This window comes from Nicotiana tomentosiformis, chromosome 4 (genome assembly GCF_000390325.3).
Source record: "Nicotiana tomentosiformis chromosome 4, ASM39032v3, whole genome shotgun sequence".
Lineage (NCBI taxonomy): Eukaryota > Viridiplantae > Streptophyta > Magnoliopsida > Solanales > Solanaceae > Nicotiana > Nicotiana tomentosiformis.
The window spans coordinates 94267417-94339505 of record NC_090815.1 but is presented as its reverse complement, the minus strand read 5'-3'; the positions used below and the strand labels follow the sequence as shown (position 1 = coordinate 94339505).

The 72089-nt window shown below is 38.1% G+C and overlaps 2 protein-coding genes across 2 annotated transcripts; one reads left to right on the top strand and one right to left on the bottom strand.

Moving 5' to 3' along the window:
• Positions 1 to 38896: 38896 nt before the first annotated feature.
• On the bottom strand, positions 38897 to 41833 carry LOC138910162 (uncharacterized). Its single transcript, XM_070201385.1, has 4 exons — positions 41445 to 41833; positions 40818 to 40960; positions 40227 to 40325; positions 38897 to 39666 (listed from the first exon to the last, which is right to left on the bottom strand). The coding sequence occupies exons 1-4, from the start codon at positions 41831 to 41833 to the stop codon at positions 38897 to 38899; spliced, it is 1401 nt and encodes a 466-aa protein (XP_070057486.1).
• Positions 41834 to 62746: 20913 nt separating this feature from the next.
• LOC104096277 (protein LIKE COV 2-like) lies at positions 62747 to 68947 on the top strand. Its single transcript, XM_009602634.4, has 7 exons — positions 62747 to 62930; positions 64362 to 64414; positions 64658 to 64767; positions 64950 to 65117; positions 65873 to 65970; positions 67461 to 67587; positions 68508 to 68947. The coding sequence occupies exons 1-7, from the start codon at positions 62826 to 62828 to the stop codon at positions 68609 to 68611; spliced, it is 765 nt and encodes a 254-aa protein (XP_009600929.1). The 5' UTR covers positions 62747 to 62825; the 3' UTR covers positions 68612 to 68947.
• The last annotated feature ends 3142 nt before the right edge of the window (positions 68948 to 72089 follow it).

The window sequence follows — 72089 nt, the reverse complement described above, 5'->3', positions numbered from 1 at the left end:
TTTAGCCCATGAAATGTAAAGGTGCGGCGATATCGATCATTTTATAGAGGGAACAAGTGGTGCTTGGTGCTTAGTCATATGCAAGAGCGATACAAGGCAACGCTTAGCCTTGTATATGATAAGGGCAGTGTTTAGCCATATCTAGAGGGAGGCAACATTTAACCTTATGCAATAACAGAGGCAGTTCTTAGCCTTAGAATAAGGACAATGTTTAGCCCTATGCAGAGAAAGGAAGTGTTAAGCCTTAGGCAATGATGAGGGAGGTGCTTAGCCCTATGCATAGAAGGCAACGATTAAATGTGAGAGGGAAAGTTATCCTTAGCTTGACACGTTTGTGCTTGGTGACTTCTATCAGTGTGAAGATATCATTCTTGTTATATATTTGTGGACATGCTTGTCATGTCTGTTATGCCTGCTTCCAAAGGGAAATCGTGAGTTTGGGGGGAGGGGGGGGGAGGAGGTTGGTCTGTGATTTTGATTCCTCATTTCGCCTTTGCTCCTCACCTTGATGCCTTGTTCGAGTCACCCTGGGCAATTTCTAGATACTACAGAAATGAAATTTTCGAAAATATGCATTTGTGAGAAATGCAGTTGTTCAAAATATGTGATGATGCATAAAAAGAATAATGTTGTCGAATCAGATATTGTGACACATTTTGAGACATTGCAACCTTCTCAACTCGGAATTTTGAGGACCCTCCTCAAAATTCTGCCCTAGTTTAAATGCATACTCCCAACAATACACTTATTGGCGATCCTTGACATAATGAGATTGAAAAAAACTTGAAATCTCGCCCCCGATTCCTGACCGTAGAGGGGAATGAAGATTTTATTATGTTGTGACCGAACCCATGGGGTTGCCTATGCATCCCCTCTTAAACGGGAATATGGTCAAGCGTAGTTCTAGTTACATCAAAAGAAAGCGCAAACATAATCTCAAATATAATATATCTTAACTGAATCCAAATTGATAGGTTTTGGTCATATTTCTCCATACATTTCTGCAAGTATAAGCGCTCCTCCTGTCAGTACTCGGTGGACTATGTAAGGGCCTTGCCAGTTAGGTGCGAATTTTCCTTTTGCTTAGTCCTGATGCAGGAAGATCTTGCCCGATACCTGGCCGTAGAGGGGAATGAAGATTTTACTACGTTTTGACCGAACCCACGGGGTTGCCTACGTATCCACTCTTAAACGGGAATCAGGTCAAGCGTAGTTTAGGTTACATCAAAATAATCTATATGCATCGTATTTTGAGTTTGCAGGTAATCCGGTAAGTAACCGTTATCCTAACGGGAGCAATCTTCGCTCCAGTTTCCATTCAACGTCCATATCCTTCAATTATTTCAAACGTAACCGATCATCGTCCGTTACCCATTCTCATCTGATACCTACTCAATTATCCATAACCATTCTCAATCCCGATTTGTCCTATCCAGAATATTTTGTCTGTTCTTACAACAACTCCATCGGTTCGTTCCACCGTTGGATCCAAAACTACACACGGCATGATTCCTGTAAAACTAGGGATATGTAGGTATTTCAGAGACCAGAGTGTGGCCTATATTTTTCAAAACACCCCATTCGGTCAAAATCGGTCATTATTTCTTTACCCGACAACTCTTTCATCCTTCCCGGGTAAAGAGGGGCAGCTGTTGATACCCAGTGCTTCCTCATATTTTTCAAATATATATATATATATATATATATATATATATATATATATATATATATATATATACACTTTCAAAATAGTGCATATGTACCATCATTTTATCTACAAGCATATACAAGCATTTTTCATAATTTTTTATGGTTTTTAAAGGCTTTAAATCAATTTATTCCTACATTTTATTATATAAATATTTATTAATTACCTTATACATTTTTATGATGATTTTATGATGGTTTTTGAAATATTTTATTTATATTTTGTTATAATTATATTTACATTTTTAGGCTAAATTGTATATTTTGCAATAATAGGCCATATGTACTTATAATTACTTTATTTATGCAAAAAAATAACTTTTATATTCTTTATAATGTTAAACAATTGTATTTAATCATTTTAATGCACAAATAATATATTTTGTTATTTATCTATTATTTTTATAAATTATTATTTATTAAAATTGGGTATTTAAAATCTGGCCCTAATTTCATAATTAATTTCAGACCTAAACTACCCAAACATAACCCAATCATCCCCAAGCCCAACACCATTAGCCCAGTCCCTTACCCATTTAACTAAAACTCGACCCAACCCCTGCTTAAATCCCAGCCGTTGATCAAAAATGATCAACGACTCATAAACGACCCCTCATTTTCCTTATATCACCCATCTCCCAAACCCTAACCCCATTTCCCCTAATCTGCTGCCTCTTTACTCCCTTCTCTTTGAAGAACCCTAGCTCACTGCCTCTCCAAAATCCTCCCCTAATCTCGTTCCTAATGGGATTTTTTCTCATTTACTTACCATTTCGACATATTTCCTTTATTGGTTGATTCTTTATGGTATTACTTAGTACTTGCCTAAACATGGCAAGTACCCTACTCTGATTCTGCCCTAATAGATCTTCATCTCTTGAATCTGGACGATATTAAGTCCAAACACGTTATTTTGCACCGTGCGAGTTCGATTTGTTTGTATCTTGCAGATTCATACTTAACCCTAAGGTTAGGGTTTACAAATTCTTTTTGATTCGAACCGAAATTGGTTCAAGCTTTAATATTAAGTACTATCTCGCCTATATTTGCCTTATTGTGTATGAATCTCTCTATTTCTGCCGTTTATTTTTACTTGCCCTAAATTAGGGTTTCAGATCCTTTTTATTTGAACCAAATCTGGTTCGGTTCTGTGTTTTGTGAATAATATTCATGTCTATGTTTATTTTATATAATATGTGATTCTTTGCCTGTATTTTCTGCCAATTTTGTGGAGTTTACCTAAAAACTAGGGTTTCAAAATATTCTTCTTTACTGATTGTTTGAATTATTATATTTCTGTATTTATGTGTTTTGTTCCTACACTATTTAAACCCCTCCCCACTCCCCTTTGGTGAAGTTGAAAAACCCTTTTAAAAAACACTATAAACTAAGGCTATACGTTCTTCATTCTTGAATAAACTTGTTCTGTATTTTTGATTCCTGTCCAGCTGAAAGCCAAGGCCAGAAATTGCTAAGTTCTTGCTTTGTTTGGTGATACTCACAATACTGTTGGATTTCCTTCTTCCTTGCTTCATCTTAACTGGTGAGTTATCATATCTCTGCCATTTTATTCTGATAATTTATTTAATGTGCTACTTTAATTAGACTATGTTATCCTAAATGCTACTACATTTGTAGATTGACACATGCTTAAATCTACTTTGAGTTTGTTAGTTCGATTCTGCTTAACCTATATGTCACTGATAACAATCTCTTGAAGTTTAAGTTTGTTATTATCTTGCTCTTTGAACATGTTCTCATATCTTTTGCTATAGAATAGTTAACTAGGTATAGATGTCTTCCTTAATATGATAACAAGTCTGTTTCTGAGTGCATCATAATGTGGCCTGTTTGACTTTATTTTTATTATATTTCGACACCCCTACTAACTGCCCTAATTAGTTCCTAACATGTCCTGATCTGTTGCTAATTGATTTCTTCTTATGACACTAGTTTCTGCACTTAACCTAATCCACTTTATCATTATAATTCTGTCTTATGACTTGTCTTGTTAGCATGTGATTGAGTTTATTTCCTGAAACTTGACTAAGTCTGCCTAGGTTCAAGCATGCCTGTTATTTGTGCGTATATGCTCAATTTGGATTCTGTCATTTAGTGAAATACCTTGACTCCATTCTAATCCTTTACTACCTGGTCCTTCTGAATTATTATTCTTAGCCGGCTGAAAGCCAAGGCTATTTAGGTTCTTTCCTTTGACCTCCCTAGTGTGAGCACTGCTCAGGGTTCATGTGAGACCCTTGCAAACTCTGACACACTAGGACCTGGTCCCTAATCTTTCCCTGAATTATTTTTGATCAACCTCCCTAGTGTGAGCACTGCCCTGGGTTCTTGAAGCCCTTAGGAACTCTGACATACTAGGGTCTTGGGTTCTATATGCTCAGCCTTGATATATGTTCACTGGGTGAATCACTCAACAATTGGCTATTTTTTTGGAGTTGTTGAAGTCCTGTCCTATCCAGGTGTATTTGGGCCTATTGTAGGCTTCCTATAGTTATATTTATTCTGTAATTTACTACATTCAATTCTGGGTCTGTAATAATTATTTGTAATAACAATTCTGGGGTATTAGTAAAAATGGAAAAGGGTTCTTATTTTATACTTGCTATAAAGTGGGGGTAGAAATCCTACCTATAGGGTTAATGTTGTGATGTTGGATGTTATATGTTAGAAATCATGCTTCTAAGTGTCTTATTGTGTTCAGTCATTATGTGTTAGCAACCATGTCCATAGTCGCAATGTTTGGCTCAATTATGTTTCGTTACAAACTATGCCTATAGAAATGATATGGTCTGATGTGTGTGTGAATTCCTGCTTGCATACTATTTCGTTTAGGTTATAGAAATCATTTCTATAGGATTCAAAAACTGTTGAGATTGTAGAAATTATGTCTATAAGATTCAAAACTATTCAGATTATAGAAATCATGCCTATAGGATTCAAACTGTATCAAGTTATAGAATGCATGCCTGAATCTGTTTAATTGTTGTTTATGCCCGTTTTCTGTGTTGTTACCTTCATTAGAAAACATGCCTATAGGATTAAAACAAATAATTCTAGGTTTGTTTCTGTGACCTGCCACTATTTACTATCGCACAAAACACCTAGATACCATGCTGGTAGGCTTAATTGTATCATGCTAAAATCAGTAGGCAAACTTTGTAGGTCCTAATAATTGCATTAAGAAATTGACTTTTTATACGACTGTCTGCTCGTTCGTCAATATCACATAGATATCCTGCCTATAGGATTTTGCAATTAATAAAACCTGTTAATGCTAATCAGTTTGGCATGCATTTGATGTCTAAATGCGGAGGGTAACTTGAACCCATACTTGTTTCTACTTGAAAGGCCTAACTATTTTTTGTATGTTGCCTAGTTTTCTCATTTTGAGCAACCTAATTTAAGGTCTAGAACTATCCTGAAATAGAGGTCCAAATGCCTCATGGACCATAGGCATAGGACGGATAGTGCACGCATAGGGTACGACTTAGAATCAAGTAGAGTGCTTTAGGTAAACGACTTAAAGATAGTAATCGGGTAGCAGGAGATGATAGTCTGTGCCCGCTGAATAATATGAATAACACCCCGTCTTGAGGGAGTTACGAAGTATTATTTATGTTGCACGGGGTGATCCTTTAGGCTAAAAAACTTAGGATACCCCCCCAATTCCTGTTAAAATAGTTCTTTCCTTGTCCAAATTGTTTCTTTTCTCTTAACCTAATTCACATGATTTAAGTTCGGCTGGGACCCACCGTTGTGGACCTCGAGGAGTGCCTAACACCTTCTCCTCAAGGTAATTTGAGCCCTTACCCGATCTTTGGCGACGCAACTAGTAAACCTGAGTCATTTGCAAATAGGTTCCCTAACACACTTTAATCTGTTAGGTGGAAACTCTCTCTTTTAATAACCCTTCCTTTTAAAAGAGTTGTCAATGTCGATACCCGATTTCGCAAGAAAGAGGGGCGCGACACTGGCTATGCATCCATTCTACATCGCTGAGCTCGGCCTCCAATATGATTCTTAGGGAAGGAATCTACACCTCGGTGGTATAACAACTCCAGTACCGTAGACCAGTAGATAGGGGTTGCTCCAGTTGACATGAGAACTGTGGTGCAGTACCCGAACAAAGCGAATAGTAGCTTCTCATGCCATTGCTTGTAGTTGTCTACCATCTTCCTTAATATCTTCTTGACGTTCTTGTTGGTGTCTTCCACAACTTCATTCATTTGCGGCTTGTATGTTGTAGAATCTGGTGCTTGATCTTGAATGTTTCACACATGGCTTTCTTCAGATCACTGTTGATATTGGCTACATTATCGATAATGATTGGCTCAGATACTCCAAATCGACAAAAAATACGATCTCGAACGAAATTTATTACGACCTTCTTAGTCACAGCTTTATAGGAGCGGGTTCGACCCATTTTGTGAAGTAATCTATAGCCACCAATATGAACTTGTGTTCGTTTGAAGCGGCGGTTTCAATTGGTCTGATGACGTCCATGCCCCAAGAAGAGAAAGGTCACGGTGAACTGGTAGCATTGAGTTCGTTGGGTGGCACCCGTATCATATCAACGTGTACCTGGCATTGGTGGCACTTCTGTACATATTTGATGCAGTCTGTCTCCATAGTCATCCAGAAATACCTTGCCCTTAATATCTTCTTGGCTAGAACGAACCCGTTCATGTGAGGTCTGCAGGTTCTGGCGTGTATTTCTTCTAGCAATCTAGATGCCTCCTTGGTATCGACACATCGCAGCAATCCCAAATCAGGAGTCCTTCTATACAGAATTCCTCTGCTCTAAAAGAAGAGGTTAGCCAATCTTCAAAGCGTGCACTTTGAGTATGTGTAGCATTTTCTGGGTATTCTCCTTTATCCAAATACTCCTAGATATGGTGAGACCATGGATTTCTGTCGAACTCCTCTTCAACATAAGCACAATAAGCTGCCTTCTTATGAATCTCTATCAGGATAGGATCAATAAAATTCTTGTCTAGATGTTGTATCATGGAAGATAAGGTAGCCAGTGCATCTACGAACTCGTTCTGAATTCTTGGAATGTGTTTAAGTTCTATCTTCGTGAACCTCTTGATCAAATATTGTACACAATGAAGTATGGCAATATTTTAGTGTTCTTGGTAGCCCATTCTCCAAGTACCTGGTATACTAACATATCTGAATCTTCGATTACTAGTAATTCCAAAACATTCATGTTGATGGCCAACCTGAGTCCCAAGATGCAAGCCTCATATTCTTTCATATTATCGGTGCATGGAAACCTGAGCTTGGCAGATATCGGGTAATGTTGACCGGTTTATGATACCAAAAAAGCTTTGATGCCCACTCCTTTGAAGTTTGCGGCTCTGTCGAAAAACATCCTCCAACCATCATATGTTTCGGCAATATATTCTCCTACAAACATCACTTCCTTATGATGACCCAAAATGTAATCTTTAAATTTAATAATTAATTCTGTGTTCTAAGACCTCGAAAAGTACTATTTATCATTACTCTACTTGCGTGCGTAGTACGTAAAATTTTCTGGAAAGTTTTTATGTGAAAAATGAATTAAAATGTGAGAGCTTTAAAACTCAACTGAGTTGACTTTGGTCAACATTTTGAGCAAACCGACTCGTATCAATGTTTTGATAGTTTCGGTAGGTTTGTATCGTGATTTGAGACTTAGGCGTATGCCCGAAATCAAATTCCGAGGTCCCTAGCCTGAGATATGGAATTTTGATGAAAAATTAAAAGTTTAAATTCAAATAGTGACCGGATGTCGAATTATGTGCAAACGACCCTAGAATAGAATTTTTATGATTCCAACAGCTCCGTATGATGATTTTGGACTTAGGAGCATGATTGGAATTTTATTTGGAAGTCCGTAGTGGAATTGGACTTGAAATGCCGAAAGTTAAATTTTTGGGAAGTTTGACCGGAGGATTGACTTTTTGATATCGAGGTCGGAATCTGATTTTGTAAATTGTAATAGCTTCGTTATGTCATTTATGACTTGTGTACAAAATTTAAAGTCATTCCAGATTGATTTGATGTATTTCGGCATAAGATATAGAATTTGAAAGTTCAAAGTTCATAGATTTTTATTTCAGGTACGACTCATTGTTTTGATATTGTTAGATATGATTTGAGGCCTCGAATAGGTCCGCGTTTTATTATGGAACTTGTTGGTATGTTCGGACGGGGTCCCGAGGGCGTCGTGTGAGTTTCGGATGCTTAACAGATCGAATTTGGATTTGGAGGAGGAGCTGAAGCAGCTGGGCTGCTGGTGTGATCGCACATGCACGAAAAAGGGCCACAGGTGCGAGCTCGTGGATACGAGGAATGATTCGCAGAAGCGAAAATGCATGGGTTGTCCAGGCACCGCGGGTGCGAAAAAAATCATTGCTGGTGCAAAAACAGTCATCGCGGGTGCGAAGACCGCGGGCGCGAAAACAGTCATCGCAGGTGCGAAGAAATCACCGCGGATGCAAAGACCGCAGATGTGAAGAAATCACCGCGGATGCGAATACTGCAGGTGCGAAGAAATCACCGCGGATGCAAAAATCCTGGACATAATGTTAAAAACATAGGGGGTTCCGAGTTTTGCCATTTTTGGACCTTCAAGCACGGTTTTTGGGGCGATTTTGAGAGAGAATTCAAGGAAAACTTGAGGTAAGTCACATGTGATCATTGTTAGTCAATTATATTGGATTATCATTGAATATTTCGAGTAGATTACACATTTTTGAGGTGAAATTAGAGGATTTTGGCCTAGGGATTTCAAAATGAGAGTTTGAGATTTGGAGGTCAAGTTGATGTCGGATTTTTGTAAAAATGGTATGGTTGGACTCGTAGTTGAATGGGCGTTCATATTTCGTAACTTTCACCGGATTACGAGACGTTTGCCATTTTTGAGTTAATTTCGGATTTTTATTGAAAAATATAGTATTTTCTTACATAATTAATTCGATAATTTTTGTTGACTGTATCGAATTAATTATGACAAGATACGAGTCGACCGGAATCGGAAAATCGAGAAAAAAACATATTACTTGGTTAAATTGAAGCAAGTCGAGGTAAGTGACTTGTCTAACCTTGTTTGGGGGAAATTTTCCCTAGAATTGATATTAATGTGATTATTAAAATGTGTTGAAAGTCGTGTACACGAGGTGACGAGTGTGTACACGGGCTAAATGTGAAAGAATATATTTTTTTAAAATTGTGAATATCACTGTTGCATATTAATTAATTTATTAAATCTTGTTATATTCTCCATCATTGATTTGATTTTTATACTTTAAATTTGCTTGACATTTTCCTGCTAATTGTTTTACCTGTTTGGTTGAAACTTGGTTTCTTTTATTCTGTGCATTAATTGAAATTGATTTTCTTTAAATTAAATATATTTAATATGAAGTATTTGACATTTTAAATTTGGTATTGAAGCAACGTATTAAATATTTTGAAATATTATTTTGCTAAATTATTTATTCCTGAATATTTTGTAAGATTTTTGTACTCATTGTGATGGAGCCGTGGGCTCTTTATTATGGAAAAATATTATTGATGATTATGTTGGCATGAGACGGGAACTCTTTATTGTGAAAAATATCGTTGATTTATTTTGGCAAATTGAAATATTTGGGTACTTAAGGTGTAAATTATGATATATTGTGATATTGATACGCATGCGGTGGTATAAGGTCTGGGTATTAAAACGCATGCGGTGAGATAAGGGTGGCTTGATACGCGTGGCTAGTAGGGGGAACTACTAGAAGTCATGCGGTGTGATAAGGATGGCTAAAACGCGGGATGCTATTTCGGAAAAAATGTTTTCTTTCAAATAAATTGTGAAGGCTCCGCGGTGAGATAAGGAAATGAGATATTGTGAATTTATTTATGATTTGGGACTACGAGGCGGTACCTCAGTAGTTCCTTTGTTGATATTGATTTATGACCATAGTTGCCTTCGATTAATTGTTGTGATTTTCATAAAGTTGAAAGGAATTCTGTTTTGATTTTACGAGATATTATTTGAAATTATTTGGTGTCATTAAATGTGACATACTATTTGATTCATTTCCATACCATTTTATCTTATTAAATTGTTTAAACATTTTCCATGTCATTATCTATTCTCCAGTAGGGCCTGACCTGACCTCGTCACTACTCTGCCGAGGTTAGGCTTGGCACTTACTGGGTACCGCTATGGTGTACTCATACTACGCTTCTGCACATCTTTTTGTACAGATCCAGGTACATCTTACCAGCCTAGACGTCAGTGAGTTACCTGCGCACGGAGACTTCGAGGTACATCTGCCAGCATCCGCAGACTCTGGAGTCCCCTTCTATCTTACTATGTTGTCTTCCTTATTTGCTTTAGACTCTGATGTATAGAGACATAGAGAATAAATTCTTAGAAGCTTGTGACTTATTTCTACCGGGTTTTGGGAGTTATAATTATTGAATTGTAGTTTATTTCTTTCAGATATTAATGATTATTCCGTATTGATAGGCTTACCTAGTCTTAGAGACTAGGTGCCATCACGCCCTCTTACGGAGGGAATTTGGGGTCGTAACAAATTGGTATCAGAGCACTAGGTTCATAGGTGTCATGAGTCACAAGCAGGTTTAGTAGAGTCTTGCGGATCGGTACGAAGACGTCTGTACTTATCTTCGAGAGGCTATGGAACTGTTAGGAAATATTCACTTCTTTGACTCTTTATCGTGCGGCATTGATGTTGCTTGAAACATATATCTTATATTCCTTTGTATCTACTCGTGTATGACATTGTGCACTCAGTATCAGTTGTGCGTCGACGGTTCATGATGCCATAGATGGACTATGAGGGAGACAGAGATGCTCAAACATTGCCTCAACGTGTGGTTCCGACTGAAAATGCGGGCGTATTTAGAGATTATCTAGTGAATCATGTGGGGATGCAACGGACATTGGCGTCTGGTTGATTTATACAAGTTGTGAAGATTATTAATGTGGATCATCGGACGTTGTGACCTATGACTTTATGCCGAGTGGGGGGAGTCCACTACCAATAGGTGGATTGCGGGGTCATGTGTTATATCAGTTTTGGCCTGAAATGTATATATGTGGTACTGAAAGGTTCCCTAAAATTTACACATGTTTAAGACCTGAGATTTTGTAGAGGATAAGGTTGGGACTTGCGGTATGTCCTCCTCCTTAATAATCCTATACTTCAATACCAAAGGAGTTATAGAAATAACTCTAAATTTGTAGAAGGTCTACTCAGCGTAGACGTTACTGTTGCGGATTTTGGGGTGCTTCGAAGGAAGTACACTTGTTGATGAGGGTCTGGACTATGTAGTTCGTGACAAGATTTGTCTGTATGGAGCTCTACTTTTGTGATCGTTGTGTATAAATAGGGGTAAGGGTTACCCTAAAGAAGAATCGAAGAGTATGTTAAGAAATTGGTCAGCTCAACAGTGTTGAGTCAGCATAACAAAAGAAGAAATTTGCCTTGGGAGAGATAATTCTCCACCAGTATTCGTGGCAAGCCTATGAAGAGGGTAGACCAGCCAATGCAACACCGCCCACTTGACTCAGTTCTCAGAAACGCTTTTGAAAGAGTTTGTTTCCCGGACTCTCCGTAATACGTGGCGCATAGGGTTTGAATGGTTGCGTCAGGTCACCATTGACGGTGTCAGAATATGCCATCAAGTTCAATAAGTTAGCCAGTCATACTCCTACTTTGCTTCCTACAGCCAGAGGGCGAGTCTACAGACTCATTAAAGGACTCAATTATGATCGTAAAATTTTGTACGACTCGGGAGCTACAAGCTGATACTTCATTTCTGCTAGTTGTACAAATTACCAAGATATTAGAATGTGTTCGGGGTGAGGGAAAAGGAAACTAAGGAGACCAAGACGTCTCGAGATTCTGGGGGATTCAGTGGATTCTACTCTGTAAGTATAAATCATTATGGTGGGGGCTCGGGCAGTCGGCCAGCCCAGTTCGCACATCGGATTACTCGGGTTGCTCCCGTAAGTTCTTTTAATGCACCACTGACATGAGTTCCTACAATGGTTATTCCAGTTAACTGGCACAGACTCAATATGAGCAGCCTAACCCGCAAAAGGGTTGTTATAAATACGGTGATACTAGGCACATTATGAGAAAATTGTCCCAAACTTGAGAGAGACTTATTTCATCAAATCACTGAGGCTACGTGCCCCATTGCAGTTACTATACCACCCACATGGCCAGTTAGGGGTGGAGGACATATGGGTAGAAGGCGTCCTAGAGGTGAAGATCCAGGCGTTGATATATTTGTTTTATGGTATGGAAGAGGCTGCTACATCAGTTGGTGTCGTTACAGGTACGACCTTGATATAATATAAAGGAATGATTTCCTTAACTTGATTCGGTTCTGTGTATCAAGACGAGTCCTCCTATTGTGCTCCACTTATGAGAGAGTTTCATAATTCTATAATCTACTTATGTGTTTACTCCTGTTGGGAGATTCCATGGAGATAACTACGCCTATCATTCCATGTTGGTCACTAATAAGACCTGTGAGGCTAAATGTGGTTTTCTGTTACTCATTTCGGTAAATTTTGATGTAATTTACGGATAATTAATTACAAATTGTGAATTATATGCCCTACCGGTGTGGGGTTCATTATGTGTTGTGATTTTCCTTTTTAACGGAAATTATTTAGAAGGAGCAAATGAAAAGTTTTGATTGGCACGATGTGCATATTACTTATGATTCAGAACCGAGGACGAGATCCTTGTATTTTAATATAAACCGATATGTTTAAACCGAGCTACGAGCTGCGATGGAAGTTATTTAAGGACGAGATCCTTGTGAGGAAAATTCTTGTGTTTAAGTTTTCCCTTGTGAATTTTAATTTGTACTATAGTACTAATAGGGAGTCATGCCTATTAGGCTTATTTGAAAATTCTATATGAAATTCTCTATGCATACTTGCCAATTTTGTGTTGTTATTATTGAGTTTAACCTACGAGGTAGGTTCCCGCCCAGGTGACGTTAAATGTGACTCATTAATTCGGGTAAATAATTATGAGATTTTTATGCCTCGTATCTCGTTATCAGTATTGTGAAGGTTTAAAATGAGATTTTATTTAACATGAAGTTAATTGACGATTTTGATATTGATTATGAACAACTATTAAGACCAGATTGACCTAGAAGGGTGCTCCGTTCATATGGGCCGAGGAATATGAGGAGAGCTTCCAAAAGCTCAAGACATCTTTGACTACAGCCCCAATGTTGGAATTACCTACAAGTTCAGGGTCTTATATTGTGTATTGTGATGCATCGTGTATTGACCTCGGCGCAGTGTTGATGCAAGACAGTAGGGTGATTACCTACGCGTCCAGACAGTTAAAGGTGCATGAGAAGAATTATCATGTACACAACCTTAAGTTAGCAGCTATTGTTCATGCCTTAAAGATTTGACGGCATTATTTGTACGGTGTCCATTGCGAGGTCTACACCGATCACCGAAGTCTACAACATCTATTTAAACAGAAGGATCTTAATTTGCGGCAGCGGAGATGGTTGGAGTTGCTTAAGGATTATGATATCACCATTCTCTATCATCTTGGGAAGGCCAATGTAGTGGCCGCTGCCTTGAGTCGTAAGGCGGAGAGTTTGGGCAGCTTAGCATATTTACCGATAGCAGAGAGGCCTTTAGCCTTAGATGTTCAGGCCTTGGCCAACCAGTTTGTTAGACTGGATGTTTCTGAGTCGAGTCGAGTTTTGGCTTGTGTGGTTTCTCAGTCTTCTCTTTATGACCGTATCAGGGAATGTCAGTATGATGACCATCATCTGCTTGTCCTTAAGGACATAGTTCAGCACGGCGATGCCAAGGAAGTCGCTATTGGAGATGAAGATGTATTACGGATGCAGGGCAGGCTATGTATGCCAAATGTAGATGGTTTGCGCGACTTGATTTCCAGGAGGCTCACAGTTCGCGGTACTCCATTCATCCGGGTGCTGCAAAGATGTATCGAGACTTGAGACAATACTATTGGTGGAGGCGGATGAAGAAAGGCATAGTGGAATATGTAGCTTGGTACCTAAATTTTCATCATTTGAAATATGAGCATCAACGGCCTGGTGGATTGCTTCAGCAGTTGGAAATTCCATAATGGAAATGGGAGCGGATCACTATAGATTTCATTGTTGGGCTCCCACAGATCGGAGGAAGTTCGATGTAGTTTGGGTGATTGTGGATAGATTGACCAAGTCAGCTCATTTCATTCCTGTGATTACTACTTACTCTTCAAAGCAGCTAGCTCAGGTATATATTCGCGAGATTGTCAGACTTCATGGTGTTCCGGTATCTATCATCTCTAACCAGGGTACACAGTTTACCTCACGATTTTAGAGGGTTGTACATCGAGAGTTGGGTATTGGTGTGGAGTTGAGTACAACATTTCACCCTCAGACAGACGGGCAGTCCAAACGCACTATTCAGATACTAGAGGATATGCTTCATGCGTGTGTGATAGATTTTTGGGGGTGCTTGGGATCAGTTCTTACCACTTGCGGAGTTTGCTTACAACAACAGTTGCCAGTCAAGCATTCAGATAGCTCCGTATGAGGCCTTGTATGGTAGGCGGTGTCGGTCCCCAGTGGGTTGGTTCGAACCAGGCGAGGTTAGTCTATTGGGTACAAACTTGGTTCAGGATGCCTTGGAAAAGGTTAAGTTGATTCAGGATTGACTTCGTACAGCCCAATCTAGAGAGAAGAGTTATGCGAATCGAAAGGTTCGTGATGTTGCATTCATGGTTGGGTTTCGCCTATGAAGGGTGTGATAAGATTCGGGAAGAAGGGCAAGTTGAGCCCTAGGTATATTGGGCCTTTTGAGATTCTTGAGAGAGTTGGAGAGGTGGCTTACAAACTTGCACTACCACCTAGTCTCTCTGCGGTTCTTTCGATATTCCATGTTTCCATGCTTCGAAAATATCACAGCGATCCGTCTCATGTATTAGACTTCAGTTCGGTTCAGTTGGACAAGGATCTATATTATGTTGAGGAACCAGTGGCTATTTTGGATAGGCAGGTTCGAAAGTTGAGGTCAAAGAACATTGCTTCCATGAAGGTTCAGTGGAGGGGTCATCCGGTCGAAGAGGCGACTTGGGAGACCGTGCATGATATGCACAGCTGTTATCCACACTTATTCACCAGCTTAGGTACTTTTTCTAACTCCGTTCGAGGACGAACGTTTGTTTTAGAGGTGGAGAATGTCATGACCCAAAATGTTATCTTTAAATTTAATAATTAATTCTGTATTCTAAGACCTCGAAAAGCATTATTTATCATTAATCGACTTGCGTGCGCAATCCGTAAAATTTTTCGAAAAAGTTTTTATGCAAAAAATGAATTAAAATGTGAATTAGAGCTTTAAAACTCAACTGAGTTGACTTTGGTCAATATTTTGAGCAAATGGACTCGGATTAGTGTTTTGACAGTTCCGATAGGTCCGTATCGTGATTTGGGACTTAGGCGTATGCCCGGAATCAAATTCTGAGGTCCCTAGCCCGAGATATGGAATTTTGATAAAAAAAATAAAAGTTTAAATTTATATAGTGACCGGATGTCAAATTATGTGTTAACGACCCTAGAATAGAATTTTGATGATTCCAACAGCTCCGTATAGTGATTTTGGACTTAGGAGCGTGACCGAAATTTTATTTGAAAGTCCGTAGTAAATTGGACTTGAAATGCCGAAAGTTAAATTTTTGGGAAGTTTGACCGGAGGTTTGACTTTTTGATATCGAGGTCGGAATCTGATTATGTAAATTGTAATAGCTTCGTTATGTCATTTATGACTTGTGTGCAAAATTTGAAGTCATTCCGAATTAATTTTATGTATTTCGGCACAAGATATAGAATTTGAAAGTTCAAAGTTCATAGATTTTTATTTGAGGTACGACTCGTCGTTTTGATGTTGTTTGATATAATTTGAGGCCTCGAGTAGGTCCGTCTTATGTTATGGAACTTGTTGGTATGTTCGGACGGGCTCCCGAGGGCCTCGGGTGAGTTTCGGATGTTTAACGTATCAAATTTGGATTTGGAGGAGGAGCTGAAACAGCTGGGCTGCAGGTATGATCGCACCTGCGTGAAAAAGGGCCGCAGGTGCGAGATCACGGATGCGAGGAATGATTCGCAGAAGGGAAAATGCATGGGCTGTCCAGGCAATGCGGGTGCGAAGACCACGGGTGCAAAAACAGTCATCGCGGGTGCGAAGACCGCAGGTGCGAAGAAATCACCGAAGATGCGAATACCGCAGGTGTGAAGAAATCACCGCGGATACGAATACCGCATGTGCGAAGAAATCACCGCGGATGCGAAAATCCTGGACAGAATGTTAAAAACAGAGGGGGTTCCGAGTTTTGCCATTTTTGGATCTTCAAGCACGGTTTTTGGGGCGATTTTGAGAGAGAATTCAAGGAAAACTTGAGGTAAGTCACATGTGATTATTGTTAGTCAATTATATTAGATTATCATTGAGTATTTCGAATAGATTACACGTTTTTGAGGTGAAATTAGAGGATTTGAGCCTAAAGATTTCAAAATGAGAATTTGAGATTTGGAGATCAAGTTGATGTCGGAATTTAATAAAAATGGTATGGTTGGACTCGTAGTTGAATGGGCGTTCATATTTCGTAACTTTCGCCGGATTCTGAGACGTGGGCCCCACATGCCATTTTTGAGTTAATTTCGGATTTTTATTGAAAAATATAGTATTTTCTTACAGAATTGATTTTATATTTTTTGTTGACTGTATCGAATTAATTATGACTAGATACGAGTTGACCAAAATCGGAAAATCGAGGAAAAAACATACTACTTGGTTAAATTGGAGCAAGTCGAGGTAAATTTGTCTAACCTTGTGTGGGGGAAATTTCCCCTAGAATTGATATTAATGTGATTATTGAAATGTGTTGAAAGTTATGTACACGAGGTGACGAGTGTGTACACGGGCTAAATGTGAAAGAATATATATTTTTTAAATTGTGAATATCACTATTGCATATTAATTAATTTATTAAATCTTGTTATATTCTCCATCATTGATTTGATTTGTATACTTTAAATTTTCTTGACCTTTTCCTGCTAATTATTTTACCTGTTTAGTTAAAACTTGGTTTCTTTTATTCTGTGCATTATTTGAAATTGATTTTCTTTAAATTAAATATATTTAATATGAAGTATTTGACATTTTAAATTTGGTATTGAAGCAACGTATTGTAAGATTTTTGTACTCATTGTGATGGAGCCGTAGGCTCTTTATTATGGAAAAATATTATTGATGATTATGTAGGCATGAGCCAGGAGCTCTTTATTGTGAAAAATATCGTTGATTTATTTTGGTAAATTGAAATATTTGGACACTTGAGGTGCAAATTGTGATATATTGTGATATTGATACGCATGCGGTGGTATAAGATCTGGGTATTTAAACTCATGCGGTGAGATAAGGGTGGCTTGATACGCGTGGCTAGTAGGGAAAACTACTAGAAGTCATGCGGTGTGATAAGGATGGCTAAAACGCAGGATGCTATTTCGGAAAAAATATTTTCTTTCAAATAAATTGTGAAGGCTCCCGCGGTGAGATAAGGAAATGAGATATTGTAAATTTATTTAAGATTTGGGACTACGAGGAGGTACCTCGGTAGTTCCCTTGTTGATATTGATTTATGTCCATAGTTGCCTTCGATTAATTGTTGTGATTTTCATAAAGTTGAAAGGAATTCTGTTTTGATTTTAGGAGATATTATTTGAAATTATTTGGTGTCATTAAATGTGACATACTATTTGATTCATTTCCATAGCCATTTTATCTTATTAAATTGTTTAAACATTTTTCATGTCATTATCTATTCTCCAGTAGGGCCTGACCTGACCTCGTCACTACTCTACCGAGGTTAGGCTTGGTACTTACTGGGTACCGCTGTGGTATACTCATACTACGCTTCTGCACATCTTTTTGTGCAGATCCTGGTACATCTTGCCACCCTAGACGTCAGTGAGTTACCTGCGCCTGGAGACTTCGAGGTACATCTGCCAACGTCCGCAGACTCCGGAGTCCCCTTCTATCTTACTATGTTGTCTTTCTTATTTGCTTTAGACTCTGATGTATAGAGACATAGAGAATAAATTCTTAGAAGCTTGTGACTTATTTATACCAAATTTTGGGAGTTGTAATTATTAAATTCTAGTTTATTTATTTCAGATATTTATGATTATTCCGTATTGATAGGCTTACCTAGTCTTAGAGACTATGTGCCATCACGACCTCCTACAGAGGGAACTTGGGGTCGTGACATTCCTCGTCGGGAAAATACGTCTTCAACAGTTCGTATTCTCCGTCCACGGGGTTCTCCGCCAGGTGTTCGGCCAATGCTTGCCCCTTGACTGTCTTTTGGGTCACATAGATGATGTCGACCTCACTTAGGAATATCTGACATTTTGCTAACTTACCAGTAGGCATGGGTTTCTGAAAGATGAATTTTAGAGGATCCATCCTCGATATGAGATATGTAGTGTATGCGCAGAAGTAGTGTCTCAATTTCTGGGCTATCCATGTCAAAGCACAATAGGTGCTCTCCAGCAAAGAGTACCGGGATTCGTAAGGTGTGAACTTCTTACTCAAATAATATATCGTCTTCTTTTTTCTCTCGGTTTCATCATATTTCCCCAGGACATAACCAAAGGCTCCATCCAACACGAATAGGTACAATAGTAAAGGTCTTCTAGGATTTGGTGGGACCAACACGGGCGGTTGAGATAAGTACTCCTTGATTTTGTCGAAAGCCTTTTGATATTCTTCCATCCAACTCGTCATAGCATCTTTCCTTAGAATTTTGAAGATCAGCTGACATATTACCGTTGACTGTGCTATAAAATGGCTGATACAATTGAGGAATCCGAGAAAACTGATCACATCCTTCTTGTTCTTTGGTTGTGCCAAGTCTTGAATAGCTTTGATTTTTGACAGGTCTAGCTCAATACCGCGGCAACTGACGATGAAACCCAGCAACTTCCTAGCAAGGACTCCGAAAGCACATTTTGCAGGATTTAGCTTCAGATTGTACTTTCGAAGTCAGTCAAAAAAACTTTCTTATGTCTGTTATGTGATCCGAACTCCTCTTAGATTTGATGATGACGTCATCCACATACACCTCTATTTCTTTGTGTATCATATAGTGGAAAAGGGTAGTCATGGCCTTCATGTAGGTAGCCCCAACATTCTTCAAACCAAATGGCATCATTTTGTATTAATATATCCCCCGTGGCGTGATGAAATCTATCTTTTTGGCATCCTTTTTGTCCATCCAAAGTTGGTGATATCCTGCGAAGCAATCCACAAAGGATTGGAGTTCATGTTTGGCATAGTTGTCGATCGGTATGTGTATGTTGGGTAATGGAAAATCATCCTTAGGGCTTGATCTATTCAGATCCTGATAATCAACGCACACCCTGACTTTCTCATCTTTCTTTGGAACTGGTACTATGCTGGCTAACCAAGTTGGATATTCGACCACCCGAAGGACCTTGGCTTGGATCTGCTTGGTGACCTCTTCATTTATCTTCAAACTGATATCTGGCTTGAATTTCCTAAGCTTCTGCTTCACCGGCGGACATGTAGGGTTGGTAGGTAGCTTGTGTGCTACTATGGATATGCTCAACCCCGTCATGTCATCGTAGGACCATGCAAAAATATCCTCATATTCCTTTAGAAACTTGATGTACTCTTGCTTCTCTAACGGAGATATATGAATGATAATACGAGTTTCTTTGACTATTTCCGAATCTCCTAAGTTAACTGCCTCAATTTCTTCCAAATTGGACAATTTCCTTAGGTATTATATCATCTTCCAAATCTTTCGAATCACTTTACTTATGTTGCGTTGTCTCATTACATGTCACAGTCTTAGGTTCATCAAGATATGTAATAATTACGCTGAAAAAAGAATGTAGAAATATAATAAGTAATAAACGAAAAGCAATAATGCATTAATAAAACTTAAAATTGTCAACAAGTACAACTCGATGTCTCGAGTAATTATTTCAAAACAAAATACTGAATATGTCTTAAATGCCCAAAACAATTTGAAAATAAATAATGCTAATTCTTCCAAGGCTACCCAGGTACTCGTTAAGCCCGGGATGCTGCAGTAGTCTAGTTCTTAAGAACGGCTCCTTCTCCCATTTTCTAAATGGTAAGATCTTCCTCCTCCTACTCCTCTAAGATCGCACTACAGTCCATAGCTTCCTCGTCTAGAAACATCTTCCTCATACCCGCCAAAACCTCATCTTCCTCGGATCTCCAAATCATATAAGTCTGGTAGAATGTCTGGTGCAGTGGTGGTATAGGTTGTTCCAATGAATAATAAGTGGCACGCCACGGTGGTATACAATCCTAATATTCTTGCACGGTATATTCGTACTCGAGACCAAAGGTTGTGTCGTGATATTGTGGTCGTATTGGTTCCGTGATCCCTTTAAGCTTTGGACCAAGACCCTTGTCTGGTTCATATCCCAACCATATCAGTATACTCTCTATCTTATTGCTCCACCATCGGCCTTTCTCAATTGCATTTACTCGCTTAATGTTGTGGTATGTTTCTCCTCCCAATTTCCTCTTGTTCTCGATAGCTGGCACAACCTGGTTGGTGTAGATAGGGTTACTTCTATCTCCGTGAATAATCACCTCTTGATGATTCCACTCGAACATCACAACCTGGTGCAGAGTAGAAGCGACCGTCCCAGCTGCGTGTATCCATGGTCATCCCAATAACAACTTGTAGGTGGCGGATATGTCTAGCACCTAGAATTCCATGCCGAACCAGGTCGGGCCCATCTACAGATCAAGGTTGATTTCTCCGATAGTGGCTCTCTAAGATCCATCGAACGCCTTCACATTCATGCTTCCCATCAGTATCTCATGTAGGCCTTTACCTAGTCTTTTCAAAGTAGTCAAGGGGAATATGTTAAGACTCGAACCCCCATCTATCAGAACCCTAGCAATGAACTTGTCTTCATAATGCACAGTGATGTGCAATGCTTTGTTGTGACTCAACCTTTCTAGCGGTAGCTCGTCTACGTGGAAAGTAATCTTGTGACTCTCTAGTACCCGCCCTACCATATTAGTCATCTCCCCACTAGTGATATCGGTAGGCACATAAGGTTCACTTAATACCTTCATCAAGGCATTCTTGTGTGCATCTGAATTTTGCAACATCGATAAGATGGATATCTGGGCAGGAGTCTTGTTCATGTGATCAACAATAGAGTATTACCTCACCTGTACCTTCCTCCAAAGATCATCAATGCATGTGTCCGTGACATGTGGATTAGATGTGCTCTCTTTGCCTGTTCCTCCAAGATTCTCAAGTGTATAAACTCTACTAGTTCTGGTCATTCCTTGCGCAGCACCTGTCGCTTCCATCTTGGATTTTCCTTTTCTTCTCGCCTCCGCCTTATAATCCCATGGGACGGTGTTAGAGCTACCATTACAGTGAAGGGTGTATCTACCTCAACCTCGAATGGCGCCTGGGTTTGCACCACAATCGGCGAGAGGGTGACAAAAGATATTTTGGGAACATCCCCCTCTCGAATAAGTCCGATGGATCCCTTCTGATACCATTCTTCATCAGTTTCTATCACATTCACTCCCTCGCCCCTATGATCAGGAAGAGGGTTATTGCATATATTCGACATAGACTCCTTTGCTTGTATAATTTTGGTGTCAATCAGCGTCTGGATCATGTCCTTCAACATGCAGCATTCTTCAATGGTATGACCCTTCATGCCTGAATGGTAAGCACAAGTTTTGATGGGGTTAACCCACCGGCAAGGGTTCTCAACAGCAACAGAAAGAATGGGGGTGACATAACCAGCGGCCTTTAGTCTCTGATGGTAGGTTAGAATCACGTGTTTTAGCTATAGTTTGCACTCTAATTACTGTATTTTACTTGTGTTTGAGCTTAAATGTTAGTGTATTGTACTTATTATGTGTTTTATGCCTTTCAGGAAGTGATTTCAATTATAAAAAAATATTCAGTAGCTAAATTGAACAAGTTGGAGCTTTGAAGTCTAAGTAAAAGCTCAAGGGATTAAACCGGGATCGCGTTCAGGGGTCAGGAGCCAAGTCTGGATGTCAAAACGTGAAGAAAAAAAGTAACTCTGTAAAATCTCCACTGCCGCGCCGCATGGTGTAATTTTCCTGCTGCCCATCAGAAGTTGCTCTCTGAACTTCTCCACTAGCGCCCCGCATGGGGAGGCACAAGGCGCGGCGCACCTGTGTAATTTTCTCACAGTACTTTCCTGATTTGGCTTGGAAAAGGTAATTTTGCCTGGGCCCATTCCTACATGGTACGAATACACCAAACAGATGTTTTTGAAGGGACTTTTGACCTTGGAACCATTGGGAGGGCATTGGAGGCTACAAGACACTGGATTTCATCATTTTCCCATCAATTCAATGCGAAAGTTTGGATTGTAAAGTTAGATTGTTGTTTTCTTATTCTTTAATTATATTTGTAATAACTTTCTCAATGATTCTGGAGTATTTTTCCTTAGGGTTTGAAAGATATGGTATTTTGATAAATATTTGTGGATTTTAACTCTAGTTTGTGCTTGAATTCGTCTATGGAGTTTTGAATTATTGCAACTTTATTCATCAGTTTATTTAATTGAAAGAGGAATATCTTGGTGCTTATCTTTTCATTATTTTGTTTGATTTAATTCATTGATTCTATTAAGTAATCGGAAGAGCTTGTTGAATTGTTGATTAAATCAAATTAGGAGAATATTCGAGAGACATTTTCCTATGTACCAATCCATTAACGCATGCTTGTATACTTCACAATGCTTATATTAGTTCATCTCATAGAGTTAAGATTTAATCGAGAGAGGATTCTTAACTACACGTTTGCACTAATCATCGAGTGAATTCTTGAGAATCATTAAAATATTAGAGTGAATTAAACTAGAGTTAAATTCTAAATAGTTATCTTGTACCTATCATGTCAACCCCTTATTCCTCACATTGATAAGAAACCAACTTTGCGATTCTCTAATTCCTTGCTATCAACTGTCAATTGCTTTATTTTAGTAGTTAAACTTAGTTCATAATATGTTAACTCAAGTGTTGATCCTCCTGAATAGCAATTAAACAAGAAATTACTTAAACATTGTTTAAATTCAATCCCTGTGAAGACGATATTATACTATACTATCTTTGATTAGAGAGCATCAATTTCGTGTTGTATTTTTTGCACGTAAAATTTTGGCGCCGTTGCTTGGGATTGGCAATCAACAGTGTTTAAAATAGTTTTTGGTGCTAATTCAGGAATTTATTTTACTTTATTTTATTTTTCTTTTTTTTTATTCTTCACGGGTTTCCTCTTTCGTGTGCAGACAACAGATTGACGTCTCTGGTGTATGACTCGATATTCTTCAAAGGAATTGATTCCATACAATCTAGAGGTAGAAAAGAGTCTGCGCCAGTTGAGGAAAGATAAAGAACTTACCAAAAATTTCTTGGGGCAACCTTCAACCCAAACAAAACATGGCTAATAATGGTGAAGACAAAGTAGAATTAGCTACAAGAGAAGCTGCATGGATAGCAGCTGAGATAACCCATAGAGCTGCCGATAAGACCGTCAATGATGATGGGGGTCAAAGATTCAATATAAATTGACCCGTGATTGAAGACCAGTTCGAGAATGTAGTACCCGGGCCTAGTAAAGCATTGGGTGATTATGCGAGACCAGTCTACAATCAGGGACAGTCTAGTGTCACACATCCACCAGTAGCACCGAACAATTTTGAGTTGAAGCAAGGCTTGCTTCAAACTATCCAAAACAATTGTGTCTTCATAGGGAAGGTGATTGAGGATCCTAACACTCACTTGATGGATTTTGAGTAAATCATGAAGACTTTTCAATACAATGGAGTGTCGAAAGATGCAATCTATATAAGGGCATTCCTCTTTTCACTGAAGGATGAAGCGAAACACTGGCTCCGTAGCTTACCAACGGGGCCAATCAGGACACGGAAAGACATGACTAAAATGTCTCTTGACAAATACTTCTCATCTGCAAAAATAGTGAAATTCAGAAGGGAAATTCATAACTTCTGCTAGGCGGACACTGAAATAGTTTTTGAGGCTTGGGAAAGATTTAAGAAGATAGTGAAGAAGTGTCAGCATAACGGTATTTAATTGTGGATACAACTCCAGGACTTTTGGGATGGACTAACACCTTCCTCATGATGAAGTCTGAACACTGCAGTCGGAGGTCCTTTAATGAAGAAGACTCCTGAGGAGAATGTGGCAATTCTTGATGAGCTCTCTGAAGATGTTAACCAGCGGCCTGCTAAGAGTAATGATAGAAGAAGATTAGTTGGGGTTCATCAAGTAGATTCTAACACCGCAGTGCAAGCCCAACTAGACGCCATGGCCAAAGAGATAAGAAAGTTGACCTTAGCCAAGGTCTAGAGGCAACCATTACTAGTTTGTGATTTCTATGGAATAGGTCATCCAACGCACGAGTGTCGGGCCTTAGTTATTGATGAAGTGGTAAATGTTGTGGGATGCTTTGATAGAGGCAACTACCAGAGTGGTAATAATTTCAATCATGCGGGATAGAGACACCCAGGCTTTTCTTGGAATTCACCAAGTGGTAGCCTGAACTCATGGCAGCAGAATAACTCCAGACCCTAGGGATAGGGAGCTCAAGGCTTTAAAAGTCAGTTGAGGAAGCAATATCAATCTCCACAGCCTAATCAGTCTAACATGGAAGATCTGATGAAGGTCTTTATTATTATTATTGCAGCTATCAAAGAACATGGCACATCTTTCGAAACCTAAAAAGACATGTTGGGAAACTAGCTACTCTATTGTCTAAAAGGGTTCCAGGAATGCTCCATGCTGATACAGAAAGAAATCCAAAAGAGATAATCAATGCAGTGTCTTTGAGGAGTGGGCACGAGTTGAAGGATATTATAGCAAAGCAAAAGGATGAGCCGATTGAAAGACAAGTGGAGATTGTGGAAGAGCAGAAAAATGATAACATTCAAAAAGGTGCAGGGATGGTGGATGATTGTCTGGAGAAGAAGGGGAAGACGCGATCTCAAAAAAAGAAAAAAAATGATAACTCAACAAATAATGAGACTAAAGAGAGCAAATACATGCCGGCTCTACCGTTCCCCTAGAAGAAAAGAATAGAGAAGTTGGACAAACAATTCGAGCGCTTTCTAGAAGTGTTCAAGCCGGTGAATGTGAATATACCTTTCACATAGGTGCTTTCTCAAATGCCAGCTTATGCTAAATTCATGAAGAGATATTGTCAAAAAAGCAAAAAGTGAAAGAGACATCGGTTTTCAAGCTGATAGAGCATTGTAGTGCCATCTTGCAAAATAAGCTCCCTAAAAAATATGGATATCCAGGGAGTTTTACTATACCTTTCTCTTTAGGAAGTACTAAATTTCAAATATCTTTGAGTGATTCAGGTGCTTCTATTAATCTTATGCCTTTATCTATTTTCAAAAAATTGGAGGGAGAGATTAGAGAGATCAGGTCGGCACATGTGTCCTTACAGCTAGTAGATCAGACCATAATCATACCGGAAGGAATAGTGGAGGATGTGCTAGTTCGGGTACACAAATTTGTATTCTCGGTAGACTTCATTGTGGTGAACATGGAGGAGAATAGGGAGGTCCCGCTGATTTTAGAAAGACCCTTCTTGGCTACGGGCAGAGCAATTCTAGATATTTAGGAAAGGCAGCTCATGCTCAAAGTGGGGATGAAAGGCTGATCTTCAAAATGAAAGGAGAAAGAGGGGCCCGAGAAAGAGGGGCCCTGAAAGAGCAAATTACAAAAAAGGTGAAGCTGCTAAGTGTGGGGTGTACCTAAAAAGGTGGAAAAGAAGCTCTCAGCATGATTGTGTGCACCGGGTCAGACGTGCAAAAGAGATCCCGACTTCGATTTCGACCCCGGCTAGATGAATCAAGGAAGTTTCCTTTACCTCTTGCTTTTTATTTGTGTGTCATGGGGTCATGCCATAATTTAAAGTGTGGGGTGGGAAATGTATATATGTATATGTGTGTTTGTAATTGTTTTTTTTGATTGAATTATTTTTTTGACTTTTCCTGATGATGGACTTCCTCGACTATTTTCTTAAGGGATAAAAGTCTAAGAAAAAAAATATTTTGTTGTCCCTAGGTAGTGTAACAATTCCCCCTTGATTTTTCTTTGTGTCGCGGTTCTTTTTCAAGGGTTTTTCTTGAACCGAGTGTAGTTAGTTTTTCTTTTAGTAGGAGTAGTGAAGTCTTGTGCTAGGTGTTAAAGGGAGATGACTTATCTTGACTTTGTTGTTCCTTGAGAGCAGTGAGTTTCTTATTTGTGACACCTAGTCTCAGTTATTAACTCTTGAATAAGTACTTTAAATCGTTTGATTGTAACTTTGCTTAACTAGTTTGGCTAAAGAGCCGGGATAGATCCAATCCTAAGTGAGTTATGTGCCAATGTGTGTGTGAGGTTTTGTGATATTCTGTGCATGTCAGTTGATGTCTAGAACTTGCGCCTTCTGTTTGCAAAGTAAAATAGTAGTCTTGTCAGTCTAGGAAGTGATAGAGGCATGTCTTTGTTGAGCTAATTTTTACCCCCCCCCCTAAATGTGATGTATCTTAGTTAGCCTCACTGAGCCTGTAATCCTATTTCTTTGGTAAACACACTGCAAGCCTGATCCACTCTGTTTGAACCTTCCACCTCTCGTGAGCACTTGATTTTGTTATGAGCTTGTAAAAGGGTATGGTCGGGTTTTTTAGTGGAACTATAGGAAATGGGGAAATGTGCACTGTTTGAAAAATGGTGAGAGCCACGTGTAGAGAATTGGAAAAAAGTGAGTTTGCTTGAAAAGAAAAAATTAGAACTTAGAAAAGAAAAAAAATGGATTACTTTCTAGTGGTAGTTCTCATCTTGTTTGTGCTTAAAGATATTGGGAGCTTGATGTTATTATGCATGAAGGTTAGGGTTTGGTTCAACATAAGTGTGGGGTTTAAATTATGAAATTGTATGTATCAAAGTGCTCAGGGAGGTGTAATCACTATATCCAAATCTATCCTACCCATCCCGCAGCCTACATTACAACCAAATTAAGTCCTACTTGATCTTTGACTGAATGAGCTAAATTAGTAGAGTATTACACTACGGGCAAGCCTATGGTACGTTTTATGTGGTATGTGAATTTTATTTTTGAGAGTGAGTGAATTCATTCTATCTTGAGTTCCTATTTGTTCTTGAACTTTATTGTGTGTGGAACTACTATCTATTATTTGTGTGAGGTCATATGATTTGCAAAGAAAAGGTAAAGTCTTTGACCTCTGTGTTAGAGTAAGTGAGCGTGTTGTGAAAAATGCGTGGTGCTTTTGAGTCAAGTCTTGAGGCGAGGATGTTATGATGAAGTGCTTAGTATGTTTTAAATATTCTTTGTATGATGCGTTTAGGAAGTTCTCTGATAAGAAGGTCGTCTCTATAATAAGTGCAGTTTGATTGCTCTAGGACGTGCAATGCTTTAAGTGTGTGGTGTTGATGGTAGACAAGAATCACGTGTGTTAGTCATAGTTTGCACTCTAATTACCATATTTTACTATGTATAGGGTTTGTTGTGGGGGTATGGGGTAAGTTTTCAACATATATCGGGTTGCCTTGGTGTGTTCCTGGGACTTGGGTATATGTGTGATCATTGATCGAGGATTGAGGGGTATCGGGGGTAAGTTATGGTGCGTTTTGAGGGTGTGATAAGTTGTGGTTTGCGGATACTGGGTTGGATGATGGTGTTGTTGTTGAGGGGTTTGCACTGGTGGCAGGTTAAGGTTTTGAGGAGGTGCGAGATTGTGATACTCGTGTATTGTGGGAGGATTTTGTGGAGTTATGGGTGGTGGATTTTGTATTTGTGTGCTTTGCGGTGGTGTTTGGTTCTGAGTGATTGTGTTTTGTTGGTTGATGTCAAGAACATTTAGAGGTTTGCGAGATTTCAGACCTGCTCAAGCTCACCTTGTAGCTCCAAGATTTTCTGTTCCAACTAGGACCAACTCATTCTGTCCTGGCGTACTTCTTCCATCTGAGGTTTCAACATTCTCTGCCATGGTAGCATTGTCTTTTCGATTACCATTTAGATCATCCATCTTCCCTTTGCCTTTGCCTTTGCCTTTGCCTTTTCTTTTTGGGTCACTAGGTAGAGGAGGAGGTGGAGGACCTCTAGATCTGGTATGGTATGCTGATGATGCCAGAATGCACGGACCAACCTTTGGGAACTGGAGTAATCAAAAGAAAAGAAAAACAAAAGGTAACCAAGTCACTAAGACAAAATAAAAGAGTGTTTACAATATTAAAGCAGGTAACACGTAAGGTCATGCAATAATACGCGTTCTAATTTGGGGACCTCATTGTGCCTGAGGTAGGCCTAAGAAGCACATAGACTTGGAGAAAATTCATGCTAATGTTGCCTCATTCCATTAATGCGAAAATAGGCCAAATCAATCTTTCACTAAATCGAAATAATAATTATAAAGTCACTAATGGCATTAAGCCTCATTACATCAAAATATAATGAAATCTAAAGCCTTGACAATTCCAAAGCCTCTTTCTCATCTTCCCCTCTAGCTCCATCAATCCTTTCTCGAGATACTCTTACCTCTCTGTCGACTTATTTGCAATATCCTTCCATTCCCTGATCGCCTCCATATCCACCTTAAGTTGTTCCAGATGCTTAGCTGATTCGAACACTCTTATGTAGCATCTTGTACTTCACATGTGCCTCAGCCACCTCATCTATGATCATATCTTTTAGATTGACCTCCGGTTTGACGTCCCCGGCTATGTCGTCTTCCAACCATGAGATATAGTAGTCCATGTGACTAGCGTGATACATGTCTGGCTCAATAGTCTCTCCCTCCACGATGACCTTTTGATTCCACATGTGTTGGGCTTCAAACTTGAATGGGATGACATCTCCTTTGAAATCTGCTTTATACTTAACTATGTTGGAAACCCCAGAGGTATGACTTGCTTTCTCCCAGCTTGCCTCATTACCCTTATAGAATCGTAAGGGTAGATGCCTCATAGCCCGATCAGTACCAAGTGAGTGGTTCCTTTGGACTTGATGATGAACTCTATACTAGGAAACCACTCAAACATCCAATACACTTGCTCGTCTGTCAGATTACTAAAAAAACGCACCCAGCCTACAACATTTTCAGGCTTTACAAACCTATCTAGAATGAATGTCATCTTCTTTGGATGCTTACTAACTATGTAGTCGTTCAGTGGCCTGCGTAGAAGCTCCTGGCGACAATCACCCCTTTGAAAGTGTTCCAGGAACCAAACTTGTAGTAAGAGATTACAACCCTCGAAGTGTCCGAACCCATGCTTGCACCGATCCACAACACAGTACATCTCAGCTAAGATCATCGGGATGATAGTGTATTTATGCCCCTCGACACCCTTCATTAAGGTCCTAGTGACCATGGCTAAGCGAGTGTGAATCCTTGCCCCTTGCATTGGAAAGATCAATAAACCCAAGAAGTAGACTGCGAAAACATAGACCCGGCAGTGCATCCATCCCAAAGAGGTAATTGCTAGATCCTCATGATACAGTCAATATAATTTGCTATGCGCATACCGCTTATAGAGAAATTGAAAAGGGATGTATGATTTCTTCAGGAAAACAGTTCGCCGTTCTTCTTAAAACCTAGCATCTTCAGAAAAATCACGTGGGGTGTGATTTTCTGGCACTAACAGACCCGGACTATCCCATGGTAACTTTGCGAAGCCCCCTATTTCTTCCAGGAAATGAGTCATTTCTATATTGCCAAATAGGAAAACAACTCTCTTTTCATACTAGAACATGGTGGCTACCTCAATTAGTCCAATGTTGGGTTTAATAATTAGCAAAGATGGCAAGTTACCCAGTACTTTCCTTACATGATTTCTATCACTCGGTGCAAGGTCGTTCCACCAGTCAATTAACAGAGGCGGGATATTCTGGACCATACCAAACCTGGAGATTTCGTTCTTCATTTTCTGCAAACAAATAAAAGTTAGCCCTTTTCCCCCTCTAGATTCAACTATTTGCAAAATTATGGTCAACATGTTGGCACATTTTCTTCAAGTAATGCACATAATATGATGGTGTCCTTTGAGATTGTGGAAATCCCGTTGGACTTTGGACAAGGTTTTTTTTAAGCGGGTTGATGAGTAGAGTATGATGCTGAAAGCATGCTTTATGCAAAAGTAGTAACACGTTGCCAAATAATTTCATGATGAAAGTATGTAAAAACGGTAAATAATATGATAAAGATGAACACGAGAAAGAAAAGAAGAAATAAAAGACAAAAGAGAGAAGTCAGTTTAACTCATGAAAATGTGCGAGAACGTAATTAAATGAAGCAAATAGGGAGATAAGGACAGGAGAAACATTATATAGCAATCTTAAACAAGAAAACAGAAATAGAGAGGGGATGTATATATCATAGAAATTTTGGCAAATAAAGGAAATAGGGAGGGGATGTACATGTCATCAAATAATCTATTAATCCACATAATCGAAACTTCAATATGGTAAGAGCCTAAGTATTTTTCCAGCAGAGTCGCCATGCTGTCGCGCCCCTTTTTCTATCAAAAGCGAGTTTCGACATGTGACAACTCATTTAAATGGGTATTAAAAGAGAAAAGTCGCATTTTGAGGTGCGTTAGGGAACTTATTTGCGAATAACTCTGTTAACTAGTCTGTGACACCAAAGATCGGGTAAAGGCTCAAATTACCTCAAAGGGAAGGTGTTAGGCACTCTTCAAGGTCCACAACTGTGGGTCCCGGCCTAATTTAACCTATGTGGGATTATTGGATTATAATTGTCCTATGTGATTGTATAAGTGAGGGAAGATAAGGAAGTAATAAGTTCTACTATGATGTAAACAAGTGTAAACAGAATTGCACAAGAATTAGATAGCATATAAATAATCAGTACAAGTCTTCAGAGGCTACATGACACAACTTAATTGTTCTAAATTCAAGAGACGAAGTGCGAACAATAAACATATAAAGAAGGGGGTCCTAAGTTTTTTAGCCAAAAGGATCACCCTGTGCAACATAAATAATACTTCGCAACTCCCTTAGGGTTAGGGTTGCTCATATTATTCAGCGGGCACAGACTATCATCTCTTGCTACCCAATTACTATGTTAAAGTTGTTTGCTTAAAGTGCTCTAATTCGGTTCTAAATCATGTCATGTGTGTGCGCTACTCGTCCCATGCCTATGGTCCAGGAGGCTTTGGACCTACTATTTGGGTAGTTCTAGAATTTACTTAGGGTGCTCAAAATGATAAAACTAGGCGCACATTCAAAATATGTACACATAAAGACAATAAATGGCTCAAGTTAGCCTCCACACATAAGCAACAAATGCACGCGAGCAGATTCTTATATTAGGAAGTAGACAACTTCAAAATTAAGACGTATTAGAGTCAATAAGTCCTATAGACATGGCTTCTATGTGATTCTGATTTCAAGTGTCTTACAGGCAATACTGCTATTTTAGACTAACGAATGTGCAGATTGCAGGTATTACAAACCCTATATGCATGATCTCGAAATTGTTCGCGTAATGAGGCAGTAAAACTATTTGAAAACTCAAGATTACCAGAGTTTTGTTTTATAGACATGCTTCCCAGGAGAGCAACCATATCCTATGGCAGGATTTCTAACAGTTGGTATTTGAACTCGATTTTATCATGCTTGTTCCTATAGGCATGTCATCTAGGGCAGGCAGAATAATAAAACAACAGAAGTGGTCGATTAGTCAATTAGTTAAAGCCCTATAGTCATGGTATCAAGATGGGCATTAGCGAAGGCATGTATTGTTACATCCTATAAACATGTTATCTAATAATTAAACAAGTAGTTATTGGTGTTTGGTTCCTATAGACATGTTGTCTAATAGCGCACAACAATAGACATGGAAACATGTACAACAATTACTCAAACCAACAAGCTTTCAATAGTGTACGGGTATTAGATAAGTTAAGTGAGGTGTGTGATTTCCTATAGGCATGATTTCTATGTGTAGCATGTCAAACAAACACCAAGAAAGGCAATTAAATCCTATGGACAGTTTTTCTGCCCATTTATGCAAGAATTAGGATACCCCAACCCCTTTTCACTAATCTCCCCCCATTGTTTGTTTACAAATTATTACAGGCCCAAAGATAAAAGAAAACAAACTCAAATATTTTAGAATCGAAATGACTACAGGCCCAAAAAATAGAGCAGGTCCAAGAAGAGATAACCCAGCACTACCTGGGCCTTCAACACACTCTTTCACTCGAATAGTAGGCCTAGATCCAAACGCGTCTCAAAATAGGAGAACACGTCCATTTGCACAACCCAAAGCCACACATGAACTCATATCAAGTCCAACAATTACTATATTGACCACTTAGCCAAATAAGCTAATCAACTAAACAGCCCCGAAGCAATACCTCATAAAGACAGGATTGTGTGACATTTAGCAGGATTCATAAACACATTAGCATTTCAGAATCATGAGTGACAATATTGATTAAGCAAAGAACAGTAACTAGGAGAATCAGTAGACTTAACATGCTAAAGATAGACATAATACTAGGAGAGTTAGGGAGACATGCCATTTGGGGTTAACAGGGTAAACATATTAGACACATACAAGATACACATGCTAAGTGAGTTCAGAATAGAGCATGATCCATAATTAGCCTAAAAAGGATTTTAAACCTAGGAGTCTAAGTCATGAAGGTCATACAGAGTCACGGTTAGGGAATGACAATTACACATAACAAACAGGAAAGCAAGCAATCGATAAGAAGCCTAATCATGCTAGGTAGAACACAAAGATCTCAAAGTCAAAAAGTGTCATGGCAGGAAAACAAATTATCTTAAGGTTAAATAGGACAGGCAGATTCAGAACTTAAGCCAGTCGACTATGCATGATCATATGAACTAAATGTATTGGGATTCAACTAGAAGCATAAGCAATACCAAAGAATGCAGGATTGATCAAAAACCAAAACAAAGCAACAGGCTTGGTTAAAACACTACGACAACAAATATGGTTCATGTAAGAAGGTAAAAGTAGAACCCACATAAAGCAATTATCAGGAGAATTTCATTAAAGCAAGTTCTAGGTAGGAGATCATTCCCTATGAATTTCAGTGCGAGAATCCTAGACAAGGCATGGGAAAAACTCACAATAAACAATTAGAACTGTAGAGCAGACTTAAAGATATAAAAAGTCATTCAGATTGAGCATCTTGAGCATACATTGAAGTTTAAAGTCTAGGCAGGTTGTGACACTAGGAGATTCTGAACTACATAATAGCTTCAAAGCAAGTAAAATTGCCAATGAAAATAACATAATATTGAAGTCATAGTGGTTCACAGAATTCAAACAACATGGATATGCAGAACACAAGCAAAGAACATAGTATTGCAAGAGTCAAGATACTCACCAATTTGCATATTCAACAAACAAAGTAGAAAAGAAGACTAAGTGCTAGTAACAGCTTGAATATCAGCAGCGAAGAGAATAACCAAAAGACCAAAATCCTAGTGTGTCAGAGTTCATAGGAGCTTTAAATGAGCCTCGAGCAATGCTCGCACTAGGGAGGTCGATAGAGAGGATTCTGGTAGCATTGGATTTCAGCTGACCAAAAACCAAGAGTGCAGAAAGTATAGAAGAATGAGAGTTGAGAGAACAATAGTGGTAATAGTAGTTAAGTAATAATTGTTAAATCCTAGAAGGGGAACGAGGAATGTGGTTTATACAGTAGCAAGCTTGGACGAACAAACAAGGAAATATAATCAATTAGCATAAAAAAGGAAAGAATATATATCATGCAATCAAAATCGACAAAGGAGAAGGAGATTCTCAAACACTAGTTGGGTCCAGACGTTTGAGAATCGAACCAAGAGTCAAGGATACTTCCTTGTATGATGTATATAGACGAAGCATTGTCCAGATCTCCACAGAATCAGAGTTAACCAAGCTAGATCTCGGAAGATAGTTTTTGCCAAAAATAAGGAAAAAACTTAAGTAACACCACATGTGTGTATACACCATCGTAGTACCTCAAAATAGGTAAGTAAATCATGGATTGACTCCATGTTTAGGTTGGAATCGGAGGCGGTTGGTAGGGTTTCTTTCAGAGAAGAGAGAGCATTCGAGAGGGTTTGGTGGCGGCTATTAGGTGGGAAATGAGGTAGGTTTCCAGATTTGGTTAGTTAAAGATGGTTGGGTGAGTGAGGGCAGTTGATCTTGAGAGATCAACAGCCAGGATTAAAAGATGAGCGGGATGGTTCAAGATCAACAGTCAGGATTAAAAGATGGGTGGGACGGGTCATTTAAAACGGGTACTGATCAGATTTGTTAAAGGGCCATCTGGTTGGGGCTTGGGGTTATTGGGCTAGGTTTTTGCTCCGAAATTAGCCCTATATTGGGTTATAAATTAAATACACGAAATTTGTTAAAACTAATTTATAAAAAGTAATTAATAAATAATAAAAAATATAATTTATGAAGTAAAATGATTGAAAATAATAGCTTAACTTTATAAAAATATAAACAAATACTATTTTAGCATAAATAATGTCATAAATATAATTATGTATAGAATGTAGGCTATTATTGCAAAAATTATATAAATAGCTCAAAAATACAAATGTAATTATATGAAATAAAGTAAAAATATTATAAAATATACATGTGGGTGTAAATAATAAATTTGGGTGATTAAATCATCCCAAAATAATTTGAAGGGATAATCAATAAATCTTTGAATTATTTAAATACAAGAAAATAAATTTTAAAGCTTTAAAAACTATAGAAGATTATAAAACAAATACTTATATGACTCTTGTAAATTGGGTAATAATGCAAAATAATATTTTGAAAGTATACAGAATATTTTATAAAATATGAGGGCAAAACTGGGTATCAACACATTGCCAAATCATTTTTGGGCAGAAGTAGTAAGCACATCAACATCATGTCATATTCTCAACGGATGTCTCATAAGACCCATTTTGAAGAAAACTCCATATAAATTATGGAAGGTAAAAGGCCTAATATAGACTATCTTCATCCGTTCAAAAGTAAATGTTTTATCCACAACAATGGTAAGGACAACCTTGGAAAGTTTACAACTTCCATAAGCCATTCAATATTCTGAATACTACCACGGTTTAGCCAGAAAAGCACCAGGATGTTAGACCAGTGAAATAACAAGCTTGCAAGTTATTTCTTTTCAATTGTAACAAAATTGACAAGTAAAAGCTATCTCTTGAAATCCTATTCAGAATTTTTTGCCTATCATTGACAAAAGCTACGTGGGCAATGATTTAAAGTAGAAAAAGTATTTTTAACGGAATAACGGAATTAATGGAAAAATACACTGAGTTGGGGATCAAAATTTTCTCCTCATGCACTGGCTAGACGTGCAAACACTGCCCATGCCACGTGGGTGTATTTAAGGCAAAAAAATTGCAAAAAATTTTTTGGGTGATTTTTAACTTTTGACCCGACTGGGCACATGAAAACTTCCAAGGTCAAAAGTTAAAATATTGCCCATTGGCAAATTAAACTTGAAATTTTGTAAACGGAGCTAGCGGAACAAAAAAATCAAGACTATATACTTTAAAGGCTATTTATGTACTTTACCTTATTTAAGGGGTAATAGGACACTGCAAATATGTAGTATTAAAAACGGGACAAATTGAAGGGTTATTTAAGTATTATCCAAAAAAAAGAAAGAGGTAGGATACATTCTCCAACTATGATAAAAGTTTTTCTTTCTCCAAAATAGTACTCCAATGTTTCTTAAATCAAATTCCAAAGACTAGATGTCACAAGAGGTTTATCTTTGTTACCTAACTAATGTCTATCAATAAGAGCCCAAGTATAGATAGGCTGAAATTGACAAGAGGTTCAATAATCACCTTGTTTCTGCTTAAGTTGAGCAAAAAGAAAACGTCAAATTTAGTTGATTGTTCCTTCTTTTTAGCTGCACCTACTGTTAGGTTAATGTTAAAAAGATCAATCAAAAAGAGTAAATGTAAAATATCAAATAAAAAGTATTCAAACTAAAGCAATATTACTTGATTCACATGATATAGAGAGGATCCATCTAAATTAGCAACCAGTTCATGGTTCTTTATTTTCCTTGGCAATATGATGAAATTTGTCACTTAAACTCTGCTTAGGCACTAAAGAAAAAGACAAAATGACATTGGAGATTTTAGTCTTTTTCACTTAAAATTTTATGAAGAGAGCAACTTTAATTTTCTTCTTTTCTTTTTTAAAACTGGATTGATTCAATGAATTTGGTGATGTGAAGTGAAATCTCCACATCATACTAGGTTCCAAAAAGTGTAAATTCGAGTTCATCTGAATCTTCCTTTTCTACTTTCCAATTAAAACTAAAGAGAGCGGCTATGTCTGAAAGTTTAGTTTTTCTTTCACTATATATATAATAAAGTAAGTTCACCATCAGTGCTAGTACATTTTTATCATATCCAATGGCCCCCTCTTAAGCAGAAATATCCAATATTCGAAAGGAGTGATAAGAAAATAGTGGTTATGCGTCCAGAGAACAAAAATCAACTGAAGATAACAAGGAATGGTAAACTAGCTAGCTACTCCATCATGTTCACATTAATTAATTTTTTGGTAATTTTTTGTGGTCCATAATATTTAAGTTTTTATAATATCAAAAAAAAAAAAAATCTTTTCTATAAAGTTGTCCTAAAATATCACGCACCCAAACTGGGATGGGACGTGATTGGCACTCAACCCTTACCACTCGTTGAGTAAACCCTGTACTATTTGTATCAAACTTCAAGTTCAATAGCAAAGAATCTAACATGCTTAAATATTAATTCTAATCAAGTTACAGTTCTTAAGCTGACTGATAAAAATAATAAATAAAGGATAAATCCCAAAACTATTTTAATACTCTCCCACTAACAAGTCATGAGCCTCTAGAATCTGGAAAATAAATTTTAAAATACATAGCCTACGGGGCATCCCCGAAAATAAAATAAACGTAAAGATAAAAAAAGATATAAATAATAGCCTGAATAGGGTTCGCTATCGCTGGGGTGAATCAACGGAGTCTGTAAACTGAATTTAGAATATCTCCTCTAGCCACGTGCCTCGTTACCTGCGTCCTCAATATCTGTCACACGACGTAGCAGGCCCAAACGGGCTAAGTACTACCAAAGGATATCTAGTAAGTCTCATAGGCTACCTCCTAAAAAGACGGAGCGAGACTTTCTAGAAAATATAAGAAAGAAAAGGGATATACGAAAAGTCATATAAATCATATAAAATTTTACAATCAAGTAATAAGCTGGAAACTGAAACTCAACGTAGAAATTGAGCCCATAACTCATATCTGAAATAGAAATTGAGTTATATATATTTTAAGACGTAATTTTGCAAAGTTAATTGTTACGCATAATGGCCTTGCGTACGTGAGCATCTGGGAACACGTACGGGGGAGTGTCGGTCTATCTCTCCAACAAACAGTTGGCACCTGCGAGCGTGGGGTAGGTAACCCTGACATCATGGTACTCACGCTGGGGAGGTTGGCCACTTATCCCTACTAAATGTGAATATCACAAATAAAGGCGCATAAAAATTGGTAATACACATAAGCATGCATTAATGTCACATATAATGTCGTACTGAAAAAGAATAAGTGAACTGAGTATTTGGATCGCAAGAAAATATGGCTTGGATTTATTGAACACATGAAACACAGGGGTTCTAATGAAATTCTCTACTAGGAGAGTAAGTCTCAACTCACCTTAAAGCTAGCTCAGCTTCGACTTCACGTATCCTCCAAACACTCCTGATTCACAAATTTTCAATCTACATATAATAATCGGGTTCAATTCACATTAATACAAGTCTAAAGAATATTACATTACTCTCTTCAATTTAAGAATATTGCTCAAATCTTCTAACTCGTGATTTTTTAGTAATATAAGGAAACTATGTATACCCACTTCAATTCTATAGTCCAATAAGTTATAATCATCACTAAGAAATCAATTGCAACGTTCCATACTCAGTCAAGACTCCATTATCAAATTTACTTTACTACTCAAACCCTAACTCTTATTTGGAATTATAATTAACTATCTTCATATATAACGTATAATTAAAGTAAAGGAACAAAAGAAAAGGAAAAAATGAAAGGAAAAGTAGACTCCTCTTACTCTATGTCGACGACGAGAAATTTTTGTTTCTGTGTTTCTTTGCATTTTTCCGTCGGCGTTCAGAAGCCAAGAAAGGCTTAATACCTTATGTCTCTTATTATTTTAAAAAGACCAAATGAAACTCAAATATGATCATCATTTAAAGCTCAATTGACTGGCCCATTATATTTAACTATAAGCAAATTTGGTTGTTATTGACCAAGATCTTTGTATCTTTCTTGCTAATTCCTTACATATAAAATAGATGTACTCCTTTTACATACATCATCGTATTTTCATTATAAGGACAAATTCATCCAATGTTGCATTTCAACACAATGATCAAACAAGATTTTATTGATTCTTAAGTATTCGTCATACCATATTAGTTCATATCCTATATGCATATTATCCCAAATACTTCGCTTAAACCGTGCAAGTCCTTATACCCTTCGAGCACTTTAATTGCGTTATGAACTCTGGAATTATAAAACAAAATAAGCTAAAAATTTATGGGACTTTACATTCTCCCCCGCTTAGGAACATTCGTCCTCGAATGTTGTGTCGTAATTATTCTTTAGTCTAAAAGAAAGATCTTAGGACCCCAAAATTTGACTAACTCCTAAAATTTCCAAAAATTTCGACAGAGGTTCCTTTGTAACTGGAGCTATCCAAAATTTTCAACCTGTCCAAGCAACCCAACAATAACATTTCGTACCTCCAGCTACTCAATCCAATAAAATATAATATTAAGGCATACCAATATACCCGCTAAAGCCATTTTATATCACTATAAGCACAAATATCTCATACCTTACTAATCTAATTATTTTAAAGCATTAAATGAATTATGTACCTGAAATCTCGAACAAATAGGGATACTTTTCCTGCATGGTTTCCTCTGGCTCCCACGTAGCTTCCTCAGCTGAATGGTTGCTCCATATTACTTTTACCGAAGCAACATCTTTGGTTCGAAGTTTACGAACCTGCCTGTCTATTATAGCTACAGGAACCTCCTCATATGACAGAGTATCATCAAACTCTATGTTCTGCCTATCAATTACATGACTCGGGTCGTGAAAGTACTTTTTCAGCATGGATACATGAAAAATTATATGCACTGACGATAACTCTGGAGGTAAAGCTAGACGATACGCTACAAGCCCAATCCTTTCAAGAATCGGATAAAGCCCTATATATCTCGGGCTAAGCTTCCCTTTTCTACCAAACCTCATGATGCCCTTCATTGGAGACACCTTTAAAAATACATAGTCACCCACTTTGAAATCAAGATCGCGGTGTCTTATATCCGTGTATGACTTTTGTCGGCTTTGAGCTATTTTAAGTCGTTCCTGAATTAGTTTCACCTTTTTCAATGCATCTTGTACTATATTTAGCCCAATAAGTTTCGTTCCACCTATCTCAAACCATCCTCTAGGCGAACGACACATCCTCCCATATGGGGCTTCAAATGGGGCCATCTGAATACTTACTTGATAACTGTTATTATATGCGAACCCAATCAAAGGCAGATGATCATCCCAGTTTTCTTTAAAATCGAAAACACGTTCTCGTAACATATCTTCTAAAGTTTGAATTGTCCTCTCATCCTGCCCATCTGTTTGAGGGTGAAATACCGTACTTAGATTAATTCGGGTACCGAGACCTTCCTGAAAACTCTTCTAGAACTTGGTAGTAAAATGAGCACCCCTGTCATAAATAATGGACACAAGAAAACTATGCAACCGAATAATTTCTTTTATGTATAATGTTGCATATTGGGTGTTGTGTAGGTTGTTTTGACTGAAAAAAGTGAGCTGACTTAGTGAATCGGTCTACTATGACCGAAATAGAGTCGTGTTTCTTAAAAGTTTGCGGAAAACCAACCACAAAATCCATATTTATGTTCCCATTTCCATTCTGGTATTTTAATGACTTAAGCTAAGCCGCCTGGTCTCTGATGTTCAGCTTTTACTTGCTGGAAGTTTAGGCACCGCGATAGAAAATCTGCAATATCTCGCTTCATATTATCCCATTAATAAATATCCTTCAAATCATGATATATTTTTGTAGAACCTGGATGTATTGAATATCTGGAGCTATGAGCTTCTACCATAATTTTTCTTCGAAGATTTTCTACATTTGGCACGCATAAGTGGTCATCAAGTCTCATCACACCATTCTCATCAAGTGCAAAATTCTTAATCTTGCCAATGAGGACACCTTCCTTGATCTTAATCAAGCTAGGGTCATCAAATTGTTTGGCTTTAACTTGCTCTACTAAAGTTAGCACACATACTTGTTATCAACCTTCCATCATACTTCTCATCGAGATGAAACCCTTGGCTAGCTATTTGTTGGCTTCCTTAACTATTGGACGTTCGACCACACACAGACTGGTCAAACTCCCTATGGATCTTCTGCTCAGAGCATCAACAATCACATTCGCTTTGCCGGGATGGTAAAGGAAATTACAATCATAATCTTTAAGCAACTCCAACCACCTGCGTTATCTCAGATTCAACTCTTTCTGCTTGAATATATACTACAAACTTTTGTGATCTGTATAAATTTCACATTGCTCTCCATAAAGTTAGTGACGCCATATTTTTAGACCAAAAAAAACTGTTGCTAGCTCAAGATCGTGGGTAGGGTAATTTATCTTATAATTCCTTAACTACCTAGAAGCATAAGCAATTACCTTGTCATTATGCAAAAGAACACACCCTAACCCTACTCTGGAAGCATCACAATAGATCACAAATTTACCTGAAGGGGTAGGTAGAGTCAGGATTGGGGCTGTAGTCAACTTGTTCCTGAGTTCTTGAAAACTTTTCTCACAAGCTTCAGACCATTGGAACTTCACATTTTTCTCAGTTAACTTTTCAACGGGGAAGCTACTGAAGAGAACCCTTCTTCAAAACAGCGGTAGTAACCTGCCAACCCTAGAAACTGCAAATCTCTATAGGGGTCATCGGCCTAGGCCAACTCTTAACTGCTTCTATTTTCTGTGGGTCTACTCTAATGCCTTCTTTTGAGACCACGTGTACCAAAAATATAACTGTATCGAGCCAAAATTCACATTTAGAAAATTTGGCATAAAGTTGACGGTCCTTGAGTATTTGGAGAACTGTTCTCAAATGATTCTCATGCTCTTTATGGCTATGAGAATATACCAAAATATCATCGATAAATACTATGACAAAGGTATCTAATAAAGGCTTGAAGACTATGTTCATTAAGTCCATAAACGTTGTTGGTGCATTGGTCAACCCAAAGGACATCATTAAAAATTCATAGTGATCGTACCAAGTTCTGAAAGCTGTTTTCGGGATGTATGCTTCTCTGATTTTTAACTGATGGTATCCCGATCTCAGATCTATTTATGAGAAATACATGGCTCCCTGCAACTGATCAAATAAGTCATCTATCATGGGCAGTGGATATTTATTTTTGATAGTAACCTTATTCAGCTGACGGTAATCTATACACATCTGTAGGGAACCATCTTTTTTCTTCACAAACAACACTGGAGCACCCCAGGGTGAAACACTAGGTCGAATAAAACCTTTATCTAAGAGGTCTTGCAACTGCTTCTTGAGTTCATTTAGCTCAGATGGAGCCATTCTGTAAGGAGGAATCGAGATTGGTTGAGTTCCTGGCAATGTGTCTATGCCAAACTCAATCTCCATATTTGGGGGTATCCCTGGGAGATCATCCGGGAACACGTCTGAAACCTCTTTCACAATCAGTATTGATTCAAGTACTAGGGAGCCAACTTTCATATCTTGCACATGTGCTAGATACGCCAAACACCTGTTGCTCACTAGTTTTCTTGCCTTAAGGTAAGAAATAAACTTACCCACAGACGTACCCACTTCACCTCTAATTATAATTGGATCTTCCCAATAAATAAGAATTTAACCGTCTTCGCGTGGCAATCAATTGTAGCATGACAAGAAGATAATCAGTCCATGCCAGCTATGATGTCAAAGTCTACCATATCTAACAAGTTCAAATCGGCTAATGTTTCTCGGCCCTGAATTATGATGATGCAGTTTCTGAATATATACTTAACTTTAACAGATTCCCCTATAGGTGTGGAAACCTCAAACGGAACCCCTAATTTTTCTCGTGTTTTTCCAAACCCGACACAAAAATAAGGAGACACATAAGAGAAAGTTGAACTAGGATCAACTAATACATAAGCAAGATGACGACAAACCGAGAGAATACTTGTAATAACTATATGAGACGCCTCAGCATTCTGCTTGTCTAGAACTGCATAGAATCTGGCTAGTCCGCCTCCTCCCTGAGCTCCACCTCTATTGGCACCACGCCCAGTATGAGTATTATATCCCCGAACTAAAGGAGGTGCAACTATAGAATTACCCATGAATGTTGCATGTCTGGTTGAAGTTTTCCCCGGAGCTTGTCCAAGAAGTGGACAGTCTCTCTTAATATGACCCGGATCATGGCAGTGCTAACAACCTTTCTGACCTAAAAGGCATTTCCCTGGATGTGCTTTGCTGCACGAAGGACATATAGGATAGGAAAACTGAGGTTGGCCCTGACCAGTTTAACTTTTCCCCTGAGGGGCCTGACCCTTACTCTGCTGGCCATGTCTGAGTGGAGCTGGATAAGGAGATGAGTGAGCTGTTGATTGAATGTGAGCTAAATGATTCATGTTCTTACCCCCAACTAAAAATCCACTATAAATACATGTTGTTCTAGCCTTCTTACTGTTATATCTAGCTTCCCTGATGATTTTATCAAAAGCCTCCTTACACGTAGCGATATTGACAACCTGAAGATAAGTCTTGTCATCCTGATGTGAAGTCATATCTTTTGCCATATGTGGATTCAAGCCTTCAATGAACCTTCTCACTTTTTCTCTCTATGTCGGTATCAAGTTAGGTGCATACTCTGCCAATTTTGTAAATTCCATCTCATATTCAGTCACTGACATGGTACCTTATTTAAGATGTTCGAACTGACGTCGGAGCTTATCCATCCGACTGCTAGGCAAAAACTTCGCCCTGAAAGCTTCTTTGAACTGGCAAGTAAGTGGCAGTAATATAGAACTTTTGGTCTTCTTGTAACCTCTCCACCATTGTCATGTTGGACCCTTCAATCAAAACTCAATCAACTATGTGGCTTGTGTTTCAAGACAAACCAAAGAAACAAATATTTCCTCTATCTCTTCCAAAAATAACATTGGTTCATTTGGTTTATCTGTACCATTATAAGTAGGAGGGTTTAATCTCAGAAAGACATGTGGATCAATTTTTCTTGTTGGTAACTACATTGTCTGGGAAATATTTATAGGGACAACTGGTGGTGGTACCTCGAGTGGAGCTTGAAAATTATCTCATATAACCTCTTCATCTGAATTATGAGGGTCCTGAGGAGGAGCATGAACACGTGCAACCCGACCACCGGCCGGAGGGGCTAGAGACTCCAGAAAGTCTAATATTCTGTCAATTCGATTATCCTGCTGATGTGGTGGTACATGATCATTAATAGCCTGCTGAGGTGGAGCTTGTACCTGTCTAGTGGCCCTACCACGAGCCTGATTACCTCTCGTATTTCCACCTCTACCCCTAGCATTTTGACCTCTACATCTACCTTTGCCACGTCCTCTAACTGCAGCTGGTGCTATTGGTGCGGCTTGCACCTCCGGTTCTGCTTCTTGATGATTAGTAGTTGGTATCTCAGCATTGTTAACAGCAGAGAATGAAGTTGATCTTGTTCTACGATCTTGTTTGTGCTGAAATGAGAGATAAATGGGCATTAGAATTCTGAAACGTTTAGCTCTAACGTACGATACAAGAATCAAAGGAGAAAAAAATCCTAAAATGTCCTGCAACCTCCCAAATATAAGTATGGTGCACAACATATGCATATTTGAGACTCTGCTAGACACGACTCATGACTGCCTAGAATTCTGTAAACCTGACTGCTCTGATACCAAGTTATCACGCCCACAAACTAGGATGGGACATGATTGGCACTCAACCATTACCACTCGTTGAGTGAACTCTGTACTATTTGTATCAAACTTCAAGTTCAATAGCAAAGAATCTAACGTGCTTAAATATTAATTCTAATCAAGTTGTAGTTCTTAAGCTAACTAATAAAAATAATAAATAAAGGATAAATCCCAAAACTATTTTAATACTGACCCACTAACAAGTCATGAGCCTCTAGAATCTGAAAAATAAATTTTAAAATACATAGCTTACGGGGGCATCCCCAAAAATAAAATAAACGTAAAGAAAAAAAAAAGATATAACTAATAGTCTGAATAGGATTCGCTACCGCTGGGGTGAATCAACGGAGTCTGTAAACTGAATCTAGAATACCTAGTAAGTCTCATAGGCTACCTCCTAAAAAGGCGGAGCGAGACTTTCTGGAAAATATAAGAAAGAAAAGGGATATACGAAAAATCATATAAATCATATAAAATTTTACAATCAAGTAATAAGCTGGAAACTGAAACTCAACATAGAAATTGAGTCCATAACTGATATCTGAAATAGAAATTGAGTTATATATATTTTAAGACGTAATTTTGCAAAGTTAATTGGTACGCATAATGGCCTTGCGTACGTGAGCATCTGGGAACACGTACGAAGGAATGTCGGCCTATCTCCTCAACAAACAATTATCACCTGCGAGCGTGGGATAGGTAACCCTGACATCATGGCACTCACGTTGGGGGAGGTTGGCCACTTCTCCCTACTGAATGTGAATATCACAAATAAAGGAGCATAACAATTGGTAATACACATAAGCATGAATTCATGTCACATATAATGTCGTACTGAAAAAGAATAAGTGAACTGAGTATTTGGATCGCAAGAAAATATAGCTTGGATTCATTGAACACATGGAGCACAGGAGTTCTAATGAAATTATCTACTAGGAGAGTAATCCTCAACTCACCTTAAAGCTAGCTCAGCTTCGACTTCACGTATACTCCAAACACTCCCCATTCACAAATTTTCAATCTACATGTAATAATCGGGTTCAATTCACATCAATACAAATCTAAAGAATATAACATTACTCTCTTCAATTTAAGAATATTGCTCAAATCTTCTAACTCGTGAGTTTTCAGTAATACAGGGAAAGTATGTATACCCACTTCAATTCTATAGTCCAATAAGTTATAATCATCACTAAGAACGTATCAGTTGCAACGTTCCATACTCAGTCAAGACTCCATTATCAAACTTACTTTACTACTCAAACCTTAACTCTTGTTTGGAATTATAATTAACTATCTTCATATATAACTGATAATTAAAGTATAGGAACAAAAGAAAAGGAAAAAAATTAAAGGAAAAGTAGACTCCTCTTACTCTATATCGACGGTGAGAAATTTTTGTTTTTGTATTTCTTTGCATTTCCTCGTCGGCTTTCAGAAGCCAAGAAAGGCTTGATACCTTATATCTCTTATTATTTTAAAAAGATCAAATGAAACTCAAATATGACCATCATTTAAAGTTCAATTGGTTGGCTCATTATATTTAATTATAAGCAAATTTGGTTGAACGTGCTGCCACTCATGCTACCTTTTTACTCTAAATAAAAGCAAAAAAAAAATTTCACTTAGAAAGTCTTTTTATTTTCTACCCCTGGCCCACTTGTCTTTCATTACTGACCAAGATCTTTGTATCTTTCTTGCTAATTCCTTACATATAAAATAAATGTACTCCTTTTACATACATCATCGTATTGTCATTTTAAGGACAAATGTATCTAGTATTACATTTTAACACAGTGATCAACTAGATTTTATTGATTCTTAAGTATTCGTCCTACCATATTAGTTCATATCCTATATGCATATTATCCCAAATATTTCGCTTAAACCGTGCAAATTCTTATACTCTTCGAGCACTTTAATTACGTTATGAACTCCGAGATTATAAAAATAATAATAATAATAATAATAAGCTAGAAATTTATGGGGCTTTACATAAAAGCCTGAGAATATTTGTTATATTTTCAATAAATAAATTAAGATTAATATAGTCATTTTTATTGTTAATTAATGTTAAAATATGAATTCTTTAATACGTGTGAAAACAATTAAAAAAACTGATTAAGTTGGGTCGGAGAGAGTAGTAATTAAGTATTCCTAAGAAACTGCTTCTCTAGCACATGAGACAGGGACATTGGAGAAATCCACGTCCATACAATTTAGCAGTGAAATTGATAAGAAGGTGCAAATTTTTGTTTCTCATTGTGATGGAAGTGAAACTTTTGAACCTTAAATTCAATTTGGGAAATATATACTACCTAAATAGTTTTTACTGCTTAAGTTGGATCTGTCCAGTATGCTAAGTAATAAACTTGATGTGAACCAATATACAGGGGCAGAGTTAGAGTGTTGAGAACGGGTTCGACAGAACTCAATAGTTTTAGTTTGAACCTTGTATTTATCTTAAAATTCCATTGAATAGGTATAAATTATTAATATAGAATTCAATAACTTCATATGATTAAAATCCCGAATCCATAAGCTTAAAATCTTGCCTCCGTCTCTGTCAATATATTGTCGTAGCACAAAACCTATACTATTGATAGGTTGAATTTACAATAATCAGGTACAGAATAACTGAAATAATAATCGTCATATTTGATAGTTAGATTGAATAGTCATCAATAGGTTGTGAATAATCAATAACAGCCTCCTCTCCCCCTTAATTCAGTAACATAGTAGAAGTTTTGGTCAAGTCCAATGTATAAAAACATGATCTTTAATTAGTTATCAAAGAAAGAAAACACTCTCCATATTAACAGTATAGTTTCTGTTGCATTTTTCCAATTATTATAAATCTAAAAGCACCTAAAATGAAATGCTGATAAAAAGCTCTCATTTGCTCTGACCAACACTTCTCTCCCAGACACAAGAAATATAGATCTTGACTGAATAAATACAATTGTATGAAGACATTGATTTGGCTCACTTGTTAAAACTAACCTAACATATTTGTTTACCCGAAAAAATGGGTAGAGTTGAATTTGTTAATGGTTTTAAGGATATGAGATACAATTTGATACAAATCGTATAGAGAAATAGAAATATGAGTATTCTTGACTATGAGGATGAAAATAGTGAGCAAAAAGAATTAATAAGATAAAATAAAATAAGCACAAAGAGATATCTTTTAATATGAGAAATGGTCTTTTGTTACAATCTATCTGGTATCTCTATGCTTACAAGGATCCCTCTTCTTATAATAGAGGTATCCTACTTGATTTATAATAAATTAAAGCATATAGTGGAGGACCCATGATGAATTGCCTCTTCTTCGATTCCCGCAAAGATTCTCTCCTTTAGTGCGGTTGTAACGGCTCTTGTCTGTGAGTTCGATACTGGCTCGAACTCGTTATTGGGTCAACCCTCGGTTCTGGCTTGAGTTCGACCTTTGGGGTGGGCGTAGTGCATTTTCGACCTCGAAGCAATGTCTTGCGGATCGATTTGGTCACGGGCTTGATAAAAGTATCGAGCCGACTCCTCGATCAGCCTTCGGACTTGAGGCTCATTTGTACTGTCTTCGGAACTCATCCCAAAATCCCACTCTGATTGCTTGCCATTCGAACTCGATCGAACGTAGGAAGGCCGAAATCTATTTCGACCGTATACAGATAGTCCCCTCGTTTCTCAGGAAGGATGTGGTGAGAATCGATATGATTTTCGACGGTTCGATCGGGTTATAAGCTGACGTTTTTACAGGGCTTGATCATGATGTATGTGATAGCTGTCCCATCGATTTAGTCTTTCAAGGTATTTAATGCATGTCAGACGGTGGTCGGCCACCTCTGATATTGAACCGCCACGATGCAAGCCTATAAATAACCCCTCCATCTAACATTTACCACTTTTACGTCTTTACTCTTACAAATTTTCTTACCCTTTCTCTCTATTTCGCCGCTTGCAGAGCCATCTACACCAGTGTTTGGTGTCATCAACTTTTCATCTTCCTTTGCCTTTCTTTCTCTCATATCAATGGCCAAAACTTCAAAAACTGTACCTCAGAAGGAGAAAGCATCTTCTTCACGGTCGTCCGGCGACAAGGCGCCGGTGGAGCCGCCTACCTACGAGTATATTCCCGGCCCGTGTACTCTGAAGATCGATTTTAAGGTTGAGAATCCTTCATCTATTTCGGGTCGATGTGAGCATGTGTCGATGTACATGTGCTTGATAACAGAGGTCATCTTGAGGCTGTGAGAAAAGACTGCAACTGGGGTTATGAGGTTGTGTTGCAAATTCCCTCTTCCGAAAAGAGCATCACCACTCATGTGGAGGGGTTTTTAAGTGTTTATACTTACCTCTTCACGTTAGGTCTCGTCGACCCAGTGATCATCGATTTTTGCAAAAGATATCAGGTCATCATCGGTCAAATTCATCCTTCTCTATGGCGCATAGTAATCTTACTTCGCTTCTTCTCTAACAAGGCCGGGGGACTAGATTTTACCTTAAATCACCTTATACGGTTGTATCGGCCTCAAATCTTTCGAGGTCTAATCAGGCTCCACCGTCGGGCATCGAAAGCTTTAATGTCAAGCATCGATGAAGACAAGGATCAGGGTTGGATGGGCCGTTATATTCGGGTGAGGACCTGTGACCTTATCCCGGAAGAGGAGCTGTCGTTCCCCGAGGAGTGAAATTTCGACCGTAAGTGATTTTCATAAGGTGTTGCTTTTGTATCTTTCTTTCATTTTACCTGATATTTTTCTCTGATATACAGCCGCTCCTTGGATGCCACAAGCGGTGCCCGACCTCAAGGATTGGGTTCAGAAGTTAGCCTTGACTTCCTCTTATGTCGAACGCGCTTGGCGTGATTTGGCGAAAGCCAGGTAGGAGGCCAAGAATCACGGTAAGGGTCTCTTCTTATGTTTTTCGAAACGCCTTTTATGCTCCACTAGTTACTGACTTGGGTTCTTGCAGGCATAACCAAGGATGTCGTTTTGAGGCCTCCGAGTGGTGAGGAAGGAAACAAGTCCCCGGTCCCGAAACTGGGGAAAGATAAAAAAGCAAAAGGCTGTCTCTCGATCTGAGGACCCCAAGCCTAAAACTCGAAGAGTGAAGAGGAAAATAATCGCTCTTTCGATGGACTCGGTACAACGACTGAGAGAAGAAGAAGAAGAAGAAAATGCTTCGGCTTTGGTGGTTCGATCTGCGAAAGCTATCGAGATCACCAGACCTTCTGAGTCGATGATAGCCACACAGGTCGGGGCCGGTGACAATACCCTGAGTCTCGATCAGAGTGCTCCGAGCGATTCGCTCGGTACCATGATGGTGGGTCGTTTGCCTTCTCTTCTGATCTTCTCTGAGGAGGCGTTAAAAGAAGTTCGAGAATTGAAGACCCCCTGATATGGGCGGAGGCTCTGGTGCAGGGGATCCTTTTTGGGATTGCTTTGCTGGAGTCGATGATGCCTCTGATATCGGCGACACTTCTCTTTTCCTAGAAGAGGCCCAACATTTCATTTCTCGGGTAATGACCTTACTGAGCTTGGTTTCTGCGTTCTTTTCTGAGCTTGGTTTCTTCGTTCTTTTCTGAGCTTGGTTTCTTTGTTCTTTCTAAACCTGACTCGTGTTTTTTCTTATTTGTAGGCCATTAGCAAGTTTCGAGCTGACCTCAGCCAGTGTGAGGTCGAGCTTCAAAAAGTCTCGGGGGAGAGAGATGCCCTGAGGCTTCTCTGTGGCCAAAAGGATGAGGTTATAAAGGGCCTCCAAGCAGATTTGGCCAAGGCTCGAGAAGAAGAGGCCGAACTAGATAAGCAGGTGAGCCTCGTTCTGTTAAAGTATGGGTTTGACTCAACTGTGGAAGTTAACCCTTCATTATCTCAGCTGCATCAAAAGGTTGAAAAGATCGAGTTACTTCGGGATGAAGTCGATCAAATCAAGGCTGAATGTTATCGGTGAAAGGAGACTATCGACCGCTTGGCTGCGGAAAAGGAAACCATCTTGGCCAAATTATTATCGGCCGATGTTCAGCTTCGAAGCGTCAAGCAAAAGGGTTCGGTTCAGGCTAAGAGGATCGAGGAGCTTGAAACACGGCTTGCTGAGGCCAAAGCGGAGGTTGAGTCATCGAAAGTCATGGCGGGCAAGTCCATTGCCATGTATCGGGCTGATGCCAAGGCTGCTCAGATGGAGGCACGAGAGGCGGCGGATACTACCGACGCTCGAGCACACTGGGTTGCCGAACTTGCTAAGTGTCGGTCTCGGAGGAAGACCCTCGAAGAGATACACGCTCGAGGTTTCGACCTTGCTGAAGAGATAAAAAAGGCTAAAGAGTTCGAAGCTGAAGCTGAAGCCTTGGATTCTGATGGCAATGATGATGATGATGACAGTAGCAAGAGCGGATCCGAGAATGGGGGAGAGCCCGATAGAGAAGAAACCGCTCCTGAGGATGACCAGGAAGCTTAGTTCTTAATTGTTATGTTTGTAATCAATCATGTAGACAATTTTGTATATAGACAACTTTGCCGACTTGCTTCTGTTTCGTGAAGACTTTATACATGCCTTATAAATATTTTCACAAAGATTTAAACAACTTAATCAAATTTTGGATTTTGTAGCCTCTATAATTGAACAAGTGCTTATTCAAATTTGAAGTGATGTAGCAATTAGGCCTATTAGTCGAGTCAATGATTCGAACTCGAAGTAATATAGCTCGTAGGCGTAATGGTCGAGTGCTTGCTCGAACTCGAAATGAAGTAGCCCGTGGGCTTAGTAGTCGAGTGCAATATTTGAACTCGAAGTAATGTAGCCCGTAGGCGTAATGGTCGAGTGAGTGCTTTCTCGAACTCAAAATGAAAGTAGCCCGTAGGCTTAGTAGTCGATTGAATGATTCGAACTTGAGGTAATGTAGCATGTAGGCGTAATGGTCGAGTGAGTGCTTGCTCTAACGCGAAATGAAAGTAGCCCGTAGGCTTAGTAGTCAAGTGAATGATTCGAACTCGAAGTAATGTAGCCCGTAGGTGTAATGGTCGAGTGAGTGCTTGCTCAAACTCGAAATGAAAGTAGCTCGTAGGCTTAGTAGTCGAGTGAATGATTCGAACTTGAAGTAATGTAGCCCGTAGGCGTAATGGTCGAGTGAGTGCTTGCTCGACCTCGAAATGAAAGTAGCCCGTAAGCTTAGTAGTTGAGTGAATGATTCGAACTCGAAGTAATGTAGCACGTAGGTATAATGGTCGAGTGAGTGCTTGTTCGAACTCGAAATGAAAGCAGCCCGTAGGCTTAGTAGTTGAGTTTATCTCAATTCTGTTTGCATAATAAATCTCCAAATAGAGGAAGTTTTCTCGGATATAGGATGTTGGCAAAGAGGAGAACTTTCTTCGCAAGTCATTATACATATGTTTATGTTTCGTGTCTGGGTTCTGGCAAACTACATGAGCATGGTTCGTTTTGACCATTTGGCTCTTACAACTTTTCCTATTGGAAACCCGTTGTTGCGAAACAACTTGCATCAGAATTTGATATATTCGAGGGCTAATGCCCCACCAGTATTCGAGGTCAATTGGAAAGAGACCTTGGATACTATTGTAAGCGCAGCACGATCATTGGTTGCCTCATTAAAAACCTTGCTGAAAAACCCATTTGGGATAAAACCGGTCTAAGGAAAAAAGAGTGCAACGCGTGCTTTCAAATCTTAAGGCTTCGTATTGAGGGATCCATCTTAGCTCCTGATTGGACTTCTGCAGGGGTAAGTTTTGAAATGTAAATGAATATGGGAGGGTCGTACCTTAGCAGTAGTATCATTTTAGATCTGACACATTCCAATTGCTTGATAATTGTTTCCGGTTTATAATACCGAGCATGTATGATCCCTTTCTGACGTTTTCGAGTACCTGATATGGTCCTTCCCAATTCGGTCCTAGTTTTTCTTTATTCGGATTTCGGGTATTGATGGTGACTTTCCTTAGCACTAAGTCCCCGGGCTTTAAATGGCAGAGCTTGGTTCTTCGATTATAATATCTTTCGATTCGTTGCTTTTGGGCGGCCAATTAGACGAGAGCAGCTTCTCGTCTTTCATCTGATAATTCGAGGCTAGTGTTCATAGCCTCGTTATTTGATTCTTTCGTCGTGTATCAAAATCTTGTACTGGGTTCACCGACTTCGACTGATATCAATGCTTCAGACCCATATACTAAGGAGAACGAGGTCGCTCCCGTACTGGATTTTGACGTCGTTCGATATGCCCAAAGGACTTCGGGTAGGATTTCTCTCCACTTTCCTTTAGCGTCGTTCAACCTCTTCTTTAGGTTCTGAATGATGGTTTTGTTCGTTGATTCGGCCTGTCCGTTCCCACTGGGGTGATACGGTGTTGATAATATCCTTCTTATTTTGTGGTCTTCGAAGAATTTTGTCACTTTGCTGCCCACAAATTGTTTCCCATTGTCACATACTATTTCGGCGGGTATTCCAAATCGGCATATGATATGATCCCAGATAAATTCTATAACTTCTCTCTCTCTTACTTTCTCGAACGCTTGTGCTTCAACCCATTTAGAGAAATAGTCAGTCATAAATAAGATGAATTTAGCTTTACCTGGGGTTGATGGCAGAGGGCCGACGATATCCATTCCCCATTTCATGAATGGCCATGGGGATAGGACCGAGTGAAGTTGCTCTCCTGGTTGATGGATCATTGGTGCAAACTTTGACATTTGTCACATTTGCGAACAAATTCCTTCGCATCTTTGCCCATATCGATTCAATAATACCCTGCCCTGATTATTTTTATGACTAATGGATCGGCACCAGAGTGATTCCCACAAGTACCCTCGTGCACCTCACGTAAGATGTAATCGGTATCTCCTGGACCCAAGCATACTGCTAATGGTCCATCGAATGTCCTTCGGCATAACGTTCCATCTGAAGCCACCGTGAATCGAGCAGCTTTAGTCCGTAGGGCTCTTGAATCTTTAGGGTCCGATGGGAGCTTTCTGTTCTTTAAGTATTCAATATACTTGTTTCTCCAATCCCAGGTTAAGCTTGTAAAATTTATCTCGGCGTGACCTTCTTCGATCACGGATCTCGAGAGTTGAACGACAGTCCCCGAGCTCAAGTCACCTTCCTCAACCGATGATCCCAAATTCGCAAGTGCATCAGCCTCACTGTTTTTCTCTCGTGGAACGTGCTGTAAAGTCTATTGTTTGAAATGGTGCAATGTGACATGTAGTTTGTCCAAATACCTTTGCATTCTATCCTCTCGAACTTCAAAGGTTTTGTTTACTTGACTTACCACCAATAAAGAGTCACATTTGGCTTCGATGACTTCTGCTCCCAAGTTTTTAGCAAGCTCGAAACCTGCAATCATGGCCTCATACTCGGCCTCGTTGTTAGTCAACCTGGTAGTTTTAATGGATTACCTAATAGTGTTACTTGTGGGTAGCTTTAAAACTATGCCCAGCCTGGACCCTTTTACGTTCGAAGCCCCGTCCGTAAAAAGGGTCCATACCCTCGAGGACGTACCAGATTTCAGCAGTAATTCTTTTCCGATTTCAGGTACGAGGGTTGGCGTGAAATCGGCCATGAAGTTTGCTAAAATTTGAGACTTGATGATCGTACGGGGTTGATATTCGATATCGTATCCACTGAGTTCGACAACGCCTATTTGGCCAATCGGCCTGATATTTCGGGCTTGTACAAAATATTGTGAAGTGGGTAAGTTGTTAATACGCATATGGGGTGACATTGAAAGTATGGTCGTAATTTTCTAGAGGCGCTTATCAGTGCAAGTGCCAATTTTTCTAGGTGTGGATATCTAGCTTCTACTTCTCCTAAGGTTCGACTTATATAATAAATGGAAAATTGCGTACCTTGTTCTTCCCGAACTAGGACACCGCTTACTGCTATTTCTGATACTGCAAAGTATAAGCAAAGCTTTTCATCTGCCTTTGGAGTGTGAAGTAGTGGTGGGCTCAACAGATATTATTTCAGTTCCTTCAATGCTTGTTGGCATTCCGGGGTCCAAGCAAAATCGTTCTTCTTTTTGAGTAGGGAGAAAAATTTGCGACTTCGATCTGATGATCTCGAAATAAATCGGCCTAGGGCCGCAATTCGTCCTGTTAGCCTTTGTACAGCTTTTACGTTGTCCATGACGGTGATGTATTCGATGGCCTTGATTTTATCGGGGTTAATCTCGATTTCTCGATTTGACACCATGAAGCCGAGGAACTTGCCCGAACCGACCCCGGAAGCATATTTTTCGGGGTTGAGCTTCATGTTGTATTTTCTCAAAATCTCGAACGTTTCCTACAAATGGGTCAGATGGTCCTCTGCGCGCAGGGACTTAACTAGCATGTCATCAATATAAACTTCCATTGATTTACTTATTTGTTCTTCGAATATTTTATTTACTAGGCGTTGGTAAGTAGCCCCCGCATTTTTTAGCCCGAAGGGCATCACATTATAATAATATGTTCCATATTTGGTGACAAATAAAGTCTTTTCCTGGTCCTCTGGGTTCATCTGGATTTTATTATACCCGGAATAGGCTTCGAGAAAGGTGAGGATATCATGACTGGTCGTGGCATCGATCATGCGATCGATGTTGGGTAGCGAAAAAGAATCTTTGGGACATGCTTTGTTTAAATCCTTATAGTCCACATACATTCTAAGTTTGTTTCCTTTTTTAGGCATTACAACTATATTCGCTAACCATTCGTGATATTTCACCTCCCGAATGGACCCTATCTTGAGAAGTTTGGTTACCTCGTCTTTTACGAATGCATGTTTTACCTCGGACTGGGGTCTTCTCTTTTGCTTCACCGGTCTGAAACTAGGATCCGAGCTTAGCCGATGCGTTGTTATGTCCGATGGGATCCCTGTTATATCTAAATGAGACCAGGCAAAGCAATCAATGTTATCGATAAGAAATTGAATAAGTTTCTTCCTGAGTTCGGGGATCAACCCCATTCCCAAGTATACCTTCCGTTCGGGCCAGTGCTCGATTAGTGTGACTTGCTCCAATTCCTCAATCGTTGATTTGGTAGCGTCAAAATCATCGAGTACCACTAAGGATTGAGGGATCCTCTAATCATCATCTTCTTCGGACTTCTGGTTATCTGGTCGAGTCAAAACCGATGTCTGTGATTGCTATTTGGTATCTCGTTCCCTTTCTGAGCCCGATCCCTCTATTGGCGAAGGCGATAATATTGATTTTGCTTCCTCGATGGCGAACATTTCTCTTGTGGCTGGTTATTCTCCATACACTATTTTGACTCCTCTCGATGTTGGAAATTTGTGGACCTGGTGTAGGGTCGAAGGTACAACTCTCATGTTGTGGATCTATGGCCTTCCGAAAAGGGCGTTGTATCTCATGCCGCCTTCGATTATGTGAAACTTTATTTCCTGGATGGTTCCGGGCACGTTTATTGGTAGAATTATCTCGCCTTTGGTGGCTTCACATGCCATATTGAATCTGTTTAGAACCAGGGTTGCGGGTACGATCTGGTCCTGCAGGCCGAGCTGTTCTACGACCTTCAATCTGATGATGTTGGTCGAGCTACCTGGATCAATCAACACACGCTTAAATTTAGTTTTATTCATGAGTACGGATATTACCATTGCGTCGTTATAAGGTTGTATGACTCCTTCTGCATCTTCATCACTGAAGGACAAAGTTCCTATGGGTATGTAATCTTATGTTCGAGATCGCTTTTCTCTCACAATCGATGTCTTAGTGCGTTTAAGCACTGGTCCTTGAGGGGTATCGCCGCCGCCGATGATCATGTGAATGACGTGCTGTGGTTCTTCTTATTTGTTTTTCTTGCCGAAATCCCTATTTTTAAAATGGTTCTTCGCCCTATCGCTTAAAAATTCTCGAAGGTGCCCTTTGTTAAATAACCGGGCTACTTCCTCTCTTAGATGCCTGCAATCTTCCGTTCTGTGGCCATGGGTGCCATGATATTCGCATATTTGATTGAGATTCCTTTGGGCAGGATCGGTCTGCATGGGTCGAGGCCATTTAGTGTCTTTGATGCGTCCGATAGCTGATACAATGGCAGATGCATCAACGCTGAAGTTATATTCTGATAACCGAGGTGCTTCCTTAGATCCGGCAGACCTATCGAAACTACTTCTGTTTCCTCGGGACCCTTGACCTCGATTACTTCTTTTGTTATTTTGCCTGAGGTTATGTCTTGATTCACTGACTCTGTGGCTTCCATTGTACGGTTGGTATCGATCCCCAATCGGACCCCGTTCTCGATTAGTATCCCTTCGAGTTCATACACCAATTGATCATCTTCGACCCTAATTTTTGACTGGTACCGATTGTGTACGTCGGCCCACGTGATGGCTAGGTATTCGATCAGGTTATGCTTTAACCGTCGTGAAGCCATCGAACTTTGCTCGTTCAAACCTTGAGTGAAAGCCTGAACAGCCAATCGTCTGTGACCGGTGGCAAGTCCATTCGTTCCATTTGAAAACGAGATACGAGTCGATGGAATCTGGCGGTAGGTTGTGATACCAAATCATTGCCCCCTTCAAGAGGGTCCCTCCAAATTTTTTTTAGCAACACAGATTTGATTTCATAATCTTCTAAATCATTGCCCTTGATGGGTGTAAGAAGTGACGTGCTCGTTGGGATCGGTCATCCCGTTGTATTATGGAATTTCGGGCATACGGAATTTTTTAGGGATTGGTTTCGGGGCAGCGCTCGAGGAAAAAGGTTTTTGCACGAATTTTTTCGAATCCAATCCTTTTATCATTGGTGGAGCTCCCGGGATCTGATCGACCCTAGAATTATAAGTTTTTACCTTTTAATCGTTGGCTTCGACTCGCTTTGTGAGTTCCTCGAGCAATTTAGCAATTTCGGGAGTAGCCCCCGATTCTTGCTCGTTTGACTTTACTATGGCCGGTTCCGTTCTGTGAGTGATTTCTCGAGGTGGACTGGGCTCCGATTTGCTTTGTAGTTGGGTTTGGCTCTGCAACTGAGCTATCGCTGTATGTTGGGCTTGCAGCATTTTGAAAATCATACATAAGCTAACTCTGTTTTTCTCGATGTTATGGGTATCTCGAGACGCGGACCGAGTACCACCATGGATGTTATTCTCGGGTTCAGCATGTAGGTTCGCCTCAATGGCTACATGCGAATTGATATCAATTGGCGCTCTGATTCGAGCTCCTACGGCATTCACAGGTGGTCTTTCAGTACTGGGTGTTAGGTTGTTGTTTTCGTCTTGAAGACCGGCCCCGTTATCGATCGGTGAAGCCATTTGATCGATGGTTAGTCGTAGCTAATCCGAAATTCAAGATATTTTTGTAAAACACAATGGCATATTTTTTTCAGATTCGTATCAAATAACCACTATTATTCTTAGCCCCGCGGTGGGTGCCAAACTGTTTACCCGAAAAAATAGGTAGAGTTGAATTTGTGTATGGTTCTAAGGATATGCGATATAATTTGATACAAATCATATAGAGAAATGGAAATATGAGTATTCTTGACTATGAGGATGAGAATAGTGAGCAAAAAGAATGAATAAGATAAAGTAAAACAAGCACAAAGAGATATCTTTCAATATGAGAAATGGTCTTTTGTTACAGTCTATCTGGTGTCTCTATGCTTACAAGGATCCCCCTTCTTATAATAGAGGGATCCTACTTTATTTATAATAAATTAAACCATATAGTGGAGGACCCATGATGAATTATCTCTTCCTCGATTTCCGCCAAAATTCTCTCCCTTAGTGCGGTTGTAACGGCTCTTGTCTGTGAGCTCGATACTAGCCCGAACTCGTTATTGGGTCGAGCCCTCGGTTCTGGCTTGAGTTCGACCTTTGGGGTGGGCGTAGCACATTTCCGACCTCGAAACAATGTCTTGCAGATCGATTTGGTCACGGGCTCGATAAAAGTATCGAGCTGACTCCTCAATCAGCCTTCGGACTCGAGGCTCGTTTGTACTGTCTTCGGAACTCATCCCAAAATTCCACTCCGGTTACTTGCCATTCGAACTCGATCGAACGTAGGAAGACCGAAATCTATTTCGACCGTATACAATATTCATATTCATGATCAAGTAATTGTAATCTCATGCTAACCTAACGAATTTATTAATATAAGTTATAATGTTAGGCATGTATTGCAAGCAATAACACCAACTTCCTCTCCAGAAATTTAGCCTCTGATCATTTCTCAGTATCTAGGATTGTAGACAATTCCAATTAAATTTACCTTTCAAACGTTTATATAATATGTACAAAGGAATATTAGAAATCAAAATACTAGGATTAATTCTCGTAAGCAAGGAAACAAGATGGTAACACCCCCAAGTGTCCTGGGTCAATTGGTTTTTTGACTATTTACAAATTTATTTTTAGTTTTATGACTATATCTCTTCCTTTTCTTTTTTTTTTTTACATATGGGAAATTTATTTTTATACGTAAGAGATCTGTCTTTTACACATAAAAGATCTAAAATTATCATTTTCTTAAATTTAAAATTGTAAAGGGGCATGATATACAAATAGCACCAAGGAAGAAGTGTCCTAGACTTGAGCTAGATAGTGAATTCATTAAGGTCAATGGGCCTATCAAGCCCAATTGATATTGTAGAGGAGTAAGAGAAGCAAACAAGAGGAGAAATTTACATCGGGTGACAACACATAATCATAATTGGCAAATTTTTGGCCTTAAATTATGTTTGGCAAAGCAGCCCAAAACAATTGGCATTATATAGCCAATCCCAAAAAAACAACAACTTCTCTGTGTATTCTCTCTCTCCGTAACCCTTCTCTCTCAAAGTTGTCTTCAATATATCACCAGCAAAAGTACGCTGAATAAGTTCTTCCTGAGATGGGATTTCATATGTGGACATAGTCCCGGAAGATTAAATCGCATCAATCATTTCTCCTCCACTATCCGTATCACTATTCTCATCAATTTCCTCCCCAAAGTTCACTCACAATAGATTTTGTGATCTGTAAAGCACTTTTTGCTTTTGCAGATTTTTTCCACTTCCCTTTAACTGAAGAATTATTCATCTTTTTCCACGAGTTGTATGCAAAAATGAAAACTTCGTATGATGTCTTTGAGAATGATTCTTTCGCAATATCCTTAAAACTCTTAAGTAGAGAATCATTACCAATCCCAGTTCTTCACGAAGTGAACTGAGATCAATGTATATCTAGCATATATATTTATGTATATCCGCAAGAAATTATGTGTTATACACTTAGATATACAAAGAAAATAAAATAAAAAATCTTTGATATATATTAATATACACAAAGAAGGAAATAAGCTTGTGATATACATATTATTTGATGTGTTATACACTGTGATATACAAAAATATAATTATTTTTGTTGTGATATACACTAATAAAGAGACAACAATAAATTTGAAACAAATATTTATAATTTCATATTTTATATATACAAAGAAGAAAAATAAAATTTTAATATACACTTTGATATACATCAAGAAGGAAAATAAAGTTGTGATATATATGGTGATATACACATTATTATTGTGATATACATTTATGGGTAAATGACCTTCTATAGCCCCAAAAAATTTTAATAGCCCATGTTTTTCCTCATTGACACAAAATGTCCCTTCGTTCCAAACATATTACATCTAATAGCCCGAAATATCTATTTTGTATATTTTTCATGTAGTGACAGTCTATTTTGTATATATTTTGTATAGTGATAGTCTATTTAGTATATCTTTTGCATAGTGAAAGTCTACTTTGTATATATTTTGTATAGTGACAGTTTATTTAGTATATTTTTTTGTATAATGACAGTTTATTTTGTATATAATTTGTATAGTGACAGTCTATTGTATATAAATTGTATATTAACAGTCTATTTTGTATAATTTTTGTATAGTGACAGTCTATTTTGTATATATTTTGTATAATGACAATCTATTATATATAAATTATATAGTGACAGTCTATTGTATATAAATTGTATAGTGACAGTCTATTTTGTATATATTTATACAGTGACAGTCTATTTTATATATTTTTTGTATAATGACAGTCTATGTTGTATACATTTTGTATAGTGACAGTCTATTGTATATAAATTGTATAATGATAGTCTATTTAGTATATATTTCAACGTTATGCATAGTTATCTGAGAAAGAACAATCATAAAACTTTTACAATTCAAAAAGTGTATCATGTAAAATTATTGTATAAAAAGTGTATCATTTATGTATACTTATTATATAATGTATAAGAAGTATATATTCAGTGTGTTTACATTAAATATACACTTATTATACAATATACTTAGTCAGTATACACTGGATTATACAGTATCACCATCCATTCTGATTGTTGTTGTGAATAAGCAGAAACAATGCGAATTAAACAGAAGAATTGAGTTGTGAAGATTATAGAATCTGTGAAAAAATATATAAATTGAACCAGGAGAATTTTGTAAGGCAAGATAAAATTTTGTATAAAATAAGAATGGAAGTGGTGGAATAAAGAAAGGTTTGGAGTTTTGGCCTGAAAAGAAGTGCCGAGAGTTTGTATTATTGATTTTTATTATATTTTTTTGGGTGAATGATTTGTTTCCAAGAAAGAAGACAAGATTGACATAATATAATAGATGTCATTGTTAATGTGCTGTTTATTAACTATTTTCAACAAGACAAGACTGACATAATATAATAGATTAATAAATACTGGAATAGATTCTGGATTAGAATCCTTTTCAAAAGGAAAAAAAAGAGAAAAGATGTTAAGATTGTTTCTATGACAGTTGACTTGATAGATTTAATTTGAAGTAGTTAAATTTATCGTATCTCCATTTTCATCCAGACATAGTTAGTAGTTACCATTCTGGAAATATAAGTGAGTATTATGAGGATTTATAGACAAAAAAAAGTATTATGAGAATTTAACCTCTTGTAAATAGTAAAAACGGGAAAAATGAATGCTGGTTAACATAATTTATTTATTTTTTGGCTACAAGTTGTAATGTGCAATTGTGGGCTAGCGGTTGTTTATAGTTTTTATCGAGCGGCTAACTTTGTCAATCTCTCTACATTTATTGGCTACTCGGTGCCAATATCTATAACACGGGCTTTTTTATACTAATTATGTGAATACGTTGTCACATGGTGCCAAAATCCCAACAAAGAGTGCAGCCGTATGGCCTAAAAAAGGCCATTTGTGTTGTGCCCCCATCCCCAAAATTAAAACAAATTTTGCTGTTGTGTATTAGTACCTGAACAAAATGATTAATAATATTTTACATTGTATTGATAGTGTAATAATTGTTTGCGCTGTTAACTTACATAATGTCATAATATAGAGGTATATTTATGTGTTTTCTTAAATTTTTATCACAAACATACTTATAATTTGAATCGAAAATAATGGGTGTAACTGGGGATTCGTACAGTGTATTAGCCTGTGAATGACATAAATGGCAAAATAAATTAAATAATAAAAAGCATATAAGAAACAATAATTTTAGACTTAATCCTATCCCATAATAAAAAATAATCTATACTTATTCATATCAGATATGACTAACTTAAAATTTCAATATTGGAGATTCAAAGTTTTGCATTATATTAAGTTCAACCTACAGATTGACAAAAGTAGTTTTAGTTATGAGGTGACTTCCACAAGGTTAGTTGGAGAAGATTAGTGTGCAACATTCATGGATGTAACAAATGGACATTTATCCCGCAACTGGCTCTTGGAAGAATATATAAGAAGGACATGTTGCTTAGGTGGGGTGTAGTAACAAACTTAGAGTGTTCCCTATGCAACACTGAAAATGAATCCATAGAACATTTTTTCTTCAGTTACAAGTTCTCTAGAGAATTATTAACAAAACTGCTAAATTGGCAAGGCATCAACATATTATGTATGGGATGGAGTTAAGAAGTTAATTGAGCAATCAATAATCAATTATGCTAAAGGAAAAAGTGTCAAAGCTGGTATATTTAGGATGGTGATGGGTGGGTGCATCTATTATCTGTGGCAAAAGAGGAACCAAAGAACCTTTTTGGGCAAACAAAGAAGTGTTGTAGGTCTCGGTAAACAATAGTACAAGATATACATGGTAGAGGACAATGGAACACTACTATAGCTATGAACTATTACTCTTAGGTTTGCTTCGAAGCATGTTGTAAAATGGGAGGGGGGAGGTTAAGTCGTTAATGAGATAGTTGCGCTAAAATTAGTGCTGTCCAGCTTTAGGTATTTTGAATTGTTTGTACATATTTTTTTCCCCGGTAAATAAAATTTGACTAATTACCAAAAAAAAAATATTAACAATCTTCATTTTCGTTGAAGAATTTTGCCTTTTTTTTGGAGGCACTTCAAATTGGAAAAATAAGGTGAATAACAAGAAACTTTTGAAAGCAAAGTTGTATTAAGAAAACTATATTCACATCATTTCATCATAATATGGTGATTTTCATAAAATTTTACTCCCTCCGTTTCAAATGAGACGACATACTTTTTATTTTAGTCTATTTCAAAATAAATGACATATTTATAAATTTAAAAATAGTTTAAATTTTAAACTATTTATTTTACTTATTTTTATCCTTAATAAATTTTTTTTATAAATCACACAAATATCGTGACCCCATAAAATTTTTAACTTTTAACGTCACAAGTTTCAAAATTTTCGTTGCCGAGTGAAATTAAGTTATGAAAGTACTAGTTCTTTTTGTATCGTCCGACACCACACAGTAAAACCAATCAATTTCCAACAAAACCCCAATAATTTCAGAAAAATCTCTCCTTAGTCTGAAAATGGCGGAAGACAAGAAAGAGTCAACGTCGAGTTCGCCGCTCCAAGAAGATCCCGAAGATCCCGTCAAATCCCCTCCTTCTTCCCCCAATTCCTCCACTCGCAAGGTTCGTTTACGCCCCACCCCCGGGGGGGTTAACCACCCCTCCCCCTGCCACAACAAAAAAAAGTAATTTACTTATAAACTGACCTGTTCAAAGAATTTTCACACTATAATTTCACCAGTTATAACATGTTATTTATTCTAGTTTTTAGATTACCAGATCAAACTAACATTAGCATTTTCTCTTGTTATGTTTCTGAACTTTGAGTGGCTGGGTGTCCAGTGTGTTAGACAGAACTTCTCTAACTTAGAGGCAGTGGCAAAAGAAGCAATTTTTATACGATTTTAAGCTGAAAATTGAAATAGTGAGAATTAAATTATGCATTTTAAAAGCTAAGCTATGGATATATCAATGGTGAGAGTTTAGATCTAGTTTGGTTACTAATTATTGGGCTATTTTTATGAGCATGTAGCAGTCTTTCTAAATTTGGGGAAATATCAGAAGTCCAGTCCTGGTGGATGAGGTAGACCTAAAATAACATTGAGGAAAGTTTAAAATCTTATGGAATCAAGCAAATTTAGCTAAGAACGGCGTACAATGGAAGCAAAGCAAATGATCGATGTAAGCAATACCAACTAGTTGGAATCTAACTGGTTTTCCGTGTAGAGATAAGTGTGAGACTAGAGAACTCTTAGTTTGCCGTAAAAAGGTACATTATTTAGTATTGGAATGAAATGGACCTGACTAGAGAAAGATGGATATTGAGGATTCATATAGCTAACTCGGGTTGATTTGGGATTGTGGCATAGTTGGTTGTTATTGGTTGTTATCTTTGCTTGGAAATTCAAAGATAACAATTTTTCGACTCTAAAAATTTTGGTACTCAAATCAAATGATAGTGCTGCCATTATTGATTTCCTTAGATCACTAACACAACTTGTAATGGCCTCACTTTTTGGTTGTAACTTTCCCCGGCATTTTCTTTTTGCTGGTCATCAAGAAAAGTTACTCTTATTAAAAAAATTCTTTGGTACTCTAATCAACTAATTTCTTATCAAAGAAAAGAGAACTAGTTAGATAGAGCTAACTCAACAAAATCATTAGTATTATATTCTGCAATTATTTCATAGATCTCCAAAGTTGTTCTTTTTCTAACAAGGGAGAGTTGAACTAACTGGTTTGACGACTACATTGCACACAATTACTGAGTTTTTTTAAAAATAAAAAACACTTCTGGCAAGTGATTAATGAGAGAATGTAAAGCAAGGAAGTTGGTTTGGCATCACAAAAAAGTGTTGAAGAAATGTGATGTAGAATTCTAGAAGTAACAGTTCTTGCTTGAACTCCAATGTACCTTTAAATATTAATTCACTAACATCCGAGGTTTTGTAAACAAATACCATGTTTGTTCCTTTCTATTTTCTTTCGCTATACAAAAACTCAATTTCCTAATCTTCATATGGACTGGACTAATTCTGGCATTTATTTGATCAGGCTTGCTATGCTGTTCTTCAAAGTTGGGTGTCAAAGAAGTTCATGACTGGATGGTAAGGAGCTTATCAAAATTCCAACACTTTGCTTTTTGCCTTCTCAACTACTCAGGAAAGGAAAATGTACTTTTACTGGCTTGTGGGACACTCCTGCTTTCTCAGTGGCCTGTCCCTTGGAGACAGGGTCGAGAAGTACCACGCATCATCCCCCGCCCTTTCTTTCTATGAGTATCTCTACTAACTTAGTGCCTACTTCCTTTATCTGTGTACTAATTTTTGGTGGATATTGCCAATTCACAGCGTGGTCCTCTTCCCCGTGGCTGTTACATTTTTCATCACTTGGTGGTTTATTCAATTTGTTGATGGTTTCTTCAGCCCCATATATGAAAGACTTGGTATTGACATATTTGGTACGTCACTTTTGGCATTGCAGGATTTTGTTTCCGTTGTTCACTTGCTGTAGTTATATTGATGCATTGATCATGTTGGTAGTAGTGATATATCTGGTAAATTATTAACAACATCCAAGCTGTGTCTTCAATAATAGCCTGTGTGGCTGGTAAATTTATAAGTGCTTTTCTTGTACTTACAGGCCTTGGATTTGTGACATCGATAACCTTCATATTCTTTGTCGGTATTTTTGCTTCATCATGGCTGGGTTCAACAGTTTTTTGGATAGGGGAATGGTTTATAAAGAGAATGCCCTTTGTTAAGCATATATACTCTGCATCCAAGCAAATTAGTTCTGCTATTTCACCAGGTAATAATTACTATTTGGTTGCGAACTTTTAATTTCCTAATGAAGAGGTATTTAATGAGATATAGCTATGTCGACTGCAGATTTAGCTTTGATAAAATATCTTGGAAATCCCTTTTCAATCACCATGATATAATGCTTCCCTTGGACAAAATGCGTATACGAAAGAATGGTAGTGTTTCCTGTTTCATTGACTTTTTTCCATATTAGCTGAAAATTGGGGAAATGATTCTCTGCAGATAGTATATCTATGGACCAGCTGAGATTCAATTTAACTGGATTTACTTTTTAGGGCCAAGACATAGATTAAAAGTATATATGGAATAGTATCTTGTTTCAATCAACTGGTCCAAGTGATCTACTTCAACTAGTAATGATTGAAGCATATTATATCTGAAGCACATGGCTGTTCATTGTTCCATTTTATGTTGATGTTTGCTATAGCAATGAAAGCACATTAGGACACACTATTGTTTAATGCATTACAATGGAAACACATCAGAACCAAATCACTAAGCCTGTTCGTGTGGACATATTGCTCATTGTTTTTATTTGGACTTTTGATGCGTTGAGGCTTTATTTCCCAACAATTTATGCAGCTTGATTTGATGGGTGTCAAAGTTCTTGTCATACCCATGTCCGGTTATACATGTGTTAAGTGAAGATGAAATTCTGCTCAATCACTGTGGTTCTTATCTGTCTGTATTGTGCTGGGTTTGTAGGACTTATTTGATTTCTTTGGCTTGTTTTTAATACAGACCAGAATACTAATGCATTCAAGGAAGTTGCTATAATTCGTCATCCCCGAATTGGTGAATATGCGATTGGTTTCATAACATCTTCAGTTGTTCTCCAGGTAGTTCCATCATAATATCCTATATAGACCAAAATAACTTCCATCATACTATCCTAAATGTATCCTTTTTTTACTTAATAGTCTCAACCTATTGTTTTTGTCCTCTGTTGCACAAAAACTTCCCTTTTTAGCTTCCATATCCATTTCTGATGCTTTTTCAACCTCAGATTATGCCTAAAACCTGTTGGAGCTTGGAATGTAGGAGAATTACCTTATCAAAAAATACTTGTAGTAGAAGTAAATACCTGATATGTTATATATAGAGTTAATATAAGTAATATCATAAACTATATATATAGAGATGGCAATTTGGAGGGAAATTGTGGGTCCTGCGTGTTCTATGTTTTGGTCTGGGGAGGGAAATTGGCTGAGTGATTTATGGGGTGGTTAATACAATATCGCAAGGTGGTCTGTGGTTCAGGGCAGACTTGTGGTATTGCATGTGTAGCTTCTTCTCTTGTCTCTCTTTTCTTATTGTTTCATTTCCCTTTTTGTTCTATTCTTTTGCTAAGTGTTACATACGCTCATATTATAGCTTTATATACTCTTCCATATTTTTCTAATAAAAGAATTTATTCTTGTTCTTCAAAGTTCAAATGCTGTTAGCCTAATCTGAATTTGATTGTTCAACTTTGTCAATTTAAATGTTTACACTACAAAAGGGGAACAAGATGTATACCTTATAATAAAATTACATTTCGACTTGAAGTTATTTGATAATAGTTGGTTGATTGGATATCCATGCAACATTATGGCTGTTACGGCTCATTATGTTGAATTGGTATGAAAAGATGAAGGATAGGAGCTGGGTATCGATCTTTCCGTCATATGTTTATGAATTCAAAGACAGACAAGAAGGGGAGGGGCTGCTTATATATCTTTATCAACCCCTTCAAGTTTGACAAAGAAAGAGGAAGTATATGTCATTTAATTCATTTCTGGACGTGCCAAACAACATTAGTGGTATGATAAATACTGTCGAGAGGAAGTATTTTAATTAGGTCCATTCCCCGTTGTATTTCCTCCCCTTGTACCACATAGTGGAGTTTATTACATCTAAGAGCTACAAGGATGAAGCCCTTATCCCATTGATTTGATTTCAATTGCCATGGGGTGACTAAAAGTTTGAACCTTTTCTTACAAGGGACAAAAAGTTTGGACCTTAAGCTAGAGATTCTTATGAATGCCGTTGTCCAAGTGATTTCAAGTGCATTTTTTTGCCCTGTAAGATACATGTTATAGATGCATATATATCATATATGTTGAATTTAGATAATTTTGACTATAATTTCTACTCTTCCACTCCCTCCCCAGCATTCCATATCTCTGCGGGAGAAAGAAAGCAAAGCAGACTAAATTTGGACTGATCTTGGAGATACTCTGCCTTACTCTCATTTCTGTAATCTTTAATATTTACTTCCTGCGAGTGTCCCTGCTATTCTTGTTAGTCTGATCATTAAAGGATGTTCTTAGCTATTGATTTGTTGCAGAGAGATGATGGGGATGAAGAGTTGTGCAGCATTTTTGTCCCTACAAATCATTTGTATATAGGAGATGTATTTCTGGTTAATTCAAATGATATCATCAGGCCAAATTTGTCTGTGCGAGAAGGCATAGGTGTGTGTCTAATCCTACTTCTCTGCCATGCAATTAATTAATTAATTAATTCATCTTTCACTTTTTTCAAGTGAGTTATCATGAATATTTACATTTTTTCAGTTCAGATATGCTCTGTACTTGGCTTCAGTATCATCATTTCTATCTTTGTTGTCAATGGAGATGTTTGGTCATTTTGAGCAGCATCTTACCACCCTCTATTTTTGTATTTTATCAATCAAATTGACCAATCATGTCCAGTCAAGCCTCGTCTCTATTTTTTTCCTTGGGTAGCCTTGTCGGACATAGAAAACACTGTGTCTAAATAACTAGTATTGCTCTCCATTTCAATTTACTTTACTGAAATGTGTTGGTCACGATCTTTTGAGGTAAAATTATCTGTTTGGAGTATAAAGAGGGGTTTTTAATTGAGATACAGAAGGATACAGTCAATGATGCCTTGTCTTGCAGATAACATTCTGCCCGGCTAAGTGTTCCATATAGGTTGAGAGAATGAGGTCGTCTCCTTGTATGGTCGTGGACAATCTTCACCCCATGAGCTTTTGGAGGTTGAGTTAGGCCTAAGTTTCATTTTCTTTACAGGTCGTATAGCAAGAGTTACCTTGGCTGAAGTTCTTCTCATTGTGTTTAGATTCTCCAAACCAATCCATTCACCACACGAATGATGTGACAACAGTACACCAGAAATAACTATCCATATAAGAATGCAAGCTTGGTTAACATTTTGTTTGTGTTATGTTCTAATCCAGCAATATTCCTGTTGGCAAAAAAAGATGAATTAATCTTCATTTATAGCATACATCTATGTATTTACTACAATTTTGTTTTTTCCTTGAGTCAAGGCGAAGTTCTCTTTTTCTTTCTTTATTGAACTTGACAGAATCCTGCATTGTAATATGCTCTTTTTCCTTGGTTTGCAGAGATCATTGTTTCTGTGGGAATGTCAATGCCGCAGGTGATTTCTCCTATAGAAAGGATCACACGACAGACCGACCGGATCCCTCTAAACAGAATGTTAAAGTAAACAGAATCATCATCTCATTTGCTTCTGGTTTGCGCTAAGCTACCATAATCTCATTTTTTTAGGGAAGTCGCATATGTATACTGTTGGTCTTCTATGTTCATTTGATGGTTCAGCAGATCTGAACTGGAGCAATTAGCAACATTGGTGACTTTGTTGTGTGTTTATTCTTTAGGATTAGTAGGAGGAGTTCTGTTTGTCGGAAACAAATAGGTAGGGAGGCATTGTTTGGCTGTAGCTGGTTTACTCTAATTAACATTTCACCGTGGTCTGTACAGTCTTGTAACTTATGAGTTCTTGTGTTTGTATTATAAAGAGGCAATCAGTGTTTATTTTTCAGTTTCAGTGTGGGTTTTTTTTATGTTAGATCAAGGGGAGGATTTTCTTCCCCCTTTTTTCTGAAATTATAAATTGTAAGAGATGTTTCATCCAAAGAAAGATTTTTGTATTTCCCTTGATCAAGAATCTTCATATTCCGGCACAAGACAGACATTTTTATTGCTAAAGGAGGCCGAGACTCAAAAGGTCCTTATAAATCTCAGTTGCAGGAAGGAGGAAATATTGCCTTAGAATATCGTGAATTCGCTCTTTACATGGCTATTAGATATTTAGATGATGAGTACCTATGGCCTATGGATGTTCCTAAGAGATGTAGTTTGTCTCGTTATGATGCGATTATATACTCGGATCTGACGAATCATCTGAGTCAATTTAAACTTTAACTGATAATGTGCGGCAAGCAGCTGGAGTAGCTCAGTTGGTTAGAGCGTGTGCCCGTTAACTAGGGGTGTTCAAAATCGAACCGAAACTGAAGCTTAATGGCTTATTGGTATCGGTTTAACGGTTTAACGGACGGGGAACGGATTGAAATTTTTTTATTAACGGCTTATCGGTTTGGGGGTGGATTATTCAATTTTCTTAACGGATAATCCGTTAACCCGTTAAGAATATATATATATGTATGTGTGTGTGTGTATAAAATTTATTTTTATCCATATATATATATTAGATAATCAAAAACCCTTCTTCCACTTCCAGTACTCTATCTATTACTAATTTACTATTAGACATTTAGTTATAATTTACTATTCTAGTTAGTTACTATTAGATAATTTTGATGTCATGTGTTATACCCGGTGTTCTCTTCTATTTCTTCTGATAGTTATAAGTTGTTAATAGGCTCATCCCCAGAGATGATTCTACTGGGAAATATGCTGGAATGTAGCTCTATATTTCTTCTATTTAGCTCTCTTCTTAGGTGCCATATTCTATAGACTGGAATGTAGTCTGCTGAGCATAGGAATTTTATTTTGAGTCACAGCGGTCAGCAAACAATCCGATAAACCGCCCGATAAGAGTTAAACCGATACCAATCCGCCCGATATCTTATCGGGTGGCTAGCGGATTAATACATTTAAAAGCCGATAACCGATAAGCCAAACCGCTAAGAGTAAATAACCGCCCAATCCGCCCGATAAGCAGCCCTACCGTTAACCACAAGGTCCAAGTTTTTTTTCTTTTTTGCAAATATACCACTAGGCTAGGTGCCTAGTGGGTTATATATATATATATATATATATATATATATATATATATATATATAATAAACCAAAAATAAGGATCCAAAGCTTACAATTTGTCCAAACCCAAATCTGAAAGATGCTACGGTAAAGCTAATAAAATGATAAATGCTAACTATTACAACCGGTAACATAGTCAACTCCAAACATATGATGGTCTGTGTATCCACAAGCCAAGTGCAAAACCTCAATGTAGCACCTTTAATGCTCTCACCAGGCGCCAAGTTTTGCGTTCCAACGGACAAGGCAAATGTGAAAATCCACACAACACCATGAACTTCCGGGGTTAACCAAATATCCAACGAGTATGCAGGTATGCTGCTAATGACAATCCACACTCCGAGCAGCTGGCTTCTCTTCTCTGTACTTATGAATGTCTGCAGAATGGACCAAGATAAATGCAGCAAAAGCTGCTAATAGTAGCCAGGATGCACTGCTATGACATCTCTAGATTGGGTATGTAAACATGCCAATACCACTGGATAATATCCTAACAGTACATATATTTACAATGACAGTGAATATACCTTCTAACAACATTGGAACCCTATTAATGCTCACTATATATTTTATCTTCAAAGACCACTGATATGTATCATAATAGTGAACCAGTTGAAAGTACAATATGTAGCTAATTTATCCAGTTGTAACTGCACATGGCACGCACTAGCCTAGTATTAGACTTTAGAACCAATTGTGTTCTTGTATGGTTAAGTAATCACTTTCTGCTTGCATATACACCTCCATATCCCATTAGAACACCACAAGAATGAGCATGATAACATGCTAATACCACTGGAAAGTGCCCTAACAGTCTACAGAATATAGAAATAACAAGTCAGCTAGCACGAATGAAACTGTATTGTACCTATCTTTTGCCCTGAAGTTGCTGCAATAGAACCCAATGTTGTTGTTGATCCAGTTGTTTGATGGAATTTGATAACCCCTGTTGAAAGCCAATTAGTAAAGTGGAACTCCAAGCAACACCATCAACTGTAAGCAACCAAGAATCCAAGTAGATTCCCAATTCCATGAACAATATTTGTATCCAGTGAAGTCTAAACCAATAGCCTAATATGTTGAATGCTTGTTATTGTGCAATGTAATTTACATGCTTTCAATGCCATAACACCTCCAAATTGGACATGTATACATGTCAATACCACTTAAAATTGTCATAACATTAAAAAGCATACTACTCTGAAACAGAACACCTTCCATTACTGTTAATTTCCAGCTTTGATCCTTCATACATTCTTGTCGCAATGGGGTAATGTAGTTAATAAACATACTGCTCCAAATTGTATGAAGTTGTACCTGGCAACAGTAACCTATATGTATAGAAAAGAAGCACCTGGTAGTATAATTTATGACTGTGACTCCAGCAGTAGCCAATACACCAATACACCAATCTAAGTAATTATGTATACTGCCCTTACTTTGTAAGTTTGTGCGTAAATACCACCTGCTAACCTGACAGTATACGTGTACACGGAATCACCTATCACCTATCAGCTCAGTGAATATAACTGGATCCCAACAATTGGGATGTTCTAACATATGGTAAGTAACACATAAGCAGAAGCAAAAATATTAAGACATGCTGTGAATTATCGTTAGTCATTACAAAAATTGTAAACCTTATTGATTTATCTGTCCACATCCTGCTTGTATATAAACCTCCATACACTATTACAGAACCACCAGAATGAGCATGACACCATGCTAATACCTTTGAAAAATACTCTAACAATGTACAAAGTCTAATCATACCAAAGTACCCAGCAAACATGTGTAAGAACGAACCTTGGAGCACCATCAATCTGGTGCTCTTCTTTTGGCAATCCTAACCCTAAGATTAGGAGTGTGTGACTTGTCGAGATTGATCAGTCTCCTCCCTG

Excerpts from the sequence above, each read along its gene's own strand:
- LOC104096277 (XM_009602634.4), top strand. The coding sequence starts at position 62,826 with ATGGCGGAAGACAAGAAAGAGTCAACGTCGAGTTCGCCGCTCCAAGAA. Across the intron at positions 62,931-64,361 it reads CCAATTCCTCCACTCGCAAG|GCTTGCTATGCTGTTCTTCA; the intron begins GTTCGTTTACGC and ends TTATTTGATCAG. Across the intron at positions 64,768-64,949 it reads ACTTGGTATTGACATATTTG|GCCTTGGATTTGTGACATCG; the intron begins GTACGTCACTTT and ends TTGTACTTACAG.
- LOC138910162 (XM_070201385.1), bottom strand. The coding sequence starts at position 41,833 with ATGAAAGTTGGCTCCCTAGTACTTGAATCAATACTGATTGTGAAAGAG. Across the intron at positions 40,326-40,817 it reads GACTCTACCTACCCCTTCAG|AGCAAGTTAAAGCCAAACAA; the intron begins GTAAATTTGTGA and ends TAACTTTAGTAG. Across the intron at positions 39,667-40,226 it reads TTTTGCACTTGATGAGAATG|ATGGGCAGGATGAGAGGACA; the intron begins GTGTGATGAGAC and ends ACCCTCAAACAG.